This window comes from Lupinus angustifolius, chromosome LG09 (assembly GCF_001865875.1).
Source record: "Lupinus angustifolius cultivar Tanjil chromosome LG09, LupAngTanjil_v1.0, whole genome shotgun sequence".
Classification (NCBI taxonomy): domain Eukaryota; kingdom Viridiplantae; phylum Streptophyta; class Magnoliopsida; order Fabales; family Fabaceae; genus Lupinus; species Lupinus angustifolius.
In genome coordinates this window covers 11,940,845-12,004,103 of record NC_032017.1, presented here as the reverse complement: position 1 = coordinate 12,004,103, position 63,259 = coordinate 11,940,845, and the positions used below count along the sequence as shown (strand labels likewise).

The 63,259-nt window shown below is 33.8% G+C and overlaps 3 protein-coding genes across 5 annotated transcripts; 1 reads left to right on the top strand and 2 right to left on the bottom strand.

Annotated features, from left to right (window-relative positions):
• On the top strand, positions 3,455–6,892 carry LOC109357025 (putative uncharacterized protein DDB_G0271606). Its single transcript, XM_019600709.1, is given in 3 exon segments — positions 3,455–4,744; positions 5,183–6,516; positions 6,519–6,892. Coding segments are annotated over 3 exon segments (2,517 nt in total). The 5' UTR covers positions 3,455–3,620; the 3' UTR covers positions 6,578–6,892.
• On the bottom strand, positions 23,289–25,870 carry LOC109357342 (receptor protein kinase-like protein ZAR1). Its single transcript, XM_019601249.1, has 2 exons — positions 24,204–25,870; positions 23,289–24,089 (listed from the first exon to the last, which is right to left on the bottom strand). The coding sequence occupies exons 1-2, from the start codon at positions 25,678–25,680 to the stop codon at positions 23,425–23,427; spliced, it is 2,142 nt and encodes a 713-aa protein (XP_019456794.1). The 5' UTR covers positions 25,681–25,870; the 3' UTR covers positions 23,289–23,424.
• On the bottom strand, positions 34,229–35,447 carry LOC109357343. Of its 3 annotated transcripts, none has more exons than XM_019601252.1 (3): positions 35,348–35,447; positions 35,199–35,301; positions 34,229–34,493 (listed from the first exon to the last, which is right to left on the bottom strand). In XM_019601252.1, exons 1-3 carry the CDS (start codon positions 35,407–35,409, stop codon positions 34,347–34,349), a joined length of 312 nt encoding a protein of 103 aa, XP_019456797.1. In that variant the 5' UTR covers positions 35,410–35,447; the 3' UTR covers positions 34,229–34,346. The 3 variants fall into 3 exon arrangements, with proteins under 3 accessions (XP_019456797.1, XP_019456795.1, XP_019456798.1); XM_019601250.1 differs by having other exon boundaries at positions 35,199–35,310; positions 35,354–35,442; XM_019601253.1 differs by having other exon boundaries at positions 35,199–35,402.

Genomic DNA, 63,259 nt, shown 5'->3' with positions numbered 1-63,259 from the left:
AATATATATCCATTAAATTAAAAAATAGGAATGCATGAAATATATTGCATTGGTCACAATGTACGCCATTGAGTAAAGAATATGTGAATATTTGACATTTAAAACATTCAGACTACACATTACAAACAATATGAAAGCGGGTTGACAAACACAGTAGTACCTGCCAACAAGCTAGAAAATAAAATTAAGTGAAGATATCAAGACTCTATTGTTGATGAACACAATTGTATATGCATCCTTTCTTTAAGATTGAACAATTACCTCAAACGAATATATATTCAACTGCAAATTACAATATATAATACAACTTAATATGTAGAATACACATTACAAACAATAGGAAAGCGGGTTGATAGGCACACATAGGAAAGCGGGTTGACAGACACAGTAGTGCCTGCCAACATGCTAGTAAAGATAAAATTAGAAGTTATAAAATGAAATCAGAAGTTATAAAATAAAATTAGAAGTTATAAAATATGAAATAAATGTTTATTGATATAAGTATATATAAAGATGAAATTAGAAGTTATAAAATAAAATTAGAAAGTTATAAAATAAGAAATAAATGTTTATTAATATAAGAATATATAAAGATGAAATTAGAAGTTATAAAATAAAATTAGAAGTTATAAAATATGAAATAAATGTTTAGTAGTATAAGTATATATAAAGATGAAAGTATAACTTATACAATAAAATTAGAAGTTATAAAATATGAAATAGGAAAAACCCAAAATAACTTCATGAAAATTAGGTTAGGTTTTTCCTTTATTAAGTAATATAAGATTATATGATTTTAAATTTTTGAAGGGCAAAATAGGAATATATAAATTATGCCATGGTGGTGGTTACACCATGTTGTGACTTTATATATAGTATAGATATTATTGTGACTTTATATATATTATAGATATTATTGTGTCTTCTTATTTTTTAATATTAAATATTTAATTTTTATATTTTAGAGAATTATATCACACTATTTTGTGTTAAGTATATATGATACTATAATTTCCATGGTAAAAAAATAAATGAATTGTCATATTATTAGAATTTGCATTGATGTATATAACTTACTCTAAGTTTCACTAATATTTTTTATTATGTGGTAAAATATTGAAATTTTAGTTAATTAGAACGGAAAAATAGATAAAAGGAAATTAAACTATATGGGTAGTTATAAGAAGTCTTAAATTTATATATAGTAATAGTATAAATTATAAATTTTTAGTATTTCAAAATTATATTTTTATTACTATGTCATAATGAAATTTAGTATTATTCAGAATTATATATATTATATAATAACAGAATAAAGAAATTATTATTATTTTGTTATTATATATTATTTACTTTATTTCAAAATTATATTCATTTTAGTACACGATTCTGTATATAAATCATAATAATTAGTTTTTATATATTAATTATCATAAATATATAAATGTATATTTAAACTTAAAATTTTATTAGATATCTCCAAATATTATATATGTCTAGTTGCAATTAGTACAATTAATAGCATGAATAATTATATTTGTGGGCGTCCTACCTTGTTGTCATTCTACTTTTAGATACTCGTCTTTTTTTTAGAGTTTTATGAAAAAGTGATTAAACTTTTATAGAAATTGTTACAATTTTATATTTTTTTAATCAAAAGTAATTAATAGAATCTATTCAAAATCTTATAAGTCCATTCAATTCTTGACTTGGAGTGTACAAAAAAAATGTACCAAAAAAAAATTCTTGACTTGAAATGCATATAAACCTTGGGAATCCAATCATTTAGTTGGTTCTATAAAATGATATATGTATTAACATTGTAATTGTTTTATATTGTCAATATCATTTATTATTCATATTTAATTATTATTAATTTGTAAATATAAGTAATAAAATGAATTATAGACCATCAATGTGTATAAATTTTTATGAGTAAAAGATGTATGCATATAAACCTTAGTAATCCAAATAATCTACCGAGTTCCATTATAAATATTAGAAAATGATGTATATATTAGTATTGTGAAAATTTGTTTACTGTCAAATATATCATAAAATGAATGATGAACAATGTATTGCTTATATATAGTTTTTTATATAAGTAAAAAAATGTATGCACTGTAAAAAATTATAAAACCCCTCTCTTTTACAAATGGCCACCATGAACTAATTTTATTATTAATTACGAGAAAAACTTGTGTAAAGACGTATCCAACATGTCATATAAGGAGACAAGTGTATTTATATTTTTGGTTCTATCATAAATGACTAAATTTTAATTAGAATTGAACTTTAGTGTGCTATTAATAGTTTATTTGTTGTCTCTACATATATATGTTATCAACAAGTCTTTCTCCTTAATTATCCCTTAAACTTTAATTGTTAGTGAAATTGGTTAGTGTATAAATATATTGTTAAATTATCAATATTTTTGGTACTACCAAAAATATCTCATCACTTTTTTGGGTAAGGAACTAATTCCTTTCGGGCTCGTGACTGTCCCTCCGAACAAGTGTCGTTCTTAGGAATTGAACTTTCGACATTAAGGATCCAATAAACTTTACACACTAGATCAACATATTGTTCATGTTAAATTATTAGTATATCAACAAGGAAACCACTTTAATCACACTCACTAGAGTAGCAATACAATAATGTAAGTTAGTCAATGTTTGTATCAAGCTAAGTTGCCATCAAAATATAAAATTGATTGAAAATAGGTTAAGTAAATTTGAGAGTCAAAAGTGATTAATGCATAATGTTTGTATATATATATAAAAAAATAATGATATAACAATTGAATTTAAAATAAAATGCATGACATAATTTTTTATCGCTATTAATTTAACATTATATTTATACAATGATGAATTTCACCTACAATTAAATAGTTTATAATATCTATTTACAAAAGATATAAAGTTTAAGATATTTTTACAGATATTTCCATTTAGATATTATTAACTTTTAAATATAAGTGACATTATAAATAATAACCATTATAGAAAAAGAAGAAAAAAAGAGAAAAGAGAGAAAAAAAACTTTCTATAAATTTTTATAGAAAAAGAAGGAAAGTGATATATTTTCCAACTAAATTTTCATACAAATCATTTTAGTCACCAGAAAGTCAAATGTCGCAATTTCATATTATATTTACTAATAATTAATTTATAAATAATATATATTAATTTCTTCACTTTAAAGGATTTAATAGGAGAAAATATAATAAATTTTTATGATTGTAATATTTATGTACTGTCGATAAAAATTTATATAAAATTATCATATCATCTAATATTTATTTATATTAATTTTTGAATCATTAATAATGATTAAATATAAATATAAATAATACAATAATAATGTATAAAAGTTGTAAAGTTTTAATGCTTATTTTTTTCTCAATTTTGATATCATTTAATTACGTTGGAAAAAATGATTTCTCTCTCTGTCTTCTCCCATTTTCTCTCATCTCATTTTTTCTTTCCCAACTCTTCTATTTGCCAAATGACGCATTACTGACACATACATAACCTAACATTCCAAGCAGTCCAACCCTCCGTTAAACACTGTCACTGCTGCACCATCATTGACAACAACCACAACAACCTCTTTCAATGGAGGCGCAACCGTCACCGCAACCCACTCCTCCGCTTCTATCCCAACAACCTCACTACCCTGATTCCCTCGACTCCTCTCCTCGCTCCCGTAACACCGATTCCTGGGACGAGCCCTATCCTCATCCATCTGCCACTAAGCTCCGCCTCATGGTCAGCTACGGCGGCCACATCAGCCCCCGCCCTCACGACAAAACCCTCTGCTACATCGGCGGCGATACCAGAATCGTTGTCGTTGACCGCCACACTTCACTCTCGGAACTCTCCACGCGCTTCTCCAAGACGTTCCTTAACGGTCTCTCTTTCGCTCTGAAGTACCAGCTCCCTGATGAGGATCTCGATTCTTTAATCTCTGTTACCACCGATGAAGATTTTGAGAACATGGTCGAAGAATTTGATCAGCGAAGCTGTAATTCGTCTCTGTCAAAACCCTCACGTATCCGTCTCTTCCTTTTCCCGGCCAAGCCCGGTTCATCCGGGCCCGTATCTGTCTTTGATGGGCCCGGTTCGGGCTTGGGCTCGGGGAAGTCGGAGGATTGGTTGATGGGATCTGGGTTTCTCGATGGCGGTCTCTCTGATACCGCCTCGGTGAATTGCCTCATCGGACTCGATGATGTGGTTGGTGCTTCCAGGAATGGGAGTACCAACTTCGAATCGAGTCTCGAAGAGGCTGTGGTGCAGGTTGCCAGTGGGCAGAATTTGAAGCCGGGACATGATGTTCAGTCTGTTCCGGATTCGCCTATCCGAGAGACGAATTCGTCCTTCGGGTCTACTTCGTCGTCCGTGGCGAATTTGGCGTCGATAAAGGTTAGTGTGGAAAATGGTGGTAATACTGGTGGTGTGGTTAGAGGACAGGATCAGAAGGTGGAAGGGATTGAGGAAAGTTTTGCTAAATTGGGTGTTGGGCAGAAGCAAGATGAGGAAATTGTTGTGCTGGCTTCACCGGTTAATATTTCGCCTGTGCCTGTCAACTCTGCTCCGGTGGCTGCTGGTGACCAGAACCGGGCTTTATCGGATGATGAGAGATCCGACCATGGGGTGTCTCAAACTCAGGCTCTCACTCCCCAATTTCAACAGAAGTCAACTGCTGTTGTTGATTTGCCTTCCCCGAATTCGGTTTCAAGGTATTTCAAATTCATTTTCTTTCATGTTTCCCTATCTGATTTGGTAGGGTTTTTATCTAGATTAACTTGAATGATTTATTCATTTCTATTAAGTGTTAAAGTCCATACTGGATGAATAGATCCGTGAAGTTCTGCATGAGCTAGCTTCCTAGCTTTTGAGGTATAGAATTAGCCTTATTTCAATATGGTATCATAGTCTATCTTGACGCTTGAGCCACTCACCGATGTCCAGTTCACTGTTGGACGTGGAGGGGGATTATGGGCTACCTTTTGGGGTGGATTTAGGCTCAATTGTTTTGATAGTATCTTATGTGGTTTGATTGTATATCTGCGGTGCTAATTTACCTCTAGCCTACCTCTATCTGAATTAGATAATTGGTGCTTGTTTTTATTCTGCACTGGTAGTAGCCTTAATTGGTGGTTATTTTAATTATGCAGTGATAGTATTACAAATGCAATGTCACGCCCTAAATCTGTAAATGCAACCAATGAAGACCTAGACCAAGTTCAAATTCAATCTGGAGCTTCACGTGTTGCTATTACCTCTGGTGATCCAAACCATACTGTTTCTGATACACACAGTCTGGTTCAGATGCAGCAGAATGTACTAGACCCCGGATATGTATTGCAACATCCATTTGGTCAACAACAGCAGCAGTCATTGCAACATCAATTTGATCAACAACATCAGCAGGCATTGCAACGTCAATTTGATCAACAGCAGCAGCAGGCATTGCAACATCAATTTGATCAACAACAGCAGCAACGCCAGCAGCAGCAGGCATTGCAACATCAATTTGATCAACAGCAGCAGCAGCAGGCATCACAACATCAATTTGATCAACAGCAGCAGCAGGCATCGCAACATCAATATGATCAACAGCAGCAGCAGGCATCGCAACGTCAATTTGATCAGCAGCAGCAGCAAGCATTGCAACAACAATTTGATCAGCAGCAGCAGCAGGCATTGCAACAACAATTTGATCAACAACAAAGGCAGCAGAAGCTGACATTGCAACATCAATTTGATCAACAACAACATCAGCAGGCATTACAACATCAATTTGATCAACAGCAGCAGCAGAAAGCATTACAACATCAATTTGACCAACAACAGCAGCAGGCATTAGAACAACAATTTGACCAACAACAGCAACATCACCAGCAGCAGACATTGCAACATCAATTTGATAAACAACAGCAGCAAGAGGCTCCACAGCAACAGCAGATAATACATGGCACACATTTCATTCAACAAACCCCTGCAGGGCCTGTGTCGATCCCTGCATACTATCCTGTATATCCTTCCCAACAACAGCTCCATCCTCAGCATCACTATCAACTTGATCAGCAATATCCAGTTTACTACTTGCCTGCAAGACAGTCCCAGACATATAACTTGTCCATGCAGCAGCAGGCTAATCATGGTGAATCTGCCACAACCATCACTTCTAGCCAGCCCCAGATTCCGCCAAACATGGCTTCAGTGGTTCCATCATCTGCAGCTTACATTCCCACGGGAAATGCTCCATTGCCAAATTCTGAAGTGACAACAGCAAGCGCATATAGAAAATTAGCCGCTGGCACCCCTCAATTAGTTCAAGTTCCTTCTAATCAGCATCAGCAGCAATATGTTGCTTACTCTCAAGTTCAGCTTTCTCAATCCATAGCCCCTAACTCTGCTGCACCTCCAAATTATGCTTATAACTATGCAGATCCTGCTCATGCTCAAATATTTTATGCTCAAAATTTGGCACCAACAAAGCCTTCACAGTCCAGACCATGATAGTTGTTGAAGTGCAGCCAAAAGCTTCTGCTCAGCATCCCTTGTAGAGCATGAAGCAGCAGGTAAGAAATTCCGGCCCTTATAAACCAATCTAAAAAAAGAAAGAATTTTGAAGAAAAGTATCTGGTATCCCTTTAATTTTTCTATTTGTAGTTCCTTTCTTCTTGATGGTAACTGTTTGTGGTATGTATTTATGATAGATAATAAAGAAAGTGTGATCTTGTGCACTTCCTAATTTATATGTCCGAATTTATAGGATAAAAGTTTTATGTCTCAAATATTATACTCTGAAGTTCAAATATCACTTGTTGGAATGATTGTCATGTAAATTAGGGCGCATTGTTTATATCTCTGGTCTGTAATTAATGGTTCATGAAAAAACTTTTCCAATTGAATACTGCACTGTCTGTGATCATGTGGAGTCTATGACCTCAGCCATGAAGGACTGGACCAAACGGTATTCGTTCAGCTTTCATTCTACTTGTTTCTTCTCCTTGGAAGTTATATACTATATTTCTTCTTGGAAATTATATACTATGTTTCTGCTTACTGATGTCGATTTGCTGCGTCTGCGTGTGGTCGAACTTCTAAAATTTAACTGCATCACATAAAAATGTCTGATCCTTTTTTGCTTGTCAATAATCTTGTGGATATCATTCCGCACTCAGTGGAATTTTACTTCATGCAGTGTTTGTTATATAAAAATTAATCACACAACAGGGTGTCACACTATCTGGCTTGTTTAATAACACACATATTTACCATTTAACAGGAGCATAGGTGTAACTGTTATAAAATTTTAAAGGTAATTTTTGGTGGCATCGAAATTCAAATGGTTTAAGATGCATATGGAGCTGATTGTAGTACAGTTTGGTTGGTAGTTAAGGAAACATAGGCTAAATTCATGACCAAGGTAGGATGGAATGATGGATAACCAAAAGAGATTATAAGTGCAAAACTTTGACGTTTAGTGTGCTTTAAGATGACATAAAACCTGTGGTACACGTCTCTTATGTTGGTTTTACTGAAAAGCTGACGTTAACTTATTGGTTAACTACCATTCTTTTGTATAACAGAGTATTTTTTTTTGCTAAGCAAAATGCACTAAAATCAGCATAAAGGTGCTTTAACCCAATACAAGACAAGGATCAAAGAAGATCCTTCTAAAGATAAAGAAATACAAATTATAGGGTTATAAGGAACTAATCTCCTTTAGTGTGTATGACTTCTCTATCCAACAAGTGTTGTTTTCATGAATCGAATCATTGACCTTTTGGTTTATCTAGGGATCTAGTAGGTCTTACATTGCTAGACCAATATCTTGTTGGTATTGGGTAACTATATTTGATTTAAGTGTTTTAAGGGTTTAAGTTACTCCTATTTATGGTTTTAAATTCAGTTTTATTATTGTGCAACACTTCTGCAAGCTGAAGCAACCTACACTCAAATATTATCATCTTATTGAACTTTGAAAACAACAACAGAATACATCCCTTTCAATCATGGTGGACATGATTTTTTATTAATTTAGCATCAACCAATAGCTCAGAACAATAGAGTTGTAAATTGTCAAAGCCTATGGGGCCCCTTCATATTAATCCATTGGAACTCAGGGTCACTCACTGTCCATTAAGTTTGTTCAATCAATGCTGCCGCGACAAAGCACACATTTGGCGCAGATTATTTCATCACTTATCCGAAAAATGAAATTTTTGAACAATTCGAATAAAATAAATTAAAATCCATTTGTTCCAAATCTTTTGAATGATATTTTAAAAACTCAATATGCATTTATACTTTACTGTTTGATTATACTCTTATTTATTATTTATATTGTTTACCCCATATTTGACCATTTCTTTTTGATGGAGTTTGCAGTTATTTTAGTTAAAATGTATCAAGTTTTACATATGATTTCTTAAATATATAACCTTAAACATTGGAAAATATGGAAGAAAAGAGGAAATACTATTTATTTATGGAGGCACTTTGAGTCTAAATTTGTCGGAGGATAAAATATCCCTCTTATATGGTGGGGTCGGCGTGCGTGTCCACGAGGGTATGTATTATTGTGGATTGTAATCAGAGTGGAGATTTTTGTTTATGTTTGGATAAGCTATAAGTAGGATATTCCTTGAGGACACAGTTCGGTTATCTACAAAGGTGAACTATGAATGAGTAGGTAAGGCTACTGCCCCCTGAACTTTTAAAAAAATTAAAGTATTTATTTTATCTAAGTCATCTGTGTGTTTAAATTAAAATCTAATTTACTAATTCTGGATGGCACATTAGAGATACATAATGTTACTTTTACTATTATTTTGATTTTTATAGCTACTGCAGAAAGATTATTTAAGATAATCATAACAAGATGATTTTTTTATAGAAAACATGATAATTTATATTGGAAACAAAATTAGTTGAAGCTTTTCACATCTATCTTTAACATCTTCAATTATTAATAATGTTATTCAAAGTTAATATATTATTTTGAAACTTCAAAATAATTACCTAACTTTCTTTATATTTTATTGTTGTTAAAATAATTTTAATTATAAAATATAATTAAATATTGTTGTTCGTTTTAAACTTTTGATCAAGATCTACATGTGATTTTTTACCCAATAATAGACACGATGATACTTTACTTGTTGAGCTGACAGCTATGAGGAATTGAGGATCAACTCGTATCTTCCAAGATGGATCATAGATTTTATGTGGATGTTGCAGTTGTCGACTACTTAATGAAATTGTTGTATAGGGCTTGGATCATACATGTTAAACATATTCTTACTGAAGCTAATTCTTGGTTAACTTCCTTGCTTAAGTGTTCCCAGATTTTAAGATTTATAACCAAAAATAGTTCTTTCTATGATAGTTTTATTGAACATTGCCTTAAGGTCACGTATGAGTGTTTTTCTCATAGGTCATGTATGTTTTTTTGATAAAAACACATATGTGGCTTAAAGTTACATACATATGTTTTGTTAGGTATGCCAAAATTAGTATGCTATTAATGAGTGTTTTTCTCATAGGTCATGTATGTTTTTTTGATAAAAACACATATGTGGCTTAAAGTTACATACATATGTTTTGTTAGGTATGCCAAAATTAGTATGCTATTAATGCAATGAAATTTTCAGTACACTAAACATTATGAATTGAAGTACTACAATCATGAGTTTTTCATGAACCATATCTTTTGTCTAAAAGTTTGTACTATTCTATGTATCTTTTGCTTTTCATTAGTCATAAAAATAAAACATTTATTAAATATAAATTAAATTTTTTTGACCAATAAGAATAAATGATATATGAAGTGGTACACATCTTGAGATAGAAGATATTTATAAATTGAAAAGCGATTTGGATGAGGAGTTTGAGAAGTGGGGATGAAGAAGAAGAAAGAGATTAGCATTTGGAACTGAGGGAAGAGAAAATGGGTTTTTTTGTAAACAAAAATTAGTCTTTTTCCACTAAAAATGAGTTATGAATCTTAAATACTCAAATCAGAATTGTTAGCGTGGGAGAAAGCCTTGAGATTTGGTACGAGTCTAGATGCTTATCAAAGCTAACTTGTAGAAAAATTGATAAATAAGTTTGTGAGGATTCAAGTTGACAGAACCAAAACCCAAGAAATAGTAATCTAATTGATAATAGCAACTATTATAAATGGTGTCCCAAATCATATACAGGATTAAAGATATTGAAACAAAACACACAAATAATACATTTAATTTTTTTAATTCACATGATTAGTGATTAATATGATATATTTTCAGTAGTTCAAAATATGGTTTGAGACACTATATGAAATTTGTCCACCAAATAAACCAATATTTGAAGTCTATTCTTGTTTTGGATCTATAACAAGATCAAAGGTTGACTAACTCATTTATCAATTGAATGCTTAGCCTGAAATTAATCAATTAAGTACAGATTAAGTTCAAGCTAATTCTCTACTGATTAAAGCAACTTGAATATGGTTGTGTCAGAATTAATCATCCTTTTCCATCCTTAAATCAAATGAAGAACCAGAATTATCCATGCAAAACACACAAGTAGCAACTGTTCTCTTCCTTTTCATTATATCCAAGTAATTAAGCATCATAAATATCACAATCTAGCATTCGAACTAAGAGTAGTATGGTAATTAAAATTTAACGGGTCACACTAAACTATAATTGCACAATCAACTTAAGATTAAAAAAAATGTGAAATAAACTCATTGATTTTGAGTTGAGAAATTCAGTACAAGTCCTTCTGATACTAACAGAAAAAGTGTCCCAATGTTATCTCTGGATGCGTTATTTAGGTTAAGAAAAGTGGTTTGATGCAAATAATAAACATAAAACTAAGGAATAACTGGGTAACTATTCAGACTAGTGTGTCACATACTAGTGTGTCCAACATATTAACAAAGCTACCACATTTTACATATTTTATATATTTTACATATTTAATACATGTGTTTTATTAGTTTGTTTAGATAAGTTTGTTACCTATTCATGTACTATTAATAAGGTTTTTTTGCCTTGATCAAATAATGAAAAAAATTCACAATATTCATTTTATGCTTCCACATTATTTTCACAATATGGTATTAGAGTCTTCATCCTGAAAGCTTTGATCACTACTGCTCATTTTCTAAACATTATTATCTTTCTCTTTAATCATCTTGCATCAATCATCAAAGTAAGAAGAAGTTGGAGTTTGGAGTACAAAGGCAAATCAAATCACCAACAATCTTTCTTCCATCAAGTTGTTTTGGCTTCTTTATCTTACCAACGTAAGATCTCTTCCAAAACTCTCTCCAACTCTAATATCTTCAACAACAACAACAAGATCAACAACAACAACAACAACGAGATCAACAAGATCAATGACAACAACAACAAGATCAACAAGATCAACAAGATCAATAACAACGAGATCAAGTGATTGAGAAAATCCAATCACGTTAGGATCGAGATTCCGATTCATTATATTGTCACGATATTAAATCGAATTATCAAGCTGGAGTCATTGCTATTTACCCTCTAGCTTGAGGGGGCTATTGAACAAAGCTACCACATTTTACATATTTAACACATGTATTTTATTAGTTTGTTTAGGTAATTTTGTTACATATTCATGTACTATAAATAAGGTTTTATGCCTTGATCAAATAATGACAAAAATTCATAATATTCATTTTATGCTTCTACATTATTTTTGCAATACAACATGCACTTCTTGTCCGCCAATTCATATTGTATGATATTAAATATTCAATTTTATATAATACATTTTATATTTTTTATTATTATAATGTTCAATCTAAAATGAGAGAGATGATTAATGTGGTTGTAGTGGTTACCTAGAATTATATCGGTTTTTTATAAAAATTAAATAATCTTAAAGACAAAATAGAAAAGTGAGAATTGTACAATGGTATATTAGATTATTGGTGTTAGTTACAAAATGTTTTATTATTATATATAAATATTATAAGGGATAAGTTTCTTTATTAATGTTGACATGTTTATGTTGCTGATCAACTTATTAAGGTTAAAATTTAACAGTAATGAGGTTCTCTACTTTTTATCTCTAGTGACAGTTGCTACCTTATATAGTTTAATGAATTATGTTTTTCATTCACCAGTCTTAGTGAATATGATGATCTAATGGATTGGGCTCACTCTAATCTCAAAATTTGTAGCACAATGCATTCCATTACCTAATATTTATAGAGATAGCCAAATCAAAGAGGGTTGGGCTTATGATAGGAAACTGTATGTACCTGATCATCTAGGCCAGTGTTGTTAAAACCGGACTAGACGGTCCGACCGGTCTGACCGCTAACCGGACTTGAAAATGACTCTGGTTTGCCGTCTTAACTGAATGAGAGTTGGATCACTTTGAACCAGAAAAAATCCGGTCCGACCATGTTAAACCCGGTTAAACCGGATTAACCCGGGAAGTAAACCGGACGGCTCACTTAAAAATAAAAAAATGGGACAATGTTCTAATATTTTGTTTTACTACAGTCCAAAAAAGATAAAAATGTATTATTCCAATATAATTATACATAATTATTAATTATATAAAGTTTTACATTTATATATAACTATATATTTATAAATAAAAATTATTAATTATGTATAAAATCACCCGGTTAGACGGGACGGTTTAATCGTTTAAACCGGTTAAACCTAATACGGGACCTCTCCGGTTTGACGTCCGGCTCGGGTTTCACAACACTGATCTAGCTACTTAAGACATTGTTAGTATTTTATAAATCAGTGTAATTAAAATTGTACCCATCAACCGTGAGAATATTGGTATGGTGGTATGACAATTTAACCAATAATTTAATAATTAAATTATATATTGGTGAAATTAAAAGTATATATATATATATATATTATAGTAATATTAATATTGAAAAACTATTAAGTAACGTGATAAACAATCTTAATTACATCATTTATTAAAAGAAAATGTGTAATTTGGTGATAGTATGTGTTTTAGAACTATAAACAAAAGTTCTAACTGTATGTTTGATCATCAACACCATTTTGTTAAAATCAAGTTATTTTCATAAATATTTTTTAATTTTAAATGAAAATCAGTTAGTGTAATTGATATAATTTAAATAAAAAACAAGTGTTATGATTGGCATGACCACTATTGACAGTTTTAACCGGTATAATTATATGACCAATATAATTATTATATCATGCTAATATGAAGTTTGATTCTATGATTTTCCAATGGAACACCCATTACAGTCCAGTTTTCATATCCACAATATCAATTACTAGTAATATGTTTACTTTAAACTATTTAACTAGTTTCACTTGAATATAATGAGGAATATTGAAACAATATTATATTTATTAACAATCATATAACAATTACTAAAAGTATATTTATTTAATGGAACTAAATCATTTTTTCTTTGTGTTTGGATGAATAAGAGTATTTGGTAATAAAGTTAGTTATTGTACATGAAACTTTGAAAAGTCCTATAAATTAAATCAAAATAAAACTTCCAAAACAGTCCATCTAAAATATAACTTATTTAATTTTGGTTCTCATATAAATTTTTTTTGCTCAAAGTTCTTGTGAACTCATTTATTTTGAATTTATTGCATGTCATTAGCTAAAGTTAGATGTTGATGTGAGGAGAATCAATCCACAACTCAAATACATAGCAATAACTAAATCCAAAATAGTAACACAATATAATGAGCAAATTCCAAAACATTAATATATTCCATGAAACAAACCAATAACACAGGAACAACTAAGGCATAAATTAAAATCCAAACAAACAAACCAGTTTACTGGACGTTAACTTGACAAGGACCAAAATCAAAAAGTTGATAAGGACCAAAATCAATTGTTTCTAGTTTCCTTTTGTTCCAACTTCCACCTGGTTTTATTCGACACTACCATGGAGATTATCTCAGTCTATGAGCAAATAATTAATCTCTTTTGGATGTGTATTTGTTTATCCTAACGAGTGTGACTCATAAAAATTGAATCACTAACCTTTTGATTTTTATAGAAATCTAATGGAGTCTTATACGACTATACTAACATCTTGTTGGTAACTTCGGGCTGGGTTCAACGTACTCATTGTTCTACAGAAGACAAATGAGAATTAAGAAGTTAATGCAGTTGATGTCCCACTTTAAAACTTCTTTTTGGTTGTGTACCATCACATTGATTCTTTGACAACAAATTAAAACAGTTACTGATTCAGCTTTTCTACTTCACATGGTTTTGTAGTGTGTAGACAGTAAAGCTAGTCAGTCTTTGATTGTAAATTCTAAAGTAATGATTAATATTCGTGTTAGTGATAACAAAAAACATTTCATTTCTGAAGTTTAACGAAATCAAGTAGACACTTTAAGGAACAAATTAAGTAGTTAAATCTTCACTAAGGTGCCTTTGATATACTTCTTTACCAGTATCCCACAACCATAGTGGCGAGAATGGTTACCTAAAAATCCTTAGATAGGACTCTTGCCACTTGCCAGAGATGGTAAAACCGGTCCATTTTGTACGTGCATTCAAATACTCACAAAATTTTAGTGGGGGCAGACATATGTACATTGTCCTAAAAGATAAATTTGTATGTCCGGCCCCTTTTAAAACGGACTAACAGACATGTAGGCGATCTACATGTATTGATAAACAATATAAAAATAAAAAATTATGCAAAGAAGTGGAAGAGAAATTCTTTTTAAATATTTTATATGAAGTAGAACAAATCATATCATATAAAAAAATTGAGACATTAAATCATATCATATTATAAATTATTTGATTTTTTTCTTATTAACATGTCTAAGGGCTGCCCGTATTGCACAATAGAGATGGTCACAGGCATGGCAGACAAACGACCAGAGCTAAACAAACAAAAAGATGAATTTTTTAGGCCATGCCTGCAAAAATTTGCAGGCTATGCGGATGGCCCATGAGCTTTATTCGTTTTGCCATCTATAATTCTTGCACATTTATAACTTTCAAGTTTTATTCATTATCGTCTTTGAGTCGAGTTTTAGAAGGAAATGAATTAAAATAAAAGACTTTAAAGTTAATATCAATTCTCAAAAGATATTTCATAACTCTCAAACATTTCCCTTCACATCAGTACCTAAGGGTAGAAGTAGGTTAGGTCTAGTCAAACCATGGCTTATGCAGACCTGACCAGTTTAAAATATTGCAGTTTAAGCCTGATTTGTTTGTGTGTTTAAGTTTTTCTAGGTCTAGGCTTGACAGGTTGAAAAGTCTGGCTATATCTGTTAGTCTATTTAAAAGTCTATTATAATTCAATGCATTTAAATATGTGAAAATACCTTCAAATAGCTTATAGGTGGGCCTTTGAATAAGCTAATAGGTCAACATTAATTGACAAGTTCAACATCCCAATGCCAAATTGTCTCTGATTTATATATTTTATATTTATTTCATGTATATATTATATAAAATAAATAACTTGAATATATGATAAAATCATATCGGTCGATCTTTTAGGCTTAATAGGTTTTATAAGAAGTCAGTATCTAACCTATTTAAGTTAAATAAACTTTTTGAGAAACATGAGTCTAACCTATTTATTAAAAAGATCTAACTTGACCTATTGTAGGCTAGGTGTTAGGCTTCTATTAGGCGACCTAATGTATTCTCACCCTTATCATTATCCTTAAAATAATTCTACCCACACAAACCTCCATAAGGTTTATAATATTCCACATTTCTACTAGGAGCAAATAGTGCACATTTGTTACACTATGGATGTGGTAATAAATTTTAAAGTAAAATTAAGAATTTTTCTAAATGTGTGTTTGTCAAATTTTTATTTGAGAACTTAACATATCATAATTTAAAAAGTAAATACATCATTTTCTAATGATTTTTTTTATTAGAAATCTGATAGGGTCTAAAGTGAGACTACTAAGCCCAAAAGGGGTGCATCCAAACCAGCTCAACACAATGACTATTATTTCATGTAATATTTTGTTACATAGACAGACTGTCAATAGAAGAGATCCTACCACCTGTACAGTGGGGATGTACCTTATCTAGATATTTTATCTTTCTTGCCTATTTTAAGCAAGCAAAATGAATGAATTCAGTACTTAATATAATTTCTTCTTCTTAGAAAAGTTTCTGCACATTTTATTTCTCATCTTCTAACAATCAGCCTAACATTTTGGTGCTTTCATCCACTATGCCTCCCAAAGCCACTCAAAAGGAACCTGATAATTCCATGTCCCATCTTCTTCTAGACAAGCTTAAATAAAACCAAGAGCAACAAGATGCTAGACATGCTACTATCACCACTATCCTACACAACATCACTAACAAACTGGCTGGTATTCCATTTTTCTCTTCTATTCCTCTCGATCTCTCTCATGTCTCCCCTCTCCATGCTTCTTCTCACCTTACACATTCAGCCCCTCACCCAACAAACCCCATTTCCTCATACTTCCCTCCCTCCATACCACACACCACCACCTCCAACATTCCAACCACCACCTCAACCACGATCACCCAAATTACACCTCATGCCATTTGACAGTTTGGAACCTTTGGATTGGATTTTTCAAACTAAATAGTTTTTTCAGCTTCATATGGCACCTTAAAACGACGCCTACCTATGATCTCATTCTACATGTATCGGGAGGCTCTTAGTTGGTTTAAATGGATATTCCAGAACTATCAATTATCTGTCTGGCCTAATTTACTAAGGATTTGGAGACCCGTTTTAGCCTATCCTGCTATACTAATCATCAAGCGGAGTTGTACAAATTAAAACAACTAGTCTCTATCGCTGATTACCAACAGCGGTTCGAAAAAGTGTGCAACTGCATTTTGAGGATATCTCAGGAAATAATCCTTAATTGTTTCATTTATGGGTTGTTACTAGAAATACGATGTGAATTGAAAATTTTACGTCCCAAATCCATATCTGAGGCACTGAGATTAGCCAAATTGGTGGAAGCAAAAGTCAGAGACTTCAACCATATCCAGACCAAAACCTCACATTTTGCCCCACAACCCATTCCCCTACCCAGAATAGATCACACTACACAATTGCCCCCTTCCTACATTTCCCTCATCCCAATGTGTCGTTTATCCATTGCACAAATGCAAGAGCAATGAGCCTAGGGCCTTTGCTATCATTGTGACGAGAAATTTGTTGTAGGTCACGGATGTCAACCCAAGAAATTCTTGTTATTATTGGATGATGAGCAATATCTAAACTCATACACATATCTCTATTCTATGGAAAACAATATGGAGGATTCATCTCAGCCTCCTTGGACATACACTTCGATGACCTCATTCATTTTAACATTTCTGATGAAGCCTTAGTGGTAACTTTTCACTGAAAACCCTAATCTTCTCTAGCTCAATTTCTGGACAACCAGTGACAATTCTGATTGACACCGATAACTCCCATAACATATTGCAACCATACATTACAAGTCATTTGAAATTACCAGTCACACCCACACTCCAATTTCCCGTCATGGTGGAGAATTGAGCTCGTATATATTGTAGTGGATTTTGTGATAATACCCCTATTACTCTCCAAAATCAAGAGTTTCTCATTTCGTTCTACTTACTCCCATCAGCGGGGCTAATGTTGTCTTGGAAATAGAGTGGCTTCGCACTCTCGGGCCCATCACTTCTAATTTTTCTGTGCCATCAATGAAGTTCATCGTGGGGCAAACCTCTATCATTCTCACCAGGTAGACTACTAAGCCCAAAAGGGGTGGATTCAAACCAGCTTGGCACAATGACTATTATTTCAAGTAATATTCTGTTATATAAATAGTTTGTTTTATAGAAGAGATCCTACCACTTATACGGTGGGGATGTAGCTTATCTAGATATTTAATCTTTCTTGCCTATTTTAAGTTGCATTGAGCTCTAGATTGAGCAAGCAAAATCAATAAATTCAGTACCTAATATAATTTCTTCTTCTTAGAATAATTTTTGCACATTTTATTTTTCATCTTCTAACAATTAGAATCCTTAAAATGTGTCCAAGATACTCATTAGAAAATCTATTAATAAAGTTATTCTCTATTGTTTTGATGTAATTAATTTGACAAGTTGCTTTCACTTTTAAACATGATAATGACATGTATCCAGTTAGATCCAAATTTTTAACCTTATCTGTTATAGTTTAGCAGTATGGGATCTACCTTTACCCTCATCCTACTTATTACTCGTAGGAAAAAGATGAAAGAGCCCTAAACTTTTGTTTATTTTTCTAGCATTTGGATTTTTCACTTTTACTAGTATTAGGTATAAAGTAGATATACAAAGTCTCTAACTGGTCAAAGCATGGGATAAAGAAGGTCACAAATATGAATGAAGATAACCTGTCTTAAGATTTGGTATCACATTATGTACTAATTCTATCAAAAAATATCAACTAGTTAAGAAAAAAATTATAAAAATAGAAAATAAATTTTTTTGATTACTTATTATAATGTGATTGACTTGAGACATGAAGACAATAATTTTTTGGAACATATGACCCTTATTCCACAAATAGAACAAATGTGCACTCAAAGTTTATATTTGAATATTGAAACCATGGCATTAAATTCTTAACAAAGAAAACTCAAAATGCTGGAAATGTTGTCCCTTTCTAGTTTTAAAGTACAAAAAGAATAATGAGATTTATTACCCACTAAAACCACAATACGGCCATTAATTCGATCAAATCAATTCAGATACCCCAATACATTCTTGTTTGCGAGGAAACAATGTATATCATATATACTGACATAATAATAAAAGTTATATTTTTATTGTCCATCTTTATTTATATTTAATCTTTAATGACTATTTAAAAAACGTAATATAAATATATGATTAATGATGTAGTTATATAAATATTTCATTATTTCTGTACAAATTCATAAGTATCTTATCATTTCTATATTCGAAATGAGAAGGGTGCAGATGTTGTCTAAGGTCTTTTCCCCTTCAGACTATTGTTATGTTATAATTTCAAGGTTTATAAAATTATCATTTCTATCATCATTAAAATATGATTGGTTAATTCTATTATCTTCTCTTACAATATAAATATTCTACTTAAAGTATAACTTTCTAATTAAAAGATAAATAATGAATGGAAAAAATTAATAATTATGAAATATATTTGTGAGATAAAATAATTATAGTAAGAAAATTCTATAATTCCCCAAAAATCAAGTTATATTTCTCAATTATTTTATTATAATTTTATCAGTTCCAAAAACCAGCTTACAAATAAAGAGGAAAGAAATATGTCAAACAAAATTGAATAATTCTGCAACAAATTGCTGGAATCCATTCCCCGTAATTAGCGCCACATGGTTCGGTCATCCCAAAAAAGTTGAGTTACCTCTTTTAGGTTATGTAAATGTGGGGTCCTTCATTTGTCTGTAAAGTTAACAAGCCATCCATCCTACTCTTTTTGGTCGTCAGCATCAGCAAAAAGTGACAACAATAAGTTTTCTTTTTCTCTTCAAGGGTGAGATTGTGAGAATAATAAATTAATGCGTAAATAATTAAAAAAGCAACAGGTTTTAAAATTTGAATAAAATATCAATATCATAGATTAGATTTGTATCATTGACAAAATTGGCTATTGAAACAAAAACATTACTTTTCTAACTTTATATACTAACAACTAAATTGATTCCTAATGTTTTTAATGATTAATGTAAGAGAGTATCAAATGAGATAGAGAGTGATGTTTTTTTTTATTCTTTGAGTATAACATTAATTTAGTCCATAAAATTTGGTCCTATAACCAATTTGACCAATCAAAATTTATGCCATCATTTAATTTGGTTTATAAAATTTATCTAATCGATCAATTTAGTTCCTGCTCGTAGAACTTGATGAAGTAACACTTAACATATGCCATATGGCCATATACTTTGTTATTATTAATTAATATCCATAACTATCAAGGAGTACATTGATTGATAATATGTAAAGTCAAAAACTAATTTAATATTCATGTAATCTGGTGTATACATGTACTAATTTAATATTCATTTAATATTCATGTACTATCCTCTTCAGTTAATATTCATTTGAAGTAACTAATTTAATATTCATTTGATATTCATGTACTATCCTCTTCAGTTATTTCTATTATTTATTTATTGACTCTTCTAAAAAATTAATACAAATGACTAATAAATTATGTACCAAGTGTATACAAATCTTTATAGTTTATATTACATGATAAAGTATCACCCACATAGGCCCTAGTCACATTACACTTTCTATATTTTCTCTCCCTTATATTAAGTTAGCAATTGTCTTTGAAGCAAAAACATGGTAAGCTTAGTAATCCAACTAAATAAAAATGTAATATATATGCAATGATAATGTAAATATTTGAGTAAATTACATTGATACCCCATGAGTTTTAGTGAAATTACACAAATCACCCATTAATTTTTTACACCTACACAAACCCCCTAGTTTTTATACACTCATTACACTGACCACCTCTGCATGAGAAATACGTATACTCTTTTAAACAAAAAATATGATAAATGCAATTAAGTTAAACAAAATATGATATATTGTTGAGACAAGTCCAAATAATATACAAATCAATGCATTTTCATTATTTTTTGTTACAGATCAATAGTTCTAAAGAGATATTATTTAAATCGCTCTTATACTTTATCATGACGAACCAAAAATAATAAAGAGGTATGATTCATATATTATTTGGACTTCTCTCCACAATATATCATGTTTTGGTTAATTTAATTGCATTTATCACATTTTTTGTTTAAAAGATTACACTTATTTCTCATGCGGGGTAATCAGTGTAATGAAAGTATAAAAATTAGGCAGTTTGTGTAGGTGTAAAAAAGTGAAGGGTGGTTTATGTAATTTCGTTAAAACTCAGGGGTGTTAGTGTAATTTACTCTAAATATTTATACATAGTCAATTAATCATTATATTATTAACAATTCATTTGAATTATTTTTTTTAAAAGTTAATAATAATGAAATATAAATGGTAGATGATGCAATAACGTATAAAATTTATGCACTATCAATATATAATTTTTTCCTCACTAAGTTATTAGAAGGAAACCTGTTTGTCAAAAGTTTTTTGTTGTATAGAGTAAAGAAACAATTTTTATAGTATTTGTAGTATTTCCAATAACTACCCTATAAATATATTGAAATATTAAAATCATGTCTTCACAATATTCACCATTAGTTTTCCTAGAGCGTCCAACATGAAGCTTGATGAGTTGGCAATAAGTAAATGATAATAAGGCTACAAATACATGACAAAAAGTTTGGCATGAACATAGAACACTTTGTCCTATGAGGCATGGTTTTATACTTCAAATTATTGCTAAAAGATAAAATAGGATTGATAAATCACACGCATTTACTCTATTACAATAATGATCTAGAGGGCTTAAGACTAAAACGTCAACTCGGATAAATAACAGTGTCAAACAATTATTGCAGATTTATGATTCCGATTGCTCTGCCTTTTTTCCTTTTGGAAAATGTATTATATATAATAGAGTTGCATTATATTTTATTAGGTAGCTTCATATTATTTTCATGCCAAGAATTTAGGGTGGAAAAAATTAGTAATATATATATTTTTAGTGTAAAACTTTATATACAGTTAATATATGATTTATCATTTATGTATTACTTATATTGAAAAGTTAATAATTATTAAATATAAAAGATGAATAATATAATAAAAATATGAAACTCTTACGCCATTAGTGTATACATTTTTTTTGTTACGATCCTACCACATTAAGTCACTTAGTATATATTTATTCTATACCACTCAAATAATTTATTACTTTAATATATAGATGTAAATGTGTGGATTGAGGATGATGATATGCTTACTCAACCTTAAATCTGAAATCATATACTTGAACCCTAATATAATTTGATTTAAAATAGATTATCATTCTCACCCCAAATGTTTCTGGTAACCCAGACCCATATCAAACTCGTTCAATACATGTCCTTTATCATTTAAATGGACATATTTACCTTATATATATATATATATATGAGATCATTCTATAATTTAATATTTATTATATAAATCACAAGGAATGGGATAAAAGCTATACCAAACCAGAAACAATATTCAAATTGGGGAGAACCTAGTGCCAGATTATCATTCCTAACTTAATTATATAACTCAAATAACTCCAAAAAGTTATTTCAACTTAAAATCAAAATGAATGACACAAATTAATTAAAATTCAATATCTTCAATAAATCATTAATTAACCAGGCTCATAGGATTCCTATGCAAAAGTTGCATAGCCATATAAAACATGAATTGGGTTGTGGAACTTGTGTTAACAATTAACAAATGCCCTTGTTTAAAACATGAATAAACTTATCATCGGAAAATACACCTCTGAATATATTAAAACATTTACTTTTAAGTAAGCTTTCTTATTTCTTCTTTTCCTTTAGCAAATACCTTTCTGTACTTGTTAACTTTCCAAAAAAAAAGGTACTTTTCGATCATTATATTTGTTTGCAACTTGCAGTTTCTATACAACTCTGCACTCATAGTACTTGTGCAATTCTCACATTGGATAAAGAGAATATACATCTTTAATTAATCACGCCAAAGGTCACAAGTTTCAGATTCACTCAAAGGTGCCCACTTTAATAAATTGAAAGGGACAAAGGAAAGGGTGCAAAACAACATACTGTAGTTTTTGTATAGTGACGTGGCATAATAGTTCAACATATTACAGTTTTATGACTAATAAAGAGGACGACATAACATAGTGTTTGGGAAGAATTCACCAAAACAAAAAATCGAGGGTCTCGCTCTAGCATGCTATGCAGCTGGATCTAGATTTAGTGATATTACAGTTTCGTGACCTTGGTGCAATCAAACCAAATCTTTAACACCATTGATGGAATATGATTCAATTTGTTTACAGTTGGTCAACGTCATTGTTGAGTCAAATAATTGAGTTCATTGATCAATTGTGTTCCAAATTGGTCTAACTGCACCTATTTCAGCAATCCTTAAATTGTGATCAGTCTGGATTTCATTCAAACGGGAACACATCTTCTATCCCATGTGTATCACTCTATATGTCACTTATGATTGATCAGGACAATATTTAATTATTAAATTTTTAACTTAAAAATAATTTTTTCAACCAATCACAACAATTAACACACATAACAAATGTGCTCCTCATACAAACACCAACATAGTTCAGTTCCCAATCCTATGTACTGTAAAATAACAATGACTAGAATCTTTAGATACATTGCTTTACTAGTAAAAACTAGATTCACAATTCAAGAAAACATCATAAAGCTTCTTAGTCAGTGGACAAGGACACTCTATCCAAAACATCAAGCACATGCCTCATTATCGGTCTCTTTTCCGGGCTGCTATTGACACAAGCAATTGCAATCTTTAAAACTGCAATAATCTCGTCTTCCCTATCCAAGTCGTCTGCTAAATATGGGTCTAACACATCCGAAAGTGGCTTCTTATCATCAATGCAGAACTGAATCCATTGAACAAGGTCCATTTCCGAGTTACCGAGTTGGATAATTGGCAAACGTCCCGTGGTCATTTCTAGCAAGATCACACCATATGAATACACATCCCAGTTTTGTGATGGCTTAACCACTTTCAGTGTCTCTGGAGCCTGATAACCATTGCCCAAAATGTTAGCTGTGCTGGTGACTTCTGCGGATAAGCTATTTTGTTTTTCTTGTGGTTTCTCTGCAGCCACTCGGTTCGATTGCAAGGTTGGAGAACCTCCTCCAGCGATATTTGCAAGGCGTCCAAGACCAAAATCAGAAATGTGGGGTTCCATGTTATGGCCTAGTAGTATCTTACTTGGCTTCAGGTCTCCATGGACATATTTTTTGGGGCTAAACTCATGCAGGTACACCAACCCTTTTGCAATTCCTTTCATGATTTTCATCCGATCGGACCAAGATAATGGCGTAAATGTGACAAGTCCAGCTTTCCCTTAAGACATTAAATAGAACCAAACAATCAAATGAACAAAGTGTTAGACCACCAAAAGAAGACATAAAAAATTATCATTATAGAAAACATTGATTCGCCTTACTGAAAACTTACCATGAATTGCCGTATCGAGGCTTCCATTGGGAATATAATCATAGATGAGAAGCTTCTCATCAACGGACCAGTAATAAGCTCTCAAAGTAACAATATTAGGATGCCTTAGCTTTCCTATTGCTTCAATTTCAGTTTGGAACTCTTTAAACCTTTGAGAACCTCCCTCCCCCAATCTTCTCACAGCCAAAGTAAGCCCATCTTCGAGCACAACCCGGTAGACAATCCCAATTCCACTCTTTCCTAGAACAAAAGCTGAAGCCTTAAGAAGCTCATCCAAATCAAAAGCCACTTGAGTATCCAATGGGACAAGATCATATTGCTCAACATGATCAGATAGGGTCTCAGATTCACCCTTTCTGAAACATAAGCACTTTTCCCTCACTCCGGCTTCCTTCTCGATACCACCCTCATCCCCATCCTGATTAAAACCACAAACCCTTGAGTAAAAGTAAGAGAACAACAAACCCAAAATGCAAATCCCAATTACATCACCAACAATAATGGCAACCACAGCACCCTTACTTAGCCCTTTATTTTTCTCATTCTTCCCCGAACCGTTACCTTGAGATGGGTAATTACCAGGCAAAAATGGAAATGAGGAAGGTGAACTTGCAGAACCTGGAGAATCCAATGCACATGGATTCTTCAAAGGAGGGCCACAGAGACCAGAATTACCAATAAAAGCAGTTGGCCCTCTATTCATTAAAGCTCCAATTAAGGGTATTGGACCACTCAAACTATTGTAAGAGAGATCAATGTAAACTTTCTCAGGCAAATTACCAAAGCTTGGTGGGATTGAACCACTAAAATGATTATGAGACAAATCAACAGTTCCTTGCAAACTTGACAAATTTCCAATATCACTAGGAATTGAACCATTTAACTGATTGAAAGAAAGATCAAGTTTTTCCAAGGAAAGTAATTTACTACCAAATCCATCATCTGGTAAAGTACCACTAAAATTATTATGACTCAGAACAAGTGCTTTAAGCCTCTTGCATTGAACAAGTGTAGCAGGCAAAGACCCATTAAAGAAATTTTGTGATAAATCTAGAGTTTGAAGGTACCTGAGCTTCCCAATCTCATTTGGAACATACCCAGATAAGGAATTTCCATAAAGCACCAAACTTTGCAGTCCCTGAACTTCAAAAAGCTCACTAGGCAAATTCCCAAAGAGATTATTGTTTCTGAAATTTACATGGCGAAGCTGAGACAGAGATCCTAGAGCAGAAGGTAGAAACCCATAAAGTTTCTTCATTGGAATACTAATGGAAACAACACTCTGGTCCTTGCATGTGACTCCATTCCATGAACATGGATTTTCATCAGAAGAGTTCCAATTACTCATAGACCCTTCTGGATCTTTGGTTATGGAATTTTTCAGTGTTAAAAGCACAGAGCCTTCAATGTTGAGAGGGGTAACAGGTGCAACAAGAGAGTTGCATAGAAGAAAAAGGAAGGAAAGTAAATGTAACATGTTTTGTATACAACTTTGGAAATGTTGGAGGAAAGTTTAGATGAAAGATAAAGGAAGATGAAGAGAATTGAGGTTAGCTGAGTTTGTTTGAGAAAGGTGGAAAGAAGAGAAAAACAATGGAGATATGAGAGTGATAACAGTGATGGAGGACAAAGAAAAGTGTTGAAGAATGGGAAATTTACGTTATTATTTAATCAATGTGCACAGTTATCGATATGTATATATTTATTTGTTATAACTTTATGATATAAGATAATGTTTAAGTGTATTTAGTATTCACATTAAATGAAACTATTTACATCGTACGTAGTTTATATTTTAAACAAAATAAAAATAAAAATGGGAAAAGATGAGCTAACACAAGCTTCTAGAACCATCAAGTGCAAATTACTTTGCTAAGATAATTTATGTTTAATCAGAAATATAAAAAAAAATATATACGTTGACAGTGTAAAAGATTTATGCATTATTAATTCATCATCTATCATTAATTTTTAATCATCATAACTTTTCAAAAAACTAATACAAATGAATGATAGATCATATACTGCTTGTGTATAAATCTTTACACTAATAATACATAGATATTATACTCAAATATAAAAATTGTTTATTAATTATCGAACCAATATTAATTTTATATTATAGCGGTTCTAACTTATGTTTCACTAATTAAATTGCATATAATAAAATTAGATATATATATATATATATATATATATATATATATTACTCTAACATTAATATTAAAAAATTAAAAAAGAATATACTAATTACTTTTATTTATATCATTTGTTAAAAAAAATGTGCCACTTAATGATGAATTATATTTTAGAAGTATAAATAAATGTAGTGGTTATATGTTTGATTTTTAATACCAACATTTTGGTAAAAAATTAAATAACTTTTGTTAGAATTGGAAGAAAAAATCACATCCCCTCATACAAACCAAAGCAAGTGAGGATAAAAGGAAACTAGAATGATTATTTTTGTCTATGTTTTTCTTGTTCTCTTTAGTTTTCTTATTAGGCCTGTTTTATATTATCCTAAGGGCCTAGTTTCATTTTTTGTTTTAGGCTTGTTAGTTTTACGTGGTGATTATTTCAGTTATTCCAACCACCTTAACTTTTCATAAATAGCTTTGTGATTTCATTATTCATTATCTAATGAGAAGCATTATTCATCAATTCATCTTCTTTCTCCTTTTTAGTTTCCCGCTGCAATACTTCTCTTCACCTTCCTATTTCACTTTCTTTGGATTTGATGTACTTTCTTCTCCCAAATCTCTCAATCCCCTCCAAGATCCAACTTCCCATTTCTTCATGAACCATAATGAGAACCTTGGAGCTAGTATCGTTTCTAAATTCCTCAATGGTGAAAATTATCATTCTTGGTCCATGCCATGGCCATGTTCCTGAAATCAAGGAACAATCTCCAATTCATAGATGGTTCCCTCTTAAAACCTTCCATTAATGACTCAACCTTCATCTATTGGGACATATATAATACCTTTGTAGTTTCTTGGTTAATACAATCAATTGATACTTCTATTGCCCAAAGCATCTTGTGGATGGAAACAACTTTGGAGATATAGGAAGACTTGCGTGAAAGATACTATCATGGGGACGTATTTCATATTTCAGAACTTCTTGGTCAAATATACACATATAGGTAAGGTAATCTTAACATAAGAGCTTACTATAACCATGTTAAATCCCTATGGGACAAATTGGATAATTTCAGACCAACTCCTTCATGTTCATGTATACACAAATGTACCTGCACCTTAATCCCCACAATTAAAGGATATAGAGAAAATGATTATGTCTTTTGTTTCCTTATGAGGCTTAATGACCAATATGAAGGGGTAAGATCCCTAATCATACTGATGGACCCCCTACCTTCTATCAATAAGACTTTTGCTATCTTAATTCGACAAGAAAGGCACATAAACTCACATTTTAGTGAACCTAAGGTCCTTATGAACACTGCTAATATGGGATACAACAGTAGCAACAATGAATATGGAGGAAATTTCAAGAGCAACAAAGGAAGATGCAAAGTGTATCAGAATCAAGCAGGAAGAGGCTCAAGAAGAAATCAAGGTAGAAGAGGCACCAAAGTATGCACTTATTGCCATAAAACAGGTCATACAATTGATCAATGTTTCAAGAAACATGACTTCCCACCACGTAGAAATTTCAAAAATCATAATACCAACCACCTGACATTTTTGAGGGAGAATCATGTAACGGTGACACCAAAACTGAAGCAATAGAGCAGCTTGGTCACAACAACAATGATGCACAAGCCTTTGGAGTTAATATTACTCCTTAACCGCACCAAACAATTCTCTCCATATTACAATAACCTACACCAAAGGCTACTCACAGTGCCAATCAAATCAGCACACAATCTGGTGGACCAAGTGATAAAGGCAACAAGTATTCGTTAATTTTTTGTTCTAAAACTTGTGATTGACACTTTGATGCAGGAGCCACTGATCACGTGTGTCACACACTCTCACAATTCCAAACCTACAAGAAGATCAAGGACGTTTCTATAACTTTGCCTAATGGTAGCCAAATATCTACCACAATTTCAACGAGTATCATTTTTCCCCCAACCTTTACTTGAATAATGTTTTGTACATAACTTGCTTTAATTTCAACCTGATTTCCATATCTAAATTAATTGATTCTATCTCTTGCCAACTAAATTTCTCCAAAATTTATTGTCACATTCAGGATTGCCTATCTTTGAAGATGATTGGTGTAGGTGAATTAAAGAATGATCTATTTGCAATAAAAGCTTCTGTAAAGACTCTGCCTGCCATGTGCACCACACTACAGGATAAGAAGATTAATATCGTTACTACCTATGATAATGACCTATGACATGTTAGATTAAAGCAACCATCTCATAGGAAAAATGATCACTATGCAAAAACTTTTTCCTTCTATTAAGTACAATAAAACTAAGGATCCTTGTCAGATATGCCATCTAGCTAAACAAAAGAAATTACCATAAAATGATAGCACTTCTGAATCTGCAAACATTTTTGATTTGATTCATATGGACATATGAGGCCCTTTTTCTATCCCTAGTACATCTGGTCATAAATATTTATTGACCATAGTGAATAACAAATCTAGATTTACTTGGTTGTATTTTCTGAAACTCAAGTCAGAAGTCCTTGATTTGATTAGGAATTTTAATTCCCTTGTTCTTACTCAATTTGGATTAAAAATAAAGTGCATAAGAAGTGACAATATGAAGGAATTTCCCCTCAGCTACTTCTATGCAGAACAAGGAATTCAACATCAAACTAGTTATGTTGAAACACCCCAACAAAATGGGGTTGTTGAGAGAAAGTATCAACACATACTTAGTGTTGCTAGATCCTTAGTTTTTCAATCTAATCTACATTGTTGTTTTCAGAACTTTGCCATGACTCATGTTGTGCACTTGATCAATAGACAACCTAGTAACTACTTATTTGGTGACAACCCTTTTAAGATTCTGTATGTAAAACTACCTAATATTTCTCACCTTATGACATTTGGTTGCCTTTGCTATGCTGCCACTCTCACATATTAGAGAAAGAAACTTGATCATATGTCCAAGAAGGGTATGTTTCTTGGACTGAAAAGGGATTAAAGGAATATGTGATGAACACTAACACACATGAAATTCTTATATCTAGGAATACTATATTCTATGAACATATTTTCCCCTTCCATGGAATAAAGCTTACTGAAAAAGACCTTACTATAATATTACCTGTTGAAACTAACACAAACTAGACCTATGATGATACTAACAATAGGTCTAATGCACAAATGAGTAACAATGCTGAACCCTCATCTGAGAGCACCCTAGGAAACCAAAATATGATCAATTCTCAATCTGTTACACTTGCTGAAAACAATATGGATATAACTAATGCTCAAACTGAGGTTCATGTTGAAACTCATACTCCTAGAAAATCACTTAGGACTAAACACAAATCTCAATATTTAGAAGATTATCATTGTGCTTTGACCACTTCTACATCTCATTCAGTTCCACCAAGATCTTCAAATGTAAAGTACCATATATCTAAGAGTATATCATATAACCAATTGTCAAATGCTCACAAACACTTCTCTCTCAATATTTCTTCTGATCTTGAACCAGATAGCTACAATGAAGCCATCAAACATGTTTGTTGGCAGAAAGCTATCCAAAATGAGCTTGATGCTCTTAATGCGAATAACACTTGGACTTTAACCAATCTTCCTAGCACCAAGAAGGCCATAGGATGTAAGTGAGTTTTTAAGCTTAAGTATAAATATGATGGATCTATAGAAAAGCACAAGGAAAGACTTGTTACCAAGGGGTTCACCTAAACTGAAGGTGTTGATTATATAGAAACCTTCAGTCTGGTTGTTAAAATGACACCATTAAAGTCATTCTTGCATTGACTTCAGCCAATAATTGACATCCTCACCAATTGGATATGAATACAACATTCCTTCATGGTGACTTAAAAGGAGATCCGATATGAGAATCCCCCCAGGTCTCACTATTGATAAACCTCGACTAGTCTGCAAACTCCAAAAGTCCCTTTATGGATTTAAACAATCTTGCAGGCAATGACATGAAAAACTGACCAACATCCTCCTCCAAACAAGTTACCAGAAATCTTTTGCAGATTATTCACTCTTTACTAAGTCTACTTCTTCTACCTTTACTACTATACTTGTGTATATGGATGATCTTGTATTGGTAGGAAAGAACTTGAATGAAATCAATGACATAAAGACAATACTCAACTCATATAGTGACGTCTCTTTCCAACAATTCTTCAACACTTCAAGACATATGCTTCCAAAGCATATGTGTATTACACTTTCTGGTTCCTAAAATTGGTGTATAATCTCATTGACATTTGTGTAATCTTGGAGTCAATTGTTTGAAGGTAGGATTTGGTACAAAAATGGAACTCGATATGAGACAACTTTGACTCATTGGTGTTAAATGTTAAAACTCCAAATTTATTTGTTTTGTAGGGTGAGTTATGAACTTGTGTTATTTATTTTTATTTTGCGTTTGTTAAGTGATACTTTTGGATTGATATATGTTTTGCAATTTAGATTTTGAATTTGTTAAAGACTTAAATTGTTTATTTATGTGAATTTTGAGTAGATTATGAATATGAACTATAAATTTGAGTATCTACTTATTTGAAGTTTTTTTGTTATAGGTTTTTATATATATAAATATAAGCTGATATTTTTGGTTTAACCGACATGCGGTTTAATTACTAAATCACTGGTTGAACCACTGTACTACTATACCAGTACCTGTCCGGTTTGATAATCGGTACAGTTTTAACAACACTGCTTCATGGGGTAAATTCAGCCGTGAATAAGCATGTGATGTGAGAATAAGTACCATAATAAGCTTGAACTCTAAATATGATAAATTGATAATTGTATTCTTCAAATGTTAAATATCTATGTACCATTAGTACAAAAAATTATAGATATCACTGAATAATTCACCATTTATTTATATTATTTTTTAAGAGTCAATAATTATTACTCTATACATAATTTTTACACTATCACTCACATACATTTTTTCACTAAATGTAGATACCTGTACGGTCCATATATTTTATTCTATCGCGTACTATTATACCACAATAAGCTTCACCTTTTAAAGAGAGAAAAATACATTAGACATTCCTGCACATGGATTGAGGTAGAAACTGTAGTTCTACACTTCTACTAGATGCCACATTTAAAATTTGTCTATATTTTCTGCCAACATTTTGGAATATAATAAATTCATTTTTAACCAATAATGTAGTTTCCAAACAATTGAAAAATATCCATTTTGCTGGAGATCTATGTGTTGTACTTGTATATCTGCAGTGTCAGGTGGTTTGTGCACACATAAGAAGACCACATTTGACAGTGATGATTATTCGCCATAGTTTCAGAATCGTTAGGGAGACATTATTATGATTATAGCTACTTCGTGTTCCTTATACTTTTCTTCCCCTTTATTTTACAAACCAGGCAGTGTATTAGATCTTTTCTTTTTAAACTTGCTCATTATTACAAAACATGGTAGAGCTCAAAAAGAGAAAAATAATTAAGAGCAAATCTTACTGAATGGTTTAAATATGATAAAATGAGAAAAAAATTATTATAGAGTGTAACAAAAAATATGTATATTAGCTATATTCTTCTAATGAATGTGGTAAGTCAAAATCATGTTCTTCATGTTATATTCAGGCAAGAAACGAATTAGACCATTTTGGGTGAGTACCTGAAAAGACATTGTAATGCTCATGTCAATATATATGAAGATATGTAGAGATAAGGTATAGTGAGAGTATGAGAATATGAGTGTAAGTAAATCTCCCTTATGGAGGGTCTCTTCTATTTATAGAGAGGTTGAGTGAAATATATTTTAGAGTGAGTACCTTAATCATGATGAGTCGTCCTACCATGTCTTTGGTCAGAATGGCGTGAGCTACTTTATCCATGTTAGAAAGCTTTGTTGTGTCTATATTCTGAGTGACACACTGCTTTATCTAGGGCGGGTAGCATTGTCGCTTGCCTAGACTGCCACAATTGTATATTAGGTATGCTCTTGCTGCATCGCAGAGACTATCTCGTAGTGCTCACACGACGTGGTCGACTCTATGGCAGGGCACACACTGTTCATGTGGCACATCAGTCTTGTAGCATATGTTTATGATTTTGCATGTGTTGATTAAACTATGTCTTGTGATTATCATCCATTCTCATAGCTAGGCCCTCAACAGCCACAACCAACTCACGTCGACACATCCCCGTCCTAATAGATGTATTTTCTTATAGCTAGTCAAGTGATGTCCTCATTCCAATACAGAGGCAATTTGGGCATGTTGGCATCGCCAAAACTTCATGAGTTGCTCAACCTTACAACTCAACTTGGAAGAAATCGTTATTCCAATGCTTGAAGGTTGATTCGAAATGACTAAATAGTGCTTGCCCATTCTTTGATTGGATGTACATCTAATCATACCTCCTCGTTCATCATCCTTTAGGTGTTGAGTGTCACTCGGAACAACCACAAAAACACTCGAACTATACAAGAAAGAAAATGTATTTTCTCGAATGCATGAATAAAACCCCACAAGTTCAAATTTAGTTATGAGGGATCCACCTGTAGGTATGTGAGGATAACATCATCTGTCAATCGTTCAACGAGAATCTGAACTTGATCTTCTGAAAGTAAGCTTTGCAAAATGATCGAAGACTGTCCTCACACCAATAGGTTTTTCCATGTTAAATATCGTATATTCATTTTTCTTACTACTATACTTGCTTCTCTTTAGTTCCTAACTGATCCAAATATATTCTTCCAAGTAGCGCTCTATTCCTAACAACAAGGAACAATGTGCTCTAGTGATTTTTTCCAAATGTCAATCATGAAGCATCATATGTTGTCTCCAAGTAAGCAAAGTCAAGGAAGTTCCCCTTCTTCTACATACATCTCTCAAGTTTACTAACTTAGATATTGTATTGTGAAGGATCAAAGCCTCTCTAATTTTTGTCTTAAATAACTACTCATCCAAAGTTATCAACTTTTAGAGTCTACTTACAAGTTGAGTTTTGAAGTGAAAGAAATAGAAAGGGAAGACTTGAGAGTAATAAAATACATTTATAAAATGACTCTGATGCTTTCTTTTTTCCTTCCTTTCCCTCTAAAACCTAATTCACAAACGAACCCTTAAGAGATGAAAGATTGACTCTGTAATGGGGATTTTAGGATAGCCATGGATAAAAGGCTTTGCTAGTATAATGCCTCCAAAACTAAGTTACATATCAACTATTTTTGATGAACCAAAGTTACATGATCCACTATTTTTGCCTCCACTAGTTCTTTGTCCCAAATCTTTCATACATTTTTGTGAACTGGTTCATCAAAATCAACTGACCAAAAAATATGCATCTGTCTGAAATGATGTACTATATGAGGCTATGGCTAACTGAGAGATAAATAAAAGGTGATCCTAAGGCTTTCACTTAATTGGGTATGTGAATGATAGATATACGCAGTTTTACTCTACAAGTGGAGAAGTTTTTTTCAGGATTTAAATACGTGATATCATGATCACTAAAGAACACCTTACTATTACATCAAATTTACCCTCTTTGCATGCATCACCATGGCTGAACTCTTGATGATGCAATAAATTGCATATCATCTTTTTTTTTCTTTTAATTAAAAGATAAATAAAAAGCGCATTGAAGTAAATTCAAAATTGCTAACAAATACTATGTTTTTCTGAAGTAAAATATGAAATACATGTATGAAAAAAGAGAGTAAGTAACAGATAAAAATAAACGTATATAATATGATCATATTCAAAATTCAATGTTCAAATTACAACACTCCTTATTGAAAAGGAAAAAAATGAATCTATATCTTTCTAGCATAGCACTGAGATGAAAATCATCAAGGTACTAGTACATTAATGAAAACATGAATAGTATTGGGGGCCTAAGGATTTATTTGAGAACCCATAAGTATGTGAACTAAAAAGAAAAGAGACATGCAAATTAGTCTAACATGGACAAATCTCTATAAGTCTTTGGTATATCTTAGTAAAGGTGAGATCATTTCTCTCTTAACTTCTTGTTTATGGCAAAGGCAGCTCCTGCTACAGCCACAATTATGGCAGAAATTATAATGCCTGATTTAAGTGTTTGCAAAGCATCCTTCTTTTTCCTTTCCTTTTTCTTTTGGTTGGCCTCTGCTTGTTCCTTCAACCAGTATAAACATAAAACCAATAAGTACATGATATACACAATAGAGAAAAGATTTGAGTTATTCAATGAGTCTAATAATTTCCACTTAATAAAGGAAAGAAAAATGAGAGAAATGTATAGAATACAACTATTCTTAACAACCTTGCTTATTTTAGTATTGATTTATTGCATTTTTCATCTCTTAAGTCTTAACCTTTGCTTACATGTGAAATTCGTCCCACAACTTTTTTCTACAAGGTGTTGATCCTAAAACTTTTTCGGTTAAGCAAAGTTAATGGATCCATCAAATTCTCATCCAAAATTTAATGGAAGAGTGGACATGGAAAATGGTTAGCATAGCCATTTCACCACCTTCAATTACATTTTAGATGGATAAATGTTTTAAATTGCAGTATCGGTCGTGATTATGGTCGCAATAGTGGTTAATGTAGTTGTGGTCATTGCAGCTTTTGTGGTGTAAATTATCTTAGGAGTAAAAAATATTTTTGAAATCGATGTAATCTGATGCGATTGCATCGTGACCTGATGTGACCCAAATACAACCCAATATAGTTGTATTGCAGCCCGATGCAGCCACATCAGAGTCACACCGTAATTGTGGTGTAATGCAGTTGTGAAGATCACCACAACAACAATATTTGATGCCACTTCATGCTATTGTAAATGAAAACAACAAAAATATGTAGGTAACATCATTACCTTAGAAGCAGCTACGTCAGATGATATAGGATCAACTTCAACTTCAGTGTTTGCCCCAGGATTCAACTCTCCATCAACATCTGCTGGTGGAAATGTAGGTGAGCTTGTCATTTTTGTTTTCTAGATTTCAAGCAATGGGACAATGTAACCTTGTTATTATTATTATTATTGAATAGTAAGAGAGAAAAGAGAAGAAAAAACAAAAACGCATGCATTATCAAGGATTCATGGTCTAATCAATACCAATAAATTGTTCTTTCTCAATTGCCACATGTCAGATTCTGAAAAGGTAAGGTTGTTATAGTTTTATGGTCTTAGCTGAATTGCATTCCTGTTCTCAAACTTCCCGATATACATGTAGACTTGCTAAACTTTGGATAAAAAGGTATTAGAAGGGGAAAATTATCTATTCGGTTTCTTCATAATAATTAGAGGAAAAAAATATAAGAACGGATAATTTATAAGTTTTATATATTTTTATTCTATCATTAATTTTTTATATTTAATTATCATTAACTCTTTAAAAAATAAGTAATACAATTGAATAATGAATAATATAATTATGTTTAAATCTTTACGATGATAATACATAGATATTTCACTCATAATTGACAAATAAAAAACAATCTCTTACTTCTGGCTGCTTAATATTGCTATTTATTTGTTTATTTATGTACCTGTCATTTTGAAGAAATTATAAACATTAGTTAGAATAGAATGATCATCAAAGTTGACTCAATTGTACCATGGAAATATGGCAACTAAAGTGGAATTGATTTTTTTTATCAAAAAAGTTTATGTAAATTAGGTCTCTAGGACTCACCACTCAGAACACTTACAAAAATAATTACATAGTATTCGCAACATAATTTGAAACAATTTGTTTAGGAAGAGGATGGATACATAATTGGGGGTTCAGGTTGATGAAGAATCAGATCTTACCACCGGCAGAAACTAACATTGATTGTAGGGTACTGAGAAAAAAATGCTGTACAATCATAAGATACACATTATTGAAGTTTTACATTTTGTATATTCTCCTTTTTCAGAATAGAATAGGGATCGATAGATGAATTTGAGGCAAAAATACATGAGTAATTTCTCATATGTTTTACTATAAGTGAAGTAACTAATTTTTTCAAGTAATATACAATAATTTTGCACAAACTAAATTAACAAGTTACTTCAAGAAAGTGCAACAAGTTACAATGTTTAAGAGATAAAAGAAGAAAGAACTATATGTGTGCATGTAATGCAAAATGTAAAAAGGTAGCACAGACGTTATAGTACTCTAAAAGTTTGTTTGAGATTTGAATTTTAGAGAGGAATGAAGAGAAATTGAAGACTTGAGAGTCATCTCACAAGTGTATTTATGATTCCTAAACTTTCCATTTATTCTTTTTACTTCAAAATCTAACTCCCAGACTAATTGTTGATTAGTATGACTCAAATGTTAGATGTTATGTTTCTATTTATTAGGCAATAAAGAACCAATATGGTTGTTAGGAATATTTTCATATACTATGTTGGAACACTTATGTAACTGATTATGTTATTTATGTAGGAATTTATTTTTCTATATTAATTTTCTTTTCCATGCTGTATAAATTATATGTCTTGTTGATGAATAAAAAAAGTCTTCTACATACACATTTCATCTCTGCACTTTTGCTTGCTACATAACCAACAAATTGGTATTTAGAACTATATCTTGAGGGATCTGTGAAAACAAATACAAACCAAACACAACCAAAACACTTTCTCTCTTACCTTCTGTTGCCTAAAATTGTCAAAATGATTCCAGAAGTAGTGTCTACTACATTTTCACCTCCATTGTTTACTAAAAAGAATTATCATGTATGAGCTGTTAGAATGAAAGTTTTATTGGATGATAATGATCTTTGGGAAGCTATTAAAAAATATTATATTATTCCAACTCTTCCACACAATGTAATTGTTGCACAAATTAAAAATGAGAAGGAGATGAAGCAAATAAATCCAAAGCAAGAACATGTCTATATGCAAATGTTTCACTCACCATTTTTACCAGAATAATGACACTGAAAACAACCTGTGAAATCTGGAACTTTTTGAAGCAAGAATATGAGGGAGATGAAAATGTCAATGGGATTGATGAACAATATATTACACACTTTTCATAACCTTAATTTAGCATGATTGATTATTCTTGGTGCCTAATTGACTTTGTTTCACATGGTTTAGTGTTTTAGACTTTATTGGACTAATATTTCTAAAATGAGTTAATTTGAGATTATTTGGTCTGATTAAATCTATTATCATTTTCAGATCACATTTGACACCAATCACATTTTGGGCATTATGGAAGTCGAGAATATATGCTGAAGTGAAGATTGTATTTTTACTTTAGGAGTTGTTTTTATTGTAATTTAGCTTTGGGCCCATTGTTTAGGCCCAATTCGGTTTTATGTGTGTTGGAGGGGTTAAATTCGGATTCCCCACTCCAAACACAGACACTTTACTTTTCCCCACTTTGAAACATAAACACATTTTCGTTTTCTCTCTTTTTGCTCTGCTAGGGTTTCACTCCTTCTTCATTTTTCATTTTCGGTTTGTTCTTCCATTGCCATGGAAGGCTAAATTTCTGAACTAAGTTCCTTTGGTAATATATCACAACTCTTGAGGTTTTGTTATTAATGCATTTTCGGTTTCTTTATTGTTGATTTCTTCTATCTTATTTCTGAATATGATTTGCTTAATTCCATTGCTTAGAAATTGGTTGGTTGAGTTTATCTTCACTTAGTTGATTCACTCTCTCTAATGCATGAATGCTTAGTTCATGTGAATTTGTTAATCGTTTCATGCTCATACTGATTTCGCCTAGTTTGAGGTTAAGGTTTTGGAACTTTGAATTGATTATCACTTAGTTAATTGATTCTCAACCAATTAGGAAGTTAATGGTTGAAATATGAAAATAATCTTTTGAAACCGAGGATTGAGTTGTGAACAAACGAACCAAAGGGATTTAGCCATTTTATTACATTGCTTAACTACTGTTTCTGAATATGATTTATGTTCATACTATCCAACAACAAAAACCTCATTGTGTGTGTGAGTATAAGGTGTTTGAAGCTTTGTTTGAAAGATAATCCTTGGGAAACGACCTAGGAGTCACTTCCTAGTACTGCAGTTTTAATTGTTATATTATTTGTATCGGGTACGGCCTCAATCAAATTTGGCGTCGTTGCTGGGGATTATTGGTCCTTGCCAAAGGTTCTTAGTATAGTTTAGTGCGTGTCTTAGAATAACCATTCTGTTTGGGTTTCAAAATTTGCCTGTAGCATTCACTGTTTCAAAATCTGTCTCTAGCATTCACTGTTTGATGTTATGTTTCTATTTATTAGGCAATAAAGAGCCAATATGGCTTTTAGGAATATTTTCATGTACTATGTTGGAACACTTATATAATTGATTATGCTATTCATGTAGGAATTTATTTTTCTATATTAAATTTCTTTTCCATGCTGTATAAATTATATGTCTTGTTGATGAATAAAAAAAGTCTTCTACATAACACATTTCATCTCTGCACTTTTGCTTGCTACATAACCAACAAATTGGTATCTAGAACTATATCTTGAGGGATCTGTGAAAAAAAATACAAACCAAACACAACCAAAACACTTTCTCTATTACCTTTTGTTGCCTAAAATTATCAAAATGATTCCAGAAGTAGTGTCTACTATATTTTCACCTCCATTGTTTACTAGAAAGAATTATCATGTATGGGCTGTTAGAATGAAATTTTTATTGGATGATAATGATCTTTGGGAAGTTATTAAAAAAGATTATATTATTCCAACTCTTCCACACAATCTAATTGTTGCACAAATTAAAAATGAGAAGGAGATGAAGCAAATAAAGTCCAAAGCAAGAACATTTCTATATGCAAATGTTTCACCCACCATTTTACTAGAATAAGGACACTGAAAACAACCTGTGAAATCTGGAACTTTTTGAAGCAAGAATATGAGGGATATGAAAATGTCAAAGGGATACAAGTAATTTGGTACTGAGTTTTCTAATTCTAGAATGGTTCAAAAGATTCTAGTTATACTTTCTGAAAAATATGAAGCTGCAATTTCTGTTGGGTACTAGTAAGGTAAGGCACACCTAGAAGGGAGGGGTGAATATGTGTAGTGGATCACTTATCCCGATTTTTCAATTTATGCGCAGAACAAAAAACTTCTGCAGTTAATCGATTAATAACATGGTTAATCGATTATTGACAATTGTATTAATTAATTATAGTTAGTGTTAATCGATTACGATGATTCTTGATTCTTTGAAAAATAGATTTTTCTTGCAATGAAAATATTGATGATTGCTGATCTTTATTGTCCTAAATTGATTCTTGATTATTCAAATATTGTTACCAATTAACACAGGTCACATAATACAATTGAAACATAAAGCATGTAAAGACAGAATCGTAAAAGATATAGGGAAAGAGAAAGGTGCTTAAGGATTTTTATCCTGGTTCATTTGTGGGTCAACTTGCAAACTATATCCAGACGTCCCATTTTAATCTCGAGAGATTTTTCTTTACTATCAGAAATAAATGTTTGATTATAAGCATTCTTCCAATACACCTAGAAATAGACTTCTTTCTTGAACTCATTGAGCCTACATGCTCGGTTTGACCACTCTATACGCCTACTAGGATACTAACACCATTCGTGAATCTGGCCCCAGTCGAAGTATCACTCAATCCAAGACTTCCTGCTCCGTGAAGACAACCAGTTCTCTAATGTGATGATACTAAACACATCACAAGAACTATCATTGTGTCACTAAATAATAGCTGAGTTATTTTCACACTTAATCGCTTATTGAAAATCTAATTTCGACTCTACAATCCTAAACAGAAATCTCACAACCAGCCTTAAATTAAATGTGAAGATTATGTAGGATTTTTTCAAATGAATGAAAATTAAAGTACAATGAAAAAGAAATTCTCTCTTTTATCTCTATGAAAACTATGCAAGAAAACTTTAAAAGATAAGCAAGCTTTTAAAAATACAACTATGAGAATCTTGGGTTTTCTTTTTCTCTCAATGCACATTTGTTAAAATCATAGCTTTTCTATGTAACTGATTATAACAAATGTTAATCGATTATCTACTATGTTAATCGATTAAAGTACTTATGAAAACATTTTTCAGTTATGGCTTAATCGATTATCAATCTCCTTAATCGATTAATAAGCCAAAAATCCTGGGAGGTTAGCTACTTTAACTCCTTTTAATCGATTATACAATACCTTAATCGATTAACGAATTTCAACATGATATAATCGATTATCAATCAAGTTAATAGATTAATATGTATGAAAATGGTTTTTCTCAATTGTATGGTAAACATTCTTTATGATGCAAGAACATGCAATACATGATTTTGAAATAGATGATTCTTTTATGCACAAAAACCAGGTATGCCTAATGCAAATGCATGAATCTTACTTATCATATATATATATATATATATATATATGCTAAGATGAAATGCCTCAACCTATATGATTTTCATTTTAGACTTTTTGTGCGACTTCTATCTTGGGTTTACCTAACCTAACCTAATCTCTATGATGTCGACCTTGAGTTTTCGGCATGTTGTTTATGGTGATGTCTAAGTCTTCAAGCTTTCATATAACTCCTTGTCTTCATCAAAACTAAGTAGGTTAATCATTGATGTCATCCTTTGACTATTTGCCTTTTCAATTTCATCTCTAGAAATGTCTAAGGATATGTCAAGCATTACCTTGACAGAAGTGTTGAATGCATTACATGCACAAGAACAACGAAGACTTATGATGCGAGAAGGATCAATAGAGAGTGTTTTTCGAACCAAATTACAAAACAACAATGGTTGAAATAACAAAAAATGAGGCAAAATAACAACTATAAAATTGCAGGTTCTACAAACAATAAATACAATAACCAAAGTAGCAACAATGTAGTCTTTCCACCTTATTCCTATTTCAAAGAAGAAAAAAAACTAATCATCCACAAAACAGATGTTGGTGGAGGCATAATGCAAGATGTTATAAGCGTGGCCAGTTAGGGCACATGGAAAAAAATATGCAAGTTTTAACAATAAGAAGGAGAAGCTAAGACTGTTGATGATCAACCATAAGAAGATCAATTGTTTGCAGTATCATGCTTTAACGCCAAAAGTTCTATAGAAAGTATGCTCATTGATATTGGTTGTAAAAACCACATGACTTATGATCGAGCGCTCTTCAGAGAGCTTGACAAAATTATTATTTCCAAAGACAAAATTATTATTTCCAAAGCCAAAATTGGAAATGGGGTATACATGGTAGCAAAAGGCAAATGTACAGTGACAATTGAAGGTTACACAGGTTTGAAATTAAATCACGATGTCTTATATGATCCTGAAATTAAGAAAAATTTGCTAAGTGTTCCTCAGTTGATGAAAAAAGGCTATAAGTTTTTGTTTGAAGACAAACTGTATGATTAATGATTCAGAAGGCATAGAGGTGTTCAAAGTTCAAATGAAAGGGAAAATCTTTGTCTTGGATTTGATAAAAAATGAGCAAACTGTAGTACACAAAGAACACACAAGTACAATGCTTTTGCAGAGAAGGTTAGGCGACTTTCAGCATGATGCCGTAATCATCAAGAACAAGTATAATATTGTTAACAATTTGTTTCACTTAGAAAAAAAGTATCCTACACGCATTGCCTGCCGATATGGGAAGCATACAAGGCTTCTTTTTCCACAATAAAGAACATGGAAGGCTACACAAAAACTGCAACTGATACACACAAATGTTAGATGACCTATGAGTACACCATCAGATGTTGCAGGATATGAAGAAGCTGAAACTAACCATAAATTGATAGATGCATTGAATGTGGAGCTCATGGTGATTGAAAAATGAGACATGTGAGTTGGTAGAGATGCCTAAACACAAGAAGATTATAGGAGTCAAATGGACTTACATAACCAAGTTCAATCTTGACGGTTCTGAGAATAAGTAGATGACAAAAGCTTGAAGTTTACAACTCAAGATCCAAGGATGAGTGTTGATTAGTATGACTCAGAAGTTGATACATTTCTATTCAATAGGCAATAAAAAGTCAATATGATGTTAGGAATATTTTCATATATTATGTTGGAGCACTTATATGACTCATTATGTTATTCATGTAAGAATTTATTTTTTATACATCAGTTTTCTTTTTCATGTCGTATAAATTATATGTCTTGTTGATGAATAAAAAAATCATTCTATTTAACACATTTTTTATCTACACTTTTGCTTGCTACGTAACCAAACCCTAAAGAAAAAGGTAGCAATAACTTAAATTGGAAATCACTTCTTCCAAAATGCTAAACGCAAAATGTAAAACTATTCCCAAAACTTCCTTTTTTAATGATTGCCAAAATCTTTATTACAGGATCACTAATCACACACTAACAGTCTAGCCCAACCACCAATCACTACAGTAGTGTCACTTCCAGAAATACATTTGTCTTCAACAATTGGGATGGTTTTCGACTTTTCGACACTGTCAGATTTACCGGAATGCTCCCTTTGCCTGCAAACCACAAGCATGATGCTTTAGTAGCTACTCAAACTCATAATAATTAAACAATTCAACTAAAAAATTGTCCGAAGATCAACAAATGACCTCGAAATGTGGATGCACTATGTGTGACGACAGATTGTTGCAGCCATGTGCAATTGTGAAAGTAATGTTGAGCTGGTAGCATTGATGAAATATACTCCTTATATCATAAAATACAACTTAATAATATCAACAAAACAAAAAGACAAATTAGTACCTCTATTAATGATGTCTTGTTCTATACAAACGACAGCATAGTGAGAACCAACACCTCTAGAAGCGCAAATTGACAATTGCTTGAGAAATTCTTCATGTCATCAGAAGGCTTGGCAGTAATTTCAGGAAGGGACAATGTTATGTGGTTATCCGGGGGTGCAAATGCATACCATAAACTTATGTGAAAAAATATGTATCTTTTTTATAGAGAAAAAACATATGCAGTTAGAATATATGAGTTTATATAATGTACATGCATTATCTTCCATCCATATTTAATTATTATTGTTTCTTCAAAAAATTAATCCAAATAAATGGTGAATGATATAGTGATTGTATATAAATCACACGACAAGCCCAAATATTTTTGGTAAATCACATGCTTCGATTTTTTAATATTATGAAAATACAACTTAAGGAACTTCATTGTTGTTTCTCTGATACGAATATTCAGTTGATCTTTGTAAGTCTTGTTCGAGTTTAGCCTATTTATTTTTTAATTTTGATATGACAAAATTGATTGAATTTACAAAGTTTTATCCACATAATTTTTTTAACTAATTTGCTGATGTTTGATAATCAAATTGAGACTTGCGTCATTGATATGCATAACATGTTAAATTTGCTTCTTGAAAGAAATCAATAATCTTTATGATTAGTTGGTTAAAAGTGGAAGACATATCGTTTACTCATTAGTTTATATTCTTTTGAAATTAGCAATACAACTGTAGGCAAAGTTTTTTCAACTATAAAGATTGTCAAAAATAGGTTGCGTAATTGAATGGAAGATGCATAGATGAATTGGCCATTCAACGATTTCAAAATGTGAAATCACTTAGAGATTAATTATAAAATACGTAATTTATTTGATTAAATATATTTAAATTTTATAATTTTGACATTGATATTTTCATCATTTTATAATTGATGATATTTATTATTTTAATTTTTAACAATTCTCCTATGCAATAATGTAACTGAAAACCTGGAGTGTTTACAAGAGAGTAATCAATGAATAATATTTGTTAATTAGGAAACAAGAAAGAGTAATCAAATATAATTTCCAGGTGATAAATTAATAATTAAATAGATACCTTAGGCTTCCCATAATTATTCTTCCTAAATTTTAATGATTTTCGATCAATCTCACAATTTGTCTGTTCTAGATGTAAATAATATTGTTTAGATATATGATCTCTATCATTATATAAATATATCAAAACCAAATGGAGCAGAAAAGGAGCAATATATAGATAAGATATGTAATTATCACAGACTGTTCCATACATATAGTGATACATGAAACATGTAGGCGATATACCAGTTAAGTGAATAATAATCAAACTTTGTTAGTGTTGTTCTTTGATGTTGATCGGAAGTGACCAGGGCTAGGACCTCGGTTGAGTAGCTTGCCTCTGGAGATCAGTCGGAACGGAGCTTGAACCCGCTATTGGACATACCTGAAAAGGTTCTCCGACGATCAAGTCAGTATGACACTTAATGAGTGTGAAATGAGAGAAATGAGAGTAGAGAAGAATGAAGGCAAGCAATAAATTAGAGAATGTGATATTAATGATACTTCCTATATGGTGGATGTGGCATTCGGTCATTGGTTGGTTGTAGTTCAGCACATATTATAGGAGTATGATAGGCATATACTGGGCTGTCCTTAACCACCCTACAGGTCTGCTATTGTTGATCTGTCGGGGGTAGGTAGAACTTGCAGGTGGAGTAACAGATGGAATGTCAGTGACACATTAATGGCGAGTCATATATGCATTAATGGTGAGTTAGAGATGCATTAATGACTCCTGCAGTAAGTGTTGTTTGGACTTGGCCGGCCAAGGATGGAATGTTTTCCAACGGGTATCAATCCGGTTTACTTTGGGTGGAACAATTTCTCCATGTCTTGCAGTAGGGTCGATAGTTGGGCGTGCTAGTGGAATCAGAATATTCGGGCGGCCGTTGATGGTTAACATATAGCTTTAGGACCAATCATGTGAGTAGCTTTTAGGCGTAGGGGTAGGTTATGATTATGGTCTGCCCTTGACCGACACGTGCAGGGTCGATAACGCTTTAGATGGGGACCTCGAGTGTCCAACCGATGCATCAATTCACTTCGGATTTCTTGCTTCGTTTTTTGAGCCACTGTTGGATCGTCCTCAAGTAGTTTTGAACGGATAGGATGAGTCCTCGGAGGAGGCTTGGGTCCAGCCTTTTTCCTATGAATAGGGGTTCATCCCCTTCATTCTTCTTCACTTTGCTTTCTAGAGAAACTCATCGTGCTGAGCTTGTGTTGTCTTTGAATCTGGCTATCATCCTTTCCATTTCTTCCAGAATTTCTGACTTCCAATACTCAGTAATTTCTTTCCTCTTATATCTGATTTTTTACGTCATAGTATGCTCCATGAGGAATCTAGTTCTGACGAGGTGGAGATCTTGTCCGAACCTCCACCCATCTTTACTATGCTTGTCTCCTATCACCATCGGCGAGCTCGACTTGCTTTTGGCCTGGGTAATAGTCGGTATGCATGGAGACTACCGAAACTACTCTCCCTGTCGACCTTACTACGTAATCTGAGGAGGGAAAAGGTCGAGGGTGATGCTATTGCGATGGACCAGGCAGCTTTCTCCGAGAAGTATGACGGGCCCCAATTCCAAGTATGGTGGGTTGACAGAGAAGTCATGGGTACTCTTACCTTCTTCGTCCCACCTGTGTGTCCTGTTGTGGATGTTCTTACTCGCCCGACGAACGACATCTTATGGTACACCCCTACTGATCAAGAATGGGTCTGCCAATACATACTCATTGAGAATCATAACCGCTGGAGCTTTTACATGTTTGAATATGTTTGCTGACGGATAGGGGTGAGAATCCCCTTTGGAAGGTGGTACGTCGAGGTGCTGCAATATCTCTAGGTGGCCTCTTCTCAACTGCATCCAAATTCTTGGGGGGTTCATTAGGGCGTTCAAGATTTTTTGTGAGGTCATGGAGCAACCTTGCACCATCTAGTTATTTTTCTGGATCTTCTGGGTGGCCCATAACACACACAAGGATCATAATAAGGAAGCTCACCGAAGGTGGATGTCTCTTTAGTCTAAGAATGATCGTGCCCTCTTCCATCCTTTTGAAGGATCCGTGAAGAACTGGAAAACCGACTTTTTCAGGTTAGAGGCCCGAGGATCTCGCCATACCTGGGCGTATGGCCACGACAGTTGGAAAATCAAGAAAAGAGGGTAGCAGATGAAATCCTTGCTTGGATCGAGGAATGGAGGGTTATTGAGTGCTATAGGCTCATCCAGGGAAATCAAGCATTCGAGGATTCAGTCGATAGGTATCCAGCCGTATGTGTCTATATATTTTATTTTTGCGATTAATATACTCGGCCTAACTTGTTTTCTCTTTTCCTTTTCAGCAACGACTGTGGGTGACCAAGTGGATCAGAGCAGACTCCTGAAATGGGCCACGCAGAAGAGGAAGGATGTTGAGGCCAACAAAAGGGCTAGGCATAGCTCACTAGCTCGATCTGAAGGCTCGTCTAGGGTGGTTGCCACCCCTTAGAGGGAAGGCGGGCGTCCTGTTGACTTGGGGGAGACTCCCCTCTCCCGTCCTAAACCTACCTCTGTTGTTCCTTCCGGGTCGACCCTAAGTCAGTCGGTCGATTTGACCGTTGAAGCAACTACTCATGTCGAGGTTGTAGAAGTGGCTACTACTCGCCAAGAAAGGCATGGTAAGTACAAGGTTGCTAGAGTGGGGAAGGGAAAAATAACTCTTGCCAAGGCGAAGTACAACTACAACATCCCAAAGGCAGTTGAGCAGTCCTTGATAAACCTAGCGATCCGGGAGATGATGGACAACATACCTTTGGTTGAGTTGTTGAGGAAGACCCGACAGGTTGGGGTCTTAGCTGCTTCGGTGGCTAAGTATCTCAAGGGTGAATGAGTACTTGTCACCAGGGTCGGCGAGGAAGCTTTGGCCAACCTGTAGGAGCATCATTCAGGCGAGTTTCATGAACTTAAAGAAAAATATGTTGAAGCCTTGAAGATTTTGGAGGGGCAGAACATGGCTGCGGGTGAAGAACTCTCTTCCATATCACTCTAGCTTAAGGATGCTTGGGAGGTTACTTTGTCAACCTAGGAGAATATGGGTGCCGCCCAAAGGGAACTGGCCTCTCTTGCTGACTGCCTCGGAAGGGCTAAAGAAGAGAAGCTTCAACTTGGGGACAAGTTGAATTTATTGGAAGGTCGGGAGGAGTCAGCCGGAGTTGAAGTTGCCTGGATGGGAAGAGAGCTGGCTGAATTGAAGGCAGTCTATCTGAAGCTAGAGGATGAAGTTGATGCGGCGACTAGCATGAGCTAGGATAATGCTTTTGCCTATGTCCACTTAGCCCTCCCATATTGTGACTAGTCCTGGACGCGGATAGATGCCATGGTCACTCTTGAGGGCGAGCTGGTGGTGACTGAAGATGATGGCCCAATCATGCTTCCTGTTCTGGCCAGAGATGGTGGGGACGCCTGATTTTTAGTTTTTTTATTTTCAATGTAACTGGTAGCCATGTTTTTCCTTCATGCACTTTAATGAAATTTTAGTTCTTTTATTTGCCCATCCAATTCTTTAATATTCTTGTTTTGTTTCATAAGGGTTGTTTGATCGGGAATTGTCGATTGAGAACCTGTAGGTTCTCATCACTGGAATAAAATACCTAGACTAACACCATCACCCGGATTAAAGTAACATAGTCGGGTTAATGAAGTAGAGTAATTTGCATCAGTTATGAAGTAATCATCGTCCGAATTACAGTAATATAATCGGGTTAAATTCCAAATAAAGTAAACCAAATAACTCTTAAAGTAATCAATACTCGTTTCATTGCAAATGAAGGAAAACAAATAACCTGAAGTGACAATTGCACAGGTTGGGTCCAAATGAGGTAGACCAAATAACTCTTAAGTGATTAATACCCGAATTAGTATAAATGAAATAAATCAGATAACTTGAATTGGCAATTGCCTAGGTTGGTTCTAAATGAAGTAGACCAAATAATTCTTAAGTAATTAATACTTGGATCAGTATAAATAAGTAAATCAAACAACTTGAATTGACAATTGCTCAGTTTGGTTCCAAATGAGGTAGACCAAATCATTGTTAAGTAACTAATACCCATATCAGTATAAATGAAGTAAATCAGACAACTCGAATTGACAATTTCCCATGTTGTGATGAAAGGTTTGTGGTTCAGGTGGATACTACTCATGCCCTCAAGGGGGAATGATTAATGGGAGACTAAAGGGACTTGGTCTTCACTTGGGTTTTAAATATATAGACCGCCTTAAAAGGGGGACGAACCCATGCCTTTGAGGGGTGATTGATGGGAGACCAAGAGGACTTGGTCCTCGCTTGGGTTTTAAAGACATAGACTACCTTCAAAGGGGGACAGACCCACACCTTCGAGGGGTGGTTGACTGGATACCAGGGGGACTTGGTCCTCGCTTGGGTTTTAGATGTAGTCTGCCTTCAAAGGGGGGAAAATCCACGCTTTCGAGTGCTGATTGATTGGAGACCAAGGAGACTTGGTCCTCACATGGGTTTTAGATGTAGACCACCTTCAAAGGAAGACAAATCCACGCCTTCGAGGGGTGGTTGATTGGAGACCAAGGGGACTTGGTCCTCACTTGGGTTTTAGATGTAGACTGCCTTCAAAGGGGGACATTCTACGCCTTCATTAGGTTTGTTAAGAAACAAATGAATAATACCTTGTTAACATATATGTTTTTTGGATTACATAGGTTGTCCGACCACGTAAGGGGTCGACATTACATTTTTTCATTGCATTCCATGTCTTGGGGATCTCCTTCCTTGATAAATCTTCAAGCTTATAGACACATTTACTGATTTTACCAACCACTTAGTAAGGTCCCTCCCAGTTTGGTGCTAGTTTCCCTTTGGCCTGACCAACGTCTACCATTCGAAGGACCAGAATTTCGGCTTCAAAATCTCTGGGGACCATTATAGCATTGTATTTATCGGTAGTTCACCTTTTGACGACGACTTCTCTAATCCGGGCATGGTCCCTTTTCTCTTCAATCTAGTCTAGGTTGTGTCTTAGGGTAGTCGATTTGGCTGTCTTATTGAATTATATCGTTCGCCATGTTGGCTCACCAATCTCTACCAATATCATGGCCTCAACAACATAAGTTAGATTAAATGGTGACTCCTCGGTAGTAGAGTGAGGAGTTGTTCTGTAGGCTCAAAGGACACGGTGTAGTTGATTGGGCGAAGCCCCTTTGGTCTCATCAAACCTCTTCTTTATCCTCTTTAGGATAACCTTATTGGCCGCCTCTGCCTACCCATTAGTCTGAGGAGGCTCAACTAAGGTGACATGCTGCTTGATATGTAGCCTGCATAGCAACTCACCAAACTTTCAATCTAAGAATTGGGTATCATTATATGTTACGATAGCTGCCAGAATCCTGAACCGAGTAATAATATTTCTTCATGTAAATTTTCGGATATTGGCTGAGATGATGGATGGTAGTGCTTTAGCTTCTATCCACTTGGTAAAGTAATCCACCGCTACTATCAAGAACTTAAGTTGCCCGACTGCTGGTGGAAAGGGCCCTAGGATATACATCCTCCATCTTTAGAATGACCATGGGGTCATAGTGGTTGTCAAGTTATTAGGAGGAGCCTTGTGAAGGTTGGCGAACAACTAACATGGTATGCACTTTTTTGTTAAATCAGAGGCATCTTTCTCCATGGTTGGCCAATAATAGCTCGCCCTTAGTACATTCTTTGCTAAAGAGGCCACCCTGAGGTGGTGACCACAACTTCCTTCGTGGATCTCCTAGATCACATATTGTGCCTTATCGGGGTCGGGGCATTTGAGCATTGGGGCAGAAAAGCCCCATCAATATAAAGAGTGTAGCTCCAATGTGTACTAGGAGCTATGCTAGAGGAATCAATGTCTCTCTTTCTAGTCGGCAGGGAGATCACCATGTGACAGGTACTTAATGATAGGACTAGTCTAGTCATACGGGATAAGTATCTATTTGATGGTCATGATGCTCGGTTTCAGGATGGTTCCCTGAATTACAGACCTATTACTCCCCAGGCAATTTGTGCTGACTAATCTGGAGAGTATATCTGCCCGAACATTCTGTTCTCTAGGGACATGCTGGATGAAGGCTCCCTCAAACTTGGACATTAGCTCCTTAACCTTTGTCAGGTACTTACCCAACGACGTGTCTTTTGTTTGGTAAGTACCGATTATTTGTGAGAGGACCAATTGGGAGTCACTACAAATAGTTATTTATTCGACACCGACCTCTCTAGACAATTGCAGACTAGCTATGCATGCTTATACTCGACCTAATTGTTTGAAGTGGCTAAGGTGAAGGTCAATGAGTGTTAAATAGTCATATCATGGTCATTATCCAGCAAGACTCCAGATCCACTACCCATAGGATTGGATGACCCATCCAAATAGATTGTCCATGTCTATCTTGAATTATATGGTTAGGTGGTAAACTCGACAACAAAATTTGAGAGGACCTGACTTTTGATGGCAATCTTGGGCTCATACCGAATGTAAATTGTGAAAGCTCAATGGACTAGGAGATCATTCATCCGACTAACTCCGGTTTGTGTAGGATATGTCGTATAGGTTTATTGGTTCTTACCACCACAAGGTGGGATTAAAAATATTGTCACAATCGTCTTGCTGACATCAATATGGCATGGGCCACCTTTTCCAATTTCTGATAATCTCGGGACCTGGTAATGCCTCGCTTGTGAAATAGACTAGGTTCTAACCTTCTCTATTTTCACGACCAGGTAGATATATAGTGTTTCACCAGGCTCTAGTTTTGTGAGGACTGGAGGGGTAGCCAGGTATTGTTTGAACACTCGGAAGGCCTTTACACAATCATATGACCATTCAAATTTTTTGTTTTTCTTGAGCAGTTGAAAGACTGAAAGAGAATGCTTAGTGACTGAGGGTAGAAATCTGGACAAGGCTGCCAACCGACCATTCAATTGTTGGACTTGCTTTACTGAGCGAGGGCACAACGTATCTATGACGACCTGACATTTTGTAGGATTTACTTCTATGCCCCAACTAGTTGATAAGAAACCGAGGAATTTCCTGGCTTCCACACCAAAGGTGCATTTTTCCGGGTTGAGCTGCATGTTGTACTTGCGCAGCCACCTAAATATGCTTTCAAGGAGAGAGACATGATCCTTCGCATGAAGGCTTTTAGCGATCATGTCGTTCTTGTATACTTCCATATGTAGCCCGACCTGGTCTTGAAATACCTTATTCATCATTATTTGATAGGTGGCCCCTACATTCTTCAACCCAAACGACATGATAGTATAGTAGTATGCTGCCTTAGTTGTGATGAAGACAATTTTATCTTGATTTGGTGGGTACGTAGGGATTTTATTGTAACTGGAATAGGCATCCAGAAATGATAGGTACTGGTAACCAGAGGAGTTATCTACCAGATGATCGATGTTTAGAAGGGGATATGGATCCTTAGGACACACCTTGTTCAAGTTCGTGTATTCGACACACATTCGCCATTTCCCGGATGGTTTTTTGACCAACACCACATTTTCCAACCAAGTTTTATAAGTAATTTGTCGGATGAAACCAGCTACAAGAAGTTCAGAGAAATTTTGGGTAACCTCTATTTTTCTTTTAGTTTCCATTTTTCTTCTTTTTTGTGCGACTAGTTTTGCTCTGAGGTGGATGGTTAATCGGTGACAAATGATTGAATGGTCAATTCTTGGCATGTCGGCAGCTGACCAAGCGAAGAGGTCTTTGTTGGTGGTCAAATAGTCAACCATCCTCGACCTTTGAGCTTTTGTGAGGGTGTTACCGATGTAAACCAGGTTGTCCTTCATCGGCATGAGTTGTAGAGAAGTTTTTCCCCTTCTGGTTCAGGTCAGTAATCTCCTTCATATGCTCTAGCTTCCAATTCAACTAAATGTACACCCTTATGGGCTTACTTGACGGGAGGCTCATATGCCAACAATTCCAAGCACTATGTTGATCCTATTTAACTGTGTATACTCGAAGATCGGAGGATAGGAATTTCATACATAAGTGTGGTGTGGAGACCACTAACTCAAGCCGAATTAACATTGGTCGGCCAAGAATGGTGTTGTAAGCATATTTGCAATTAATGATAAAAAACTTGGGCTCAATTTTTGTGTGTCAGCGGTTGTTCGCTGATAGTCAACTAGACATCCATAAGCTCATGTGGGGTAATTCCATGACCGGTGAATCCCACCAACTGGCCATTATATGGTAATGGATCTTGGTCATTCAACTCCATTTTTCAAACAAATCTTGGAACAAGATGTCCGCTGAATTGTCCTGGTCGATGAAAAGTCTTCCAACTTTCTTATTGTTCAACTTAGCTGTAATGACTATGGATCCTCATGGCCTCGGATGACACCTTTGTAATCACGGTCGTTAAATGAGATTGTGGGTGCAATTGTATGTTCACCTTGTTGGCAGGTGTTTCAGGTATTGGCTTGCATTACTTCCCTGACATATCTTTTTTGAGCCGCTCTTGAGGTGCCCTCTGCAGCAAAGCCTCCAAAGATGGTATTAATATCAACCAAGCTCTTATGTTGCCTGTTGTTGGAACAATATTTGTCTACACGGTCCTTGTTTGGAGGGTATTGTCGTTGATTTCTTGGAGGGGAACATCTCCTAGATGGGTTGGGTTGATGTGATGGCGGTGACCGTCCTCGCCAGGTTACCCTGGCAATGAAATGCTACAAGTGGTCGACTTATATCAAGTCTTTTATTGTGTCATGAAGCTAGTTATAGTCCTCTATCATGTGCCCAAATATATTGTGAAAGTCAGAATACTTAGATAGATCATGGGTTCCCAATTTCTTGCTTGGGTTGGATTTCGGGAGTTGGACATGGTGGGTGGCCATGATTTCTTGTAAAATATTGGAGCAGCTAGTATTAAATGGAATGTAGGTAGTGTATTTGGATTTTTTAGGTGGTCGTGGTGGGTCATCTTTGGGATGATCATGACATTTTGGCCTTTTGGTTTCCCATGAGGGGTGGTCATATGCGGTGTGGTCAGAAGATGGTCGGGTGGGATGGGTTTCTTCTAGGTTAATGAATTGTTGAGCCATTGATCAAAGGTCATCCATCGTAAGGTAAGAGTATCTAGCTAACTCTTGTCTAGAAGGGCCATCTTGAAGGCATGTGACCAAGATGTGCACCGCCACCTTGGGACTTAAGGTGCAGACTTTCATGACATCTATATTGAACCTATCCAGGTATGCACGAAAGGGTTCATGTTGGTCTTGCTGAATACCAGACAAGATGTATGAAGACCTCGGTTGTTCCTTGCTCACCGTAACCCGAACGTTGAATTTGTCGGCTAAAGTTGTCAACTGATCACTGATGTTTGGCGGCAACTGAGTAAACCACTACAGAGCAACGCGTTTCAGAGTTAGGGGGAAAGCTCGACACATGATAGGATCGGTTGCCCCATGTAAAAGCATAATCACTTAGAAGGCGTCCAGATAGTCTTCTGGGTCGGATGTTCCATCATTGCTTGGGTAAGGATGAGGACATGATGGCCTTAGTGGAAATTTTATTGGTTCCCGAGGGATTACAGTCGGATGAGTGATTTGTGTGTGTAGTTTTTGTTTTTATGGGGCATGGTGAATACACTCATAGTTCATCCTCATAGCTCTGATGACCACTTGATGACAATCTCCTGGGGGTGCCTTTGTTTTGGATAGTTCATTAGCTTGAATGGTTAAGGAAAATGTGTATGGGGTACTATTGGGTTAAGTGTTTATGTTTAGGGTTGGTGTAGATGTGTGTGTGAGGCACAAGTGAAATGGATAAGAAATAAGATGAGGGGCGCCACAAGCAAGGGTTACTTGATAAGCCATTGAGGTTCACCACAAGCAAGGATGCCTAATAAGAACAAGGATTGGCCATGTCCGCAATAGTTTCAGGAGTCACACTCAACTAAAGACAATCAAATTTTAATCAAAATCAAACTTAACTTTTAATTCGTCATGAAATTCAATTACATATAGGTGTGACTGGTCAAAAAGGGCTTCCACTTAGGTGATTAGATCCCATGGCTTGACTTGGTCGATTCGATTGGTTGGCAATTTTGAATTTGAACTTCATAAGCACATGGTTGAATATATTGATCTTCACTCAACAACTCAATTTGACCAAGCTAGACTTTAGGACACAGTTTGGCCAATAAAATACCCACAGTCATTTTGAATAATCTCCTAAGCCAAAATCCAAATATGAACTCTTTGAAGATAATAAGAAATAGTTACTCGGGTGGAAATTCGAAAATAGAAGCAAACTTCAATTTGGCTACTCTTAGCAAAATTTGACGATGCTAAAATTTAGGACAAAAATTCCATATAATTAATTGACTAGTTTTCTTGAGCCAAAATATAATCTTGAATTTGGCTATTCTTAACCAAATCTGCCCAGCCGAGAATCGTGGTCCTTGCACCATATCTTTATTTGAAAGGACTAACTTCATTTTGATCAAAGTTTTGCTGAGCCATATGTTTTACCTACGCCTCAATTGGAATTTGAAAGAGTGTGGATCCATCTTGGCCGAGATATTTGTAGTTGTTAGCCATTTTGATCGAGATTCTTGTTGTACAAGGTCAGATTTGAAGTTGAATGAGTCATCTTCAATTTGATTACAGTTTCATCGAGTTATCTTTTGCCCATGATCCTCATTTTGAATTTGAATAAATTACAATCCAAGTTGACCGAGACAATTTTCCATTTGATCGAGTCATTCTTGAAAACATGCATTCTTGCCCAGTTTGGTGCCCATGCACCCAATGCCAGCCTCACATTGGCTTGGCCAGGTTGGCCACCTATGGACCATTTTCCATGTCTTGGTCATTTACTTGGACACTAATGAACCATTTTACTACAAAATTAATTAATTAATCCCCCAACCCCCATCACATGAAGTTATTTACAAAGTAAATAAAAAAATGGTTAAAATAAATCCTAAATTACCCATGAGACATAAGTCTCATTTATTATGAAAAATAAACTAATAAACTTAAGGACATAAATGCCCTTCCTAAATATGGTCTCAATGGTCAATGGTGTCCTTGGTGAGCTTGAGTGTTCCTAATTTAGCCTTGGCCCTAATAATACGACCTTCTTGTTTTACATCAGTTTCAAGGTTTCTTCTACAATCTACAGTATTATGCAACTGTCCAGATTGTCGCATTCTTAAGATCTCACGGTCTCTCCCGACGATCTCACGAGTGGTGGTACAATCGTGATTTCATTGAACTCGCATCTTGCTAGTGGTAGAAAACTCGTAGGATCTAGCAATTTCACGAGTAAAATCGTGATCTTAACTACTATGCTTAACTAGCTCAGAAAACCTAATCTTGTTGGTTGCTATGGTGGCACGGTGGTACCAACCAGTACATGGAACCATAATGTTTTGGTCCACTAAATGCTAAAGAATTGACATAAAATATATGTATGACATACATAAAGGCCTCAAAGGAAGAATGATCTAGCTTGCTAGTTGGTAGGCATAAGAAAAATGTTATACAAATGAATTGTTGTTACCGTAGCTTGCAATAATTCTGAATGGTACGAAATAATACTTAATGACTAAGTTACGACTAGGTCACTTTCTTTAAGATGTTTTGTAGTACTGCTAAAATTGTGCAAGAAGACTATCAACCACGTTGTCCCTAGGATAAAAGAGCTCAGATCTATATTATAAAATTCTTACTACACCATATGAATCGATCTCGAATACACCCACAACAATATGACTATTAGTGCCAATTTTCGAAATTCCAACAAATGAGTATCAGTGCTAATTCTCAAAATTCCCACAATATGGCTATCCGTGCTAATTTTTTCCCACAATACTGACTACTAGTGTCAGTTCTAGAAATTCTCTCAATTTGGCTACTTGTGCCAATTCTTAGTGCCACAAAAAGAAAAAGGGAGAAGTTTGTCGGAAATGCGTCGGTGGAAAATATGAGGGGGAAACAAAAATTTGAATGAAAGCGCATTCAACTTAGGGCAAGAAAATATGAAGGGAGGAGACTTCTATTAATAACATGAGATTTATTCCAAGTTCCTCATCTCTCGTATGTGGGATTGGGAGTTGTGTTTTTTCTTCTTCAAAATCTTCTATATGGGACTTGGGAGTTTTTTAGATCTTACACCCAGAAGTTCCCATTAATGGATTCCCATAAACCAAGTTCCAACAATCCTCCACTTGAAATTAAAAAACGATTTCAGAGAATTTTTATGGTCTCAATAAGATTGTGCATAAAAGAAGGTGTCATGTGACTTGAACCTTTGCATAGTAAGTAAGATCCAAATTTTACTAGAGTGACTTGTGGTCTTGAACTCTATCTCCAACATCAAACCACACAAAACCTTTTCAAATGTGTATTATGTGCATCCCATGCGTTAAAAGACCATGCATGTCTATCCCATTATAGTGAACGCTCTAGAAATTTATGCCCCTAAAGTTCATAGGAAGTGGCCCCCACTTCCACATTCACATTGGTGAGTCTATCAAGAATACTCCTATTGTCTAGGTACTTCACTCCAATTGGAGTATAGATCTCATTAAGAGTTTAACTCATCCTTACATATAATGCATGAATCATGCTTCTCATAATTTTATAGCATGTTTATTCTCATAACACTTCACAACTTATTAGTACTCATTGAACCTATTTCTTGGGATCTCCAGTCAATTAGGTTAGGTTACCATTATGAGTGATCTTCACTTTAAAGGCAATAGTCCCATACTCATAGAAGTATTATGGACTTTCTCTCTAGCTAGTCATTTCGTCAAAAAATCTGCTAAGTTATTCTTAGTGCATAGATGATCCATTCTAACAGCTCCTGTAGAGAGTAACTCTCTAATGGTGTTGTGCTTACGATGTATTTGTCATTTCTTACCGTTATAAAAGCGGTTCTCAATTTTTGAAATAGTTGTGGTACTATCACAATGGATCAACAAAGTTGGTATCAGTTTTTTACATAGGAGAATCTCTACAAGTAAGCTTCTCAGCAAATTTGGTTCTTCAATAGTTGTTGCTAGTGCTATCATCTCAACTTCCGTAGTTGATTGTGCTAAAATAGTTTGTTTCTTGTTAGACTCTAGACAATCCATCTCATCATTTATGGCTTCGTGCCACAAATAAACATCCAAAGAAGTTAAAACTTCTTGGAGAGTTGATTGATTCTCCTCCAACATATAGATCATATAATCATGTCTATACTCTGTAGCAGTTGTTGCTCTCTTACATCTTCTAGGTTCCATTTTGAACCTTTCATTTTTTATCATTATCTCTAATCAATAATGGTGTGCCCCCACTATTCCTCAATTTAAAATATAATTTCTTTTTCATTGAAATCAACATCAATTAGACTCAAAGATCACTTTTGCATTAAGGTCGTAGAACATGCATGCCTTGTTGTTTACAACATACCCAACAAATACATATTCATAGGCTCTATGAGTTTAACTCTCTAGGGGAATACCATTAGAAATGATTTCATAAGCAACTCTGTGTATCTCATTGGACAGAGACTCTACTGATTTATCATCAGTCGTATAATACTTGAGGTAAGAACAAACAACATATTTTTTAGTCTCATCTTCCACAGTATCATATTTTTCTCTCAAGTGCATACCAAATTAATTTGGAAGACTTATAGGGCTATAGTAATTATAGAGATCATCATACAACTCGTTCAGAATGAAATTTTTACATTGGTAATCATTTTCATTCTAGAGAGCTATAACAATAACTAGTTTATCCTTATCCTCTTTTCTCCTACTTTTTCCAGCACCACTAGGACATTAGTTTTTAGAACATGGACAACTTTTTTTATAGTGAGAAAAAATTTCATCCAATGTTGCCACCATTTGAAATTAGTACCATCAAATTGAAATGGTTTGTTCAAGTCAAAGCTATTTGGTCTAGTAATATTATCTACGAATGTCATTACAGTAAAAACATCTAAAAGTTATTGTTACTATAGCTTGCAACAATTCTAAATGACACAAAATAATACTTACTGGTTGAGTCACGACCAAGTCGCTTTCTTTAAGACGTTTTGTGGTACTACTAAAACTGTGCAAGAAAACTATCAACCACACCGTCCCTAGGTTAAACAGCTCAGATCTCTGTTATCAAATTCATACTGCACTATAAGAACCAATCTCAAATACACCCCCCCATATTATGACTACTAGTGCCAATTATCGATTAACCACTTTGATAATTGATTATCGAATACAATGTTCAGCTTATCTAACTGAAGCTACTAACAAGATAATCGATTAACTATATTGTTGATCGATTAACACATATAGAAATTACAACTGTTTTAACATCCCCCGCAAGCTGAAATATATCATGCATTCCATATTTGAAATGATTGTGTTGAACACATTGATATACTCTAATACCTCCTCTAGATGGTGAGTGAATCTATATCTCTCAGTCTTGAAATTTGAATGTGAAGCAATACTGACGTTTAACCACCATAGGCAGAAGCAATTTCTCCAACGCTTAACCATCATTTTGACAGAAGCAAACCAATCATGTGGATGAAAGAGAGAAAATAAATGGATCTTAAACTTGATCCTAATATGTCGTTTCAATGATGAAAAATACACACTATAATAATGTTGTGTGTTCATAAGAGGGTAAAGAAAATAGAGTACGAAAAAATAAAGGTTCACAATGAAGATGAAAAATATGAGAATTCATGGGGGCCGAGAAAATGAAAGAAAATCGAAGAAAACTCATAGGGAGCTGAATAGAAACATCAATAGAGTGACCATAAATGTGTCTCTGAATTATGGTGGAAAATGTGTGATAGGCGTGAGCAATAGTTGTTGTTGCTTTGGTTCATCCTGTTATAGTTATTGGATGATAGAGCGTTTTTCTTGGAGAAAACTTCTTGTCGGGTACAATAACTTCATTTTCTCTATATTGTGTTTAAAAACTAGACTAAAAGAGCCAAAATTGATAAAAACAAGAACATTATTGATGGAATAGCATGTGCTTCAATGATATCAGAAATGAAACCTTCTATAATTCTACCAAGGGTTCCCCTAATATCAAACATTTTTTAAATGCCACATGTTCCCTCCTTACTACAACTAATAGTTATGATCCCTCTTTTTCTACGTTAATCTCTCCAAGAGGTATATGCAACAATGAATAAATTGACGAACGATGATGATTGTTTGTTGAGTTTCTGATTCTTGTAATTGTTTAACCATTGTGCTAGTGCTCCATACCTTTTGTTTGGACCCTTCAAAAGGGTGTTATATTTTGTTCCTTCATTGACACCATTGAAGGATCCGTGTGTACTATCCAATGAATGTCTTGGAGTTCCTTGTCATTGAACCTTTTTGAATGATGCTATGTCTTCTAAAACATTGCAACCCAGCTTCGTTCTTGGATGCACATGGAATGCCTTGAGATGAGGAAGAAGAACCACCAAGTTCTTTATTGTAATGAGAATCATGATGAATCTTGGAAGAGAAGTAATATAAGCGGAAGTGATCAAGAGAAATAAGTATGCTCTGATACCAAGTTAAAATGGTAGAAGACATGGACAAATCTTCTTGATGAGCAAGAAAGATGAGCCATTCATGATTGAGAAAGATAAGAAAAGCTTAATGCATGAATAAGAAAAAGAGGAAAGAATGGAATCAAAGCTTTATTGAATTGAATAATATTTCTCCTCATCATGCTTTACAAAGATTAGGAATAACCCCTTATATACAACATCTCCTATATAGGGGATAGAAACAGAAAACAAGAACTGTTAGAATAACCCTTTTTCTAATCAATTATTGATAAGAAAATCTTAAAGCTTGAATAAGAAGAAAGAAAGAGAAAGAATGTAATCAAAGCTTTATTGAATTGAATCATATTTCTCCTCATCATGCTTTACATAGATTAGAAATAACCCCTTATATATAACATCTACTATATATGGGATAGAAACAAAAAACAGAAATTGTTAACCAGATAATTGATTAACCTTATTCATAATCGATTATCGAATATAATGTTTAACTTATCTAACTGAAGCAACTAACAAGATGATTGAATAACTATATTGTTAATCTATTAACATATACAAAAATCACAACTATTTTAACATCCCCCACAAGTTGGAATGTATCATACATTCCAAGCTTGAAATGATTGTGTTGAACATAATGATATACTCTAATACCTCCTCTAGCTAGTGAGTGAAGCTTTATCTCTCAGTCTTGAAATCTGAATGTGAAGCAATACGCTTAACTACCATAGGCTGAAGCAATTTCATCAAACGCTTAACCATCTTTTTGACAGAAACAAACTAATCATGTGGATGAAAGAGAGAAAAGAAATGGATCTTAAACTTGACCCTAATATGTTGCTTCAATGATGAAAAATATACACTATAATAATGTTGTGTGTAAAATGAGAGGGGTAAAGAAAATAGAGTATGAAGAAATAAAGATTCACAGTGTAGATGAAGAATATGAGAATTCATGAGGGCCAAGAAAATGAAAGAAAATCCAAGAAAACTCATAGTGGGCTGAATAGCAACAACATTAGAGTGACCATAAATGTGTCTCTAAATTGTGGTGGAAAATGTGTGATAAGCGTGAGCAATAGTTGTTGTTGCTTTGGTTCATCTTGTTATAGTTCTTGGATGATGGAGAATTTGTATAATATGTAACTCCTTATTTTTTTGTTGTGCTTGTCTTGGAGATAACTTCTTGATGGGTACAATATCTCTAGTTTCTCTATATTTTGCTTGAAAAACAAGACCAAAAAAGCCAAAATTGATAGAAACAAGAACATTAATGATGTAATAGCATGTGCTTCAATGATACCAGAAATGAAACCTATTATAATTCCACCAAGGATTCCCCAATATCAAACATTTTTTAAATGCAACATGTTCCCTCCTAGCTGCAGCTAATAGATATGCTCCCTCTTTTTCTACGTTAATCTCACCAAGAGTTATATACAATAACATAATGAATGAATTGATGAATGATGATGATTCTTTGTTGAGTTTTTGATTCTTGCAGTTGTTTAACCATTGTGTTAGTGCCTCTATACTCTTTGTTTGGACCCTTCAAAAGGATGTTAGATTTTGTTCCTTCATTGACACCATTAAAGGATCCTTGTCTACTATCCAATGAAAGTCTTGGACCTACCACTCAACACGTAATCAATGGATAACTCTCTACACATTTCTTCACTTCTCATTTCTCATCTTTCTCTCTATTGTCTCTCCACTCTTCAATGAGAAAATCAAACTCATTTCCCTTTTTCTTTTCATGATAGTCTTCTTCTGATATCAATTTATTAACTTCACATGTATAATCTTCTATTTTTTCGTTTCATTAAAACACAAGTAAGTCACTTTCTAAACTTTGTTTCTCTTCTTTCTCTGTTCATTTTCTTCACTCTTCAATGAAAATTCAAACTCATTTTATTTTTATCTACATGTCACCCTTCTTTTGATCATCAATCTATTAACTTCACATATATGATGTTCTGATTTTCCATTCCATGAAGCATAAGTAAGTCATTTTCTAAACTTTCCTTTTCTATACACTCTCTTCACTCTTCAATGAGAAAATCAAACTCATTTTTATTTTTTTCTACATGTCATTCTTCTTCTCATTATCAATCAATTAACTTCGCATTTATCACCTTATAATTTCTTTCGACCCATTAAGCATATGCATGATTTCTTTTTCAAGCTCAAGTCATGACTATTTTATTTTTATCTTATTTTTATATTTTATTTTAAAATATGAATCTTTGATCTTATTCTTAAATGTTATGCTTGATACTTTTATCTTGTTTTGCTTAAGTTACCTTTATGTGTTATGCAATTATTATAAAAAATAAAACTATAATTCAAAATGCAATTATCTAAACAACTATGACTAAAATGTGGTAATATTGTCTCTTGAAGACATTTGAATTAATTAAGTTGTTAGGCGAATGATATGAATATACACCCTACAAATAATGAGTATTCTATTGAAGTAGATAATAATGTGATAACAAATAATGAAGTAACATAGACTCAAATAATAATGAAGTATATTTTGAAATTGATCTTATTTTAGAATCAAATAATAATGAATTATAACAATATTGCTAATAACATAATCATTTCGTTAAAATAAAAAAATGAGAATGATGTCATATAAAATTTATTTTCTTATATTCGTTTCATTTTCGAAACATCACTTTAAGTAATATACAATGCGGAAAATCAAACACACCATTACCTAAAGGTAATAAAAATATAACTCAATATAACTTTGAATCATACTTAATTAGAGAATATCATGAAATGTTGGTACAAAGTACAAGGCGGAACCTAATCGTCGCTCAAATAAAACTACTCCAAAATAAATACCCTACACAGATACACTAATCAAAAAGCCCAAGGGCCTGTGTAGGTATAACGGTTTCCCTCAATCCTCCATGCCCCTTCCTAGGACATCGAAAAGCGGTAACTCAGAATCCTGGCAGAATGATCCATCTGAACAAAACGCGAATAGAAGACAAACAGAAAGAAGAGGGAGTAAGACATCTAATGCATATTACTCATTGACGGCATGGAATTACACGGAATATCACATCCAAACAAACACGCATAATAAACACAATATATACATCACATATAAAAATGCACAATGATGAATGATGTTATAATCTCAGATTAGGAGGATCAAACTCCACAATATCAATGTATGAATGGTATGCTTGTTTCATCTATCCATTCACCAATATCCTCCCAATATGCTATTCTGAAATAACCAAGAGTACAGGTCCCATAACAAGCCGATTTGAACGCACCAAAATTATTCCTCACAAGGATATATGATTGATCTGTTCCGAAGAACTATCCATTTCAGGATGGTGTTGTATCAAACACTTTATGGGCATCCCTCTCATTGATCCTAATTGCAAAGAGGGGTTGTCAGAGATCGTCTAGTTTGCGCTGTGAGAACTGTCCGATCCAACAGAATACCTCATTCAGGAATACAAGGGACTCGTCTCACCTAGACTCACCCTCAAGACTTCGTTGACGAACCACCGCCATCATCGTCCCT

Coding starts and splice junctions, on each gene's coding strand:
- LOC109357342 (XM_019601249.1), bottom strand. CDS start 25,680: ATGTTACATTTACTTTCCTTCCTTTTTCTTCTATGCAACTCTCTTGTT. Junction 24,090..24,203: donor CCTCGATACGGCAATTCATG/GTAAGTTTTCAG, acceptor TAATGTCTTAAG/GGAAAGCTGGACTTGTCACA.
- LOC109357343 (XM_019601250.1), bottom strand. CDS start 35,409: ATGCGTTTTTGTTTTTTCTTCTCTTTTCTCTCTTACTATTCAATAATA. Junction 35,311..35,353: donor TATTCAATAATAATAATAAT/AACAAGGTTACA, acceptor CTAGAAAACAAA/AATGACAAGCTCACCTACAT. Junction 34,494..35,198: donor CTGACGTAGCTGCTTCTAAG/GTAATGATGTTA, acceptor TACTGGTTGAAG/GAACAAGCAGAGGCCAACCA.